Source organism: Lygodium microphyllum, chromosome 24 (assembly GCF_053477565.2).
Source record: "Lygodium microphyllum isolate KBCC chromosome 24, Lygodium_microphyllum_v1.1.10, whole genome shotgun sequence".
In the NCBI taxonomy this organism is placed as follows: Eukaryota; Viridiplantae; Streptophyta; class Polypodiopsida; order Schizaeales; family Lygodiaceae; genus Lygodium; species Lygodium microphyllum.
The window spans coordinates 53207230-53279318 of record NC_141158.1 but is presented as its reverse complement, the minus strand read 5'-3'; the positions used below and the strand labels follow the sequence as shown (position 1 = coordinate 53279318).

At 42.9% G+C, this 72089-nt stretch overlaps 1 protein-coding gene and 1 pseudogene across 1 annotated transcript; one reads left to right on the top strand and one right to left on the bottom strand.

Annotated features, from left to right (window-relative positions):
* Nucleotides 1–24333: 24333 nt before the first annotated feature.
* Nucleotides 24334–63387, top strand: LOC148015099 (uncharacterized). The gene is made up of 4 exons (XM_087664919.1): nucleotides 24334–24699; nucleotides 25505–25649; nucleotides 26533–26705; nucleotides 62847–63387. The coding sequence occupies exons 1-3, from the start codon at nucleotides 24466–24468 to the stop codon at nucleotides 26538–26540; spliced, it is 387 nt and encodes a 128-aa protein (XP_087521045.1). The 5' UTR covers nucleotides 24334–24465; the 3' UTR covers nucleotides 26541–26705; nucleotides 62847–63387.
* A 3209-nt stretch (nucleotides 63388–66596) lies between these two features.
* LOC148015098 (uncharacterized) lies at nucleotides 66597–68474 on the bottom strand (annotated as a pseudogene).
* Between the last annotated feature and the right edge of the window lie 3615 nt (nucleotides 68475–72089).

Sequence of the window (72089 nt, the reverse complement as noted above, 5' to 3'; positions counted from 1 at the left end):
TTGTGAAGCGCTCACACAAGGCATGGGGGAGATTGAACCCAATTTGTCTCTTATCTCTTGTCGTTCAAGCTTTTACATTGTTTTTTGTGCAAAAAGGTAGAGTTCATTGTTCTTGGGGACCTTCAGGGATTCACTACGTGAGCTATCTGCGACCGATCTGTGCACCATGATCGTTGAAGAGTAGCCAGTTGAGCTTGCAAAGTTTGACCTACTCTTCATTCCTCTTGAAGTTGCATCATGATTAGGTCCAATTTTTGCTCCTTTGTTGGTTTTGATAAATCACCTTCGGCCATGAAATCTTCCATGGTTTGATCAGACATCCTGCAAAATCTCAAACAATATCACACACTCGAAACCTCGTTAGAGGGATGAGCATAGCTCAAGTTTGGGTTTACAAGGCTTGCTTTTTTTAAAAAAAATAAGATTTTTTGCTATCTTTTTTATTTCTTTTTGCGGTTACAATAATTGATGAAGGTCTTCTTCCAAGGGTATACGTCTTCCGTATAATCTACGTATGGCAATCTATTTGCTGGAAATTGACTCTGCCAGAGTACACGTACGAACAAGGGCTTGTTGGAGTTACAAAACTGGTTCGGGATTGATTCGGAAAAGAACTCAGTGTGAACAGCTGCTAGAGAGGAGATTAAAGAGTAAAATCCTTAAGCTTTAGTCTAAGATTTAGACCTTAAGCTTAAGATTTTGAATAAAAAACTTTGTGAATTTGAATTGCTACGACAGGGACAGCGGCAGATTTTCAACAATGTCGACGTCTTGCAATGCATCTTGTTGCCACGGTTCATCAAGTTTTGAGATCTTAAGCTTTTTATAAAGCCTATTAATCTTTATAAACTCAATCTTATGAAAGTTGATTGTCTACCTTCTCTGAGAAAAAACATGTTGATAAAGGAGATTGGGAAGTGGTCCTCCATCGCCAGAGAGTGGTCCTTCACGATCCAACAACACAGCAAGGGGTTCTTCACCGTTAGGAACACGCTGGTATTGACGACTGCCTATAGAGCCCATTCATTCCAGGAGCTCCGCCTTTGTGCGAGATGGTAAGCGATTGGAAGCCCTTGATCTCAGCTTCACTGTAATACCATTGGCGCGCAAATTGGATGTTGGATGCGTATATAGCAAGCGCCGGAAGGTCCCCAAGAATAAAAGAACTCTACTAAAGTTCATAAAAAAATAAGATAGATTTGCAAGACATGAAGAAAAGAGACAAATTGCATACAATCTTCCCCCATGCCTTGTGTGAGTGCTTCACAAGGCATGTATTTATAAATTTATTCATATCAAAGCTAAAAAATAGCCCAAATTACAATTAGCATGCTTTTAGCTTTTTTGTTTGCTTTTGTCCAAATAAAGAATAAAATGGTTGGGCATCCCAAAAGTCGGGATGTGCCCAAATACAATGTCCAATGATAAAATATTTAAATCGAGTGCCTATGCACATACAAAATAATAAATATTTATCAAGTGCTTCAATAAATAAGCGCACCTAAATAAATATTAACACAGTGCCTTTAATGATAAGACGCACACCCATCAAAAATGATAATTTCTTCTAGGTAATTTGAATATGGCTATTGCCCAATGCTTTCCAACACCACCGCTACCTGAAATAATAAATTAAACTGACAAAAGTGAATACCTAGAAGTCTTTAGCTACAAAATAAATAAATAGGTTGGAACTCTATCCTAACCTTAATTTAATACGAGTGCACTCTAAACTCATAAACATTCATTAATTTAAATATGTATTTTGTAAAATCACCCAGTTGCACATTAAATTAACATGATGCCCGAAAAAGACAGGCGTCCCCATCAACTTCTCGCACAAGGAATCCACCTTGTGTACAAGCCCCGGTAATAAATATAGTTTTATGGAATCCATCATGGAATAAATAACTCACGGAATCCACTATAGAATATGCCTCCTGGCATCAGTGCTAGGACCCATGTAAGCACAGTTCATTAGGGCTCCTATAAAGCAATGGTTTTTAATCTCCCCCTCCCCTCTTTTTAGGATTTCTAAGCTATTAAAAGAATATACAAATCATCCCTAAGGTATTAAATGAAGATACATATGCCTATTATTTGGATCAATAAATAGGTGTTCTCTTAATCTCATGCTCAATATTTGGGATATATTCCTATGTATGATCAACAAATGTAGACTTGTTTGGAAGGGCTTAGGATATCTAGGTTATGAGTTGCGTCAAAATTATTATTGATGCTTATTGCTATACTAAAAATTTTGTACTTGGTACACACATATATTTTACAATGACACAAAGTGTATGTTACTATACACAATGCCAAAGTTAGTTTCAGAAAGTTTATAAATGATGCAAATCCAATTGTCATAGATTCCAATAGGAAGCACCGTTGAAATAAGCTTTTATATTTCTAAGAGAAATGATCCACCAAGTACACTTGAAACTTTATTGTTACAAAGTGTATTGGGGGGAGAGAGAGAGAGAGAGAGAGAGAGAGAGAGAGAGAGAGAGAGAGAGAGAGAGAGAGAGAGAGAGAGAGAGAGAGAGAGAGAGAGAGAGAGAGAGAGAGAGGGTGGAGGGAGGGAGGCCCATGGGGATATATCTTATAGACGACTCAATATCAAAAAAGATGTGTGAGAAAGCATATGGAAAAATAAAAACTCTTGTGCAAGCATACACAATAATGGATTGGCAACCAAGGCAAGCATTTCCTTCAACTTTGTTTATGAAGAAACTTTTTCACATTTTCAAAGGTTAGATTGTTTATGCGAGAAATCACCTTCATTTGACAGCTCTTTGCATTGAGTATTGTGGACAACTCATTACTTGGTTAGTATCCCTTGTCTTTGGCTTGATCTGACATTGATTTATTACAATAATTGCAGCAACTAGCTTTTACAATTTGTTCACTTGTTTGCCTTCATTATGGTTGGTGCTCGAGTGATAGTGCTATCTTTAATATTGACAAGTTGGATGGCACCAACTATAGCTTCTAAAAGGCCCAAATTTGGCAAGTTTTAGTGAAGAAAATGCAAATTAGGCCTTTGAAACATAAGGGTGTCAAGCCTGAACTTATTGATGCACAGGATTGGGCTGAATTAGATGAGCTATGTAAGTCCACCATCACATTATCCCTCTCTAAGCAGGTGTCCTATAATGTTGTCTCTAGTGGACAGTCTGCATAGGAATTATGAGAAAATATTCACAATGGGTATGACAAGCAAAGCCCCGCTTCTCACATGAAGGAGTGCATTTCTATATTAGCTCACTAAAATGTGTCTCATTCCATTGTCTGTCATTTGTCTTCACAGGGGATTGAATTCAAGGGCACTCTTCTTTCCTTATTTCTCTTAGTTACACTGCCTAAATCATGGGATACCTTTTGTATTGCTATGTGTGCCAACATGCCTACTGATGGGTTACAATTGCAAGATGTAGATGGTACACTCTTGATTGAAGAGATTAACAAAAAGAATATCAATGCTTCCCACACCTCTCATGCTTTGACAGTTAGAGACAATAATAGCAGGGGTAGTAATGACAGTCGTTGGAGAGACTCTTAACAATCTCGCTCTCAATCACATGGACAATCTCGTAGTAAGTCCAATGGCCATAAGTTCTCATTAACCTGTCATTACGATGAGAAAACATGGCATATTTGGCCACAATTCCATAAGATGCGTAAGGACAAGCACAAAGAAAATGGCAAGGGTAAAGTACATGACATAAATGATGATCACAACATTGTCCCTAGTAAGTCCAGCATTAAGATTAAAGAGATTAATGTTGTGTAGCCTAAATTTGATGATGATTTCATGCTTCTAGCTTCTTCTGTTGATCCTTCACAGCTAATTGATGCTTTGTTAGGATATACTCAGTGTTGGCTCTTATAGATTTAGGGGCTTCTTTTCATGTGACCCCTCATAAAGAGTGGTTTCACTCCTATCGCAATATGATTGGATCTGTTCGTTTGGCTAATGACTTGGCATTGGAGATAGTTGGTATTGGTGATGTTCAGCTACAGTTTGCATGTTTATTCTTCCACTTGTATGTCATGTATCGACTCTGATAAAGAGTCTTATCTCTGATGTCACTTTGAATCATACAGGTTATGTAGTTTCTTTTGGTGATTCCTCATGGAAGATTACATGTGGGAATCTTGTCATTGCACATGGTGCTAAGTCCAATACTCTCTATCCCTTGCTTGTATCTAGGTCAGTTGACCATATTTTGGTAGCAGACGTAGTTCCACATGTATCTCTTTAGCATCGTTGCATTGCACACATGTCCTTGAAAGAAATAAAAATGATTATCCATTTGTAGTATCTTTTGTTCCTTGACTATAAGTGCTTTGAGTCTTGTGATCATTGTTTATACAGCAAGTAAACATATAATATGCATAAAAATTTCGGTATGACATGCATGGGTGAGCTATTGGATATTATTCATTCAGATGTATGTGGTCCCATGTCCTGCCAGTCATTAGGTAGCATTGTCATCGTGTTGGGGGTCAAAGGTCTACCACCGCGGTTTAGAGCAGAAGAGAAGTGAGAGATTCAAAGGGGAGAGAGGAATAAGATTAGGGTTTGATGGATTCTTGGGTTATGGAGAGAGTAGATGAGATAGAGAGTAACCAATATCTTACATAGCCGTGTCATACAAGTTTACCATAATAAACTTGGATCCGATTACATCAATAACCATGAGGTTTATGCATAGATCTATATCAAATTTTGTTCCATTTCCTACAACAAATTCAAGCTCTAATGCCCTCCATTTCATGAAGATACATATATTGAGACTTGACATAGAGTCCAAAGGATGATAAAAATGCATCAATAGAACCACAAATGTACTTCATCCCTGCATTAAAACAGTAATTTCCAACTCTCAAACTTGACTCAAAAATGTATACAAACTCATAGGAAAGTCTCTCATTGTAATCTCAACCAATGCCCTATTGTTTCAGGAGCATTGTCTACACAAGGAAGTGATTAGATTTTTAGAAACCCCTTCAAATGAATGAGTTTTAATGGCTGCCCTATTTATGACAGTTTTGGGAGAGCCTATTTAGCCCATACATTGGCAAAAATCACCTCTTGACTTGCCCCAAAGTCACTCAAGTACTTGGGCACAAGAAGGGCTTCAATGGTACACAAATGGTAAGAGAATGGAAGAAGAAGCTCATAAGAGCACGCTAAATACTTTATCTCTGTTTTTTCCTTTTCATGGACTGTCATACAACTCATTTTCGTGTTACCAAATGGATGGGGCAAAAGGACTCCTACCTTCTTTGTTTGTATCTTCTCTTGATCTTCAGTTTGCTTTGTGTTTGCATACTTTGGAGCATTCACCATAGTCTTCAACTCTCCCTCCATCTTCCACAAGTGTGCAGGTTGAAAAATGTGCCGCAAAACGTGGGTTGGACTCCTCTCCTTCTTCCACACAAAAAAGAGTTCATATAGATCATATACAAGTCATATAAGTCCTTTGCAACTATTACTCCATGTCACTTATGGATCTAGTCAACTTTGGAGTGCTCTTGACAAAAATTGGATCTTCCAAGCTAATGAACTTCATAAACCAATGTGACTTAACCTATAAACTATCAATTACCACCTGTTGATCAAGTTGAAGGTCCTCATATACACTATCATTACCATTTTTCTTGATACAAACTGAAAATTGCTTGTCAAGTTACAAAGGAACTTATGAGATTAAATGATATCTAAGACAAATGTAAGGGAATAATGATTAAATTATGTATGAAAGTTTCTTATGTGGATCCTAATGAAGTTCTTCTGCAAGAAAACCCTTTGACAGCATGAAGCATTTTGTTACTTTCATTGATGACTATACGCATAAGGTCTAAGTATATCCTATTAAGCAGAAATCAAAGTCTTAGCTACATTTCAACATTAGCTTGCTTTGGTTGAGAACCACTCTAGGTATAGGTTGAAATGCCTAAGGTTAGATAATGGGGGTGTGCATGTCTTTAAAGCCTTTGAGCAATTTTGTGATGAGAGGGGTATTAAGCATTAGTTTACCACCCTGAACACCCCCACCCCAAAATGGTATGGGTGAGCGCATGAATAAGACAATCAGGAGTGAGTTTGCAATATACTTAGCCAAGCATGCTTACCATGACATTTTTGGGCAGAGGTAGTTACCACTTGCATACACTTGATAAATTGGTCCCCATGTACTACTCTTGAGTAGCAAGTTGCAAATGAGGTATGGTTTGGAAAATCTCCCTCATATGCTCATTTGTGTTTCTTTGGTTGTGAGACTTTATGTCATGTACCCAAGAACAAGTGCAATAAGAATCTTTCTTGGTTATAGGGATGTAGGTGAGATGGGCTATTGCCTATAGGATCCACAGGCTCAAAGGGTTATCTGCAACAATGATGTTGTTTTCTATTAGTAGAAAATGCATAAGCAGCCTAAGCATATTGTTGAGGAACACAGGGTTATGTTTCAAGAGGAGCCTCCTACTACTACACAACCAACTAGACAGCCTACAGGAGTGGTAGCTAATGCTCTAGTGGCTCAGGCCCTTGATGCTCCATAGGATGTATAGGCCCCACATCCAGCTTTGAAGCAGTCTACTAGATATAGACAACATCTTATGTGATTTGAGCTCTTTATGGATTATGTTATGGTAACAAATGCTGGTAAGCCTCTTATGTATGTGATGAGGCCATGTCTAGATGTGATAGTCACTCTAGGGAGAGAGCTATATAGTTAGAGTATGACTCATTGCAGAAAAATCATATGTGGGATTCGGTTCCTTTGCCTAGTGGCAAGCATGCTTTGCTATGTAAGTGGATGTATAAGTTCAAAAGTACCCTTGGACGCGCCAAGCCAGGATACAAGGCCACATTAGTTGCTAAGGGCTTCAAGTAGGAATATGGTGTGGACTTTGATAAAGTCTTTTCTCATGTTGTTGTGAATATGACTACCCTACACTTGGTACTAGCTTTGGTTGCTTAGCTTAACTTGGATATTTATTAGATGGATGTTAAGACGGCTTTTCTTCATGGGAACTTGCATGATGAGAGTTACATAGAGTAGCCTAAGAGCTTTGTAGAGCATGGTAGGGAACACCTAGTGTGCAGATTGTGAAAGAGTCTTTATATCCTTAAGCATGCATCTAGGGAATGGTATCACAAGTCTTTATGCATTCACAAGGATATTCTTGTAGTAATGATATGGAGAGGTTTATGCACGAAGAAGGCTTGTGATGGCAACCTTATAATTTTGATCCTTTATGTGGATGATATGTCGATTGCTGGGAGTGCTCATGATGAGTTGAATGCCTTGAAAGGTTAACTCAAGAATAGCTTTGATATGAAGGATATGTAGCATGCCTTACATATTCTTAGGATGTGCATTATGTGTGATCGCTTTAAGGGGGTCCTCTATTTATCACAAAATGAGTATATCCAAAATATTCTTGAGTGGTTTCATCTGCAGGATATTAAGCGTATTGATTGTCCTTTAGCTTCTCATGTGAAGGTTAGTTAAGCCGATTGTCCGCAAGTCTGATGAGCAGAAGGCCAAGATAGCCAAGATCCCTTACGTTATGATAGCTAATTGTCATGACATAGCATTTGCAATGGGAGTTATGGCATGATATATGGCTACACTTGGCCGATGGCATTGGGATGCCGTCAAGGATATCATGAGGTACTTGAAGGGCATAATAGCTATGTGTAACTATTATGGTGGCCATGGTATACTAGTCATGGGATGCACTAACTCTGATTATGCAGAACATGCAGATAGTAAGAAGTCCACCTTGTCTTCACCTTTGCTGAAGGTCTTGTTTCTTGGATGTCTAGGGTGCAAAAATTCATGGTCCTATCTACTACTGAGGGAGAGTATATTGTAGCCACTGAGACTTGCAAGGAAGCTCTTTGGTTAGGCCATCTGGTGGTAGACCTTGGTATCATTGATATGGTTTGTATACTGCATTCAGATTCTATGAGTGCTATTCACTTGGCTAAGAATCTGGTCTTCCATGCGAAGACAAAGCATATTGAGGTGCGTTACCACTTTATTTGAGAGGTCATTGCGAACAAGTCCATTAAGCTTGTCAAGATCTCAACTAACCAAAATCTTGCAGATTTGCTCACTAAAAATCTCTCAACAGAGCATTTTGCATTATTGAGAAAGTTGATGGGTGTTGAACGACTAGATGACATCTCTCCTCATCCTATTGTACTTATGTACATTTGTACTTTGTTACTTTTTCTCTCCTCACTAGGGGCACATTCGCCTTTAAGTTGAAGATTATTGGAAATAAAGGAGCATGTGCCTAGCTGCCAAATATTAGTTACACTAATAGTTCCTGCATACCCGCATATTTGTACATTGCAAGTGGTGGATGCCCATCACTATTACTTCACTTTTTATTCTTTCAATGATGTTTGAATAAAGGGAAGGCGGATCACACATGTGACTATTGGAATTCCCACATCTTGCACGTGTCTCTCTCTTGTTCTTACTCTTTCCACCATAGCTCTTACTTCCTCTTCGTGTTTCCACCTTAGGGCTCACCTCCCTTTAAGATGTATGGAGGAAGTGAATTGATTGAGAGAGAGAGAGAGAGAGAGAGAGAGAGAGAGAGAGAGAGAGAGAGAGAGAGAGAGAGAGAGAGAGAGAGAGAGAGAGAGAGGTCTATGTAGCAATAACTAATAAAAGACTTGGCATGTGTGAGAGGGTATCTCTTATAAAGGATAATTAAATGCTTTGTGTCTAGATTCTCTCAACACTTCATAGCATTGGCACATTTCGTATGGCAAGACAGTTCAAAGGGGAGATTGATATAAGAAACAAAATTTAAACTTCAAAAGCTTTGGCTACTTAAACTAATACAATGTTAAATGCATAAAAATGCAATATATGGAGATATGGCATTCATTAATGTATATAGAGCAAAAGACCAATATTAACAGGATCAAGCCTCGAGGGAGAGAAAGAGTACTTGTGGCCTCTACACAAAATGGATCAATCTCCTCACATTAAGGGATACAAAAGGGGACCATCTAGCCAATTTAGAAGTGGAAAGGGGCACTTTTTACACACGAGTAGAGAGATGATGATGTAAAAGAGAAAGGGAGGAGAAAGTGCAATATAATATGAAGCAAATAAATGAAGACACTAATATTTAAAGTTGCATCCCAATCCAAAATGGTGAGAAGGATAGGCATACATAAATGGATGAATAATTGTGGCGATGATGCAGTAAGAGAAAGAGAAAGAAGGGTGGAGAGGATGATGGTACGGAGGGGTTTGAGATAGTGGAATGGGAAGAAAGGGAATAATGGAGAGGTGGAGAATGAGAGAGGATGAGAGCAACAATAGGAGACAGTAAGGGTATGATGAAGTGGGGGATAAGGAGGGTGATGAAGTTGGAAGATGGATCTGGGATAAGGGAGATGGAGATGGTGTGGGTGATGAAATGGAGAAAAAGGGTGGTGGAGTGGAGAGAGATGGGGGAGTAGTGAATGAGAGAAAGAGAATATAGGTAGTGAGAATGGTGGTAGAGTGGAGTATATGTGTTCCTTCTTAAAAGCTCAAAGGAGTTTCCTTTTATAGGCACTTGGTTGGATTATATTATTTATTAATATTAATTAATCAAGCATAATCTTGATTTATTAGAGTCCCAAATTGGATGATGCATTAGGTGATGTAAGACAATGCATCAAGTTTTCCTTCATAATATATTTTGTTGTCTTGTGTGCATAAGTCTTCATAGTCAAGCTTTACAAAATAATAAGAAAATGAAAGGTAAATTATGAAGGTTGGAAAATTTAAGGGAGAGTTGTGCATGTGTATTACTAACATAATGTGATGCTTTATAATATGGGATGAATAATTTTACAAGGTTTTGAGTAGAGAGAATCTGAAAATGTATATATACTTCTTATAATATGTTTCATCCTCCAAAAGGAGATAAAGCTTTCTTTGAAGAGAGGTTCATGGAAGAAAAGGCTTTGAATTATAATTGAGTATAGTCTCAAATCTCCACCATTATAAATGTGGCATTTGTTATGAATCCTTTCGTATACTAATATATTATTACATTTTATTCTTTTGGTGATAAAAGCTTTTTTCGTATATGTATCATTTACGAAGCCCCAAATTTAAAAAAGGAGTGTTATAGTTAATTTAATAAAGGCTAAGAAAAGTGAGATGCATGAAGTGAGAAAATATAAGAGAAGAAAAAAAAAGTATATATGCACCACAAGGGAGAGTTATTGGAGTATTTCTTTAAAATACTCAAAGACATGTATGGATCCAAGTGAATGACAACTTTGAATTTTTTGTAGAAGATGTCTTTATATCCCCTTGTTCTCATGTTAACATTTTTGTATGCTTGGCACCATTTGGTTTTTTAATGTCATGTGGCTCCCATCCAAACCCATCCACGCCCAATGCTAGGATTATTATAGATAGATATTTCCAAAAAGGATTACTTCTAGAAGGGAATTTCCTAAGGGAAAATAAAATCACTCTTATTTGATAGAAATATGTTGGGGTAAAGGCGCCTCCTCCGTGCCGCCTCGTGTATTACTACACTGACAATACACTGCAGGTGGCGGGTGCCCGTCACGTCACTTTATTCTTTACATTCATTTTTTAGTGACTAGTAAATAAAGGAAGGCCCGGTCACACATTGTGACTATTGGAGTTCCCATTTCTTGTCTCTCTCTTTCTTGCTCTTGCTCTCCCGCCATAGCTCGTGTGCAAGCTTCGATCCTTCTCACCTTTCAACTGGTATCAAAGCTTGGCTTCCTCTTACTCGAGCTCGACTCGGTGCTTCTCTACCTTCGCATCAACTCCCTTCACGCATTGGATCTCCATCCCGGCAGCCATATCCGATCTCCCCAAGCTCCCGTCACTCCCCGGCTTCCCGAGCACCTTTCCGGCCTATTGAGGTACCTTCAAGGCATTGATACTGAGGTATTTGATCATTCTTTCAGGGTTTTATTTCAGTCTACAGGTTGCAAACAGCAAGGGCAGCCATGGCTTCAAACCCTTGAAGCTTATTCCCCTCATATTGTGCCTTACACCTATCAAGGCTCAAAGAGGCTTGTCATAGGCCTTTGATAGGCCCTTCTTGAGCCCCCCATTACCCCCTTTTCAGTCCATGTGGAGCAGCAGCAAGTTCAGCACCAACAGGGCAGATTGCACCATTTTTTTCCAAGCTGTTAGCACTCATCTACTTCAGCTCCACACTTGGCCATTGCTTCTTGCTCTCTACCTTGATCAAGAGGGCTATAGACTTCATGTTTGATGTCATTCAAGCTTTGGGCATTGGTCTTGATCATTCGGGGCTAATTTCTTCAGATTTGGGACTGTCATAAACTGTCATAACAGGCTGAAAACAGGGTAGCACCATTGGCATTAGCATTTGTTGCTTATACTCCATTCCGGTTGTGCTATTTGATGCTTGTATGCGGTCTACATGATGCCTAGTGCCTTGGGAATGTATGCACATGATTATGCCATGATTTTGGCCTGAAATATTGGCTGATTTGGGACTGTTATTTACTGTTATACAGTGCTGGAAACAGGGCAACCACACTTGGCATTGGCATTTGATGCTTATACTCTACTCCGGTTACCTTGTTTGATGCCCGTATGCGGTCTACATGATGCCTAATGTCTTGGGAATGTATGCATTCGATTTGCCCATGATTTGGCATTGTTTTTGGGCTGGAAACTGACAGTTTTGGACTATTTAGAGCTGCTGTACATGAGCGGGCTGAAGCTCATTTGTCACATGTATTGCTTCTCTATCGATACCGGATGTATGCTATGGGTTATGTCATGATGTATTACACTTTGGGGATCGACTTCGAACTCATGATCGTGATTCCGGAATGCTTTTGAGCATCGCATTTGCTCCGTTGTTATTGGTTTGTCATTGGCAGTTTGGTCGACTTGACTGGCATTTGGGCCGCTTATGCCTATTGTCTGTACTTGACGGATAAGCTCTATGCATTACATGCTTTGGTCCATGGTTGATGCCTCTTAGTTCGTCCATGCTTGACAGATATTTTGGAGCTCCGATTTGGATGTTTTGAGCACTTCCGACTCACAGGGATATTGACTTTGGCTTGCTACTGGATGTAGACTTGATAGAGATCTTGCCATTGGGATTATGTCTTGCTTAGTGGTTGCTACATCAGTTGCTTCATGTATGTCATGCTCTTGGGAAGCGTATGACGCATTGACTTGGTCACTTGTCACTGGTACTTTGTCTTGGGTTGCTTGAGCCCTTAACTTGATTGTATGCCTTTTGTGCCAGTGGGAGCATCTTGCATGCTTACTTGACCTTGAGCAGGGGTTGCACGCTATTGAAGCAGTCTATATCATTGAGCAGTTATGGATGTATTGAGACTTTGGGATTATACTCCGACAATTGGATGTTGCATTGAGTATATGTCTTGGTTCACAGGATGCTTATGAGCTGAGTCTCAATTTTGGATCCGCTTTCTTTTGAGCAGACTCCTATTTGTGTCAGGTTTTGGCAGTTGGTTCTATATTTTGCCTAGATTGTCTGGGGTGTGCCTCTTACTGGCAGATGCTATTTGACATCTCTCGGTGTTATGCTCATGTATTTTCACTGTCATTTGGCTTTGCCTTGTCCTCTTTATGCCGGCTTTGGACCTAGCATTGTTTAGTTGACATTAGATCCAGTTTTGGGACAGTTTGCTCTCATTATTGCAATTCTGAAGTTTATTACAACAAGCATTTATTGGTGGACTGAGCAGTATTTTTTACGCTGAGATATCCTGATTTGGTGTACCGCACCTAGTACTAAGTGGGCAGCATCTTTTGGCACACTTTTCTCGCCATTTGGAGCTCATTTCAGTGGATTTTGGGCATTTTCTGCAGTAAAACAGCCAGCAGTTTTACATTGTCTGTGCATTTCCAGCCTGCATTATGGCATCCTCTTCGACTGATAATGCCATATTTAACATCACAAAGTTGGATGGTACCAACTACTCTTATTGGAAGAGTCAAATTTGGCAGGTCTTGGTGCAGAAATCTCAGATTAAGCCACTTCGGTTGAGTGGGGAGCAGCCTAAAACTATGGACAATGACGACTGGCTTGAACTTGATGAGCTATGCAAGTCCACGATTGTATTGTCTCTCACTGAACAGGTACATTATAATGTATTTGAGGAAGCACAGAGTGCATGGGATCTATGGAATAAGATCAAGAATCTTTATGATAAGAAAAGTCCGGCGAGTCAGATGTACTGGTTGAAGCAGCTTATGGATCTGCGCATGAAGGATAATGTGACTATGTCTGCTCACTTAAGCTAGTTCCATGCTATACTGAAGAACCTGACTTTGCAGGATATCACCTTTGGAGAGGAAGTAACTCCTCTTTTCTTACTTGGGACTCTGAATGAGTCATGGGATGTATTCCGCACTGCCCTATGTGCCTTTAGTGCTACTCTGAAACTAAATGATGTTGAGAGTGCTCTTCTGCAGAAGAGGTTAATCACAAAAACTTGGATGCCTCTCGTGTTTCACATGCTTTAATAGTTAGAGACAGGAATGACAGGAATGATCATGGTAATAACCATGGCCGTGACTCGCAGAAGGGTCGGTCTAAATCTCATGGAAAGTCGCGTAGTAAGTCGTGTGGGTGCAACACTAATGTCACTTATCATCATTGTGGGAAAAAGGGCCATATCAGACCACAGTGTCATGAGTTGCGCAATGAGAAGCACAAGGATAAGGGCAAAGAGAAAGTGTAGGAGAAGTCCTCTGATCGCAGCATAGTACCTGCGAAGTCTAGCGTCAAGATTGAAGAAATTAATGTCATGCAGACCGAGGATTCCGATGGTAGTGATGAGTTCATACTTGCAGCTAGTTCTTCTGATGCTTCACACTTGACTGAGACACCTAGTATGTATGCGCAGTGTTGGTTATTGGATTCAGGTGCATCCTTCTATGTGACGCCTTACCGTGAGTGGTTTCACTCTTACCGTACTGTATCTGGATCAGTCAGACTTGGAGATGACAGGTCTCTTGATATTGTGGGCTTTGGAGATATTCAGTTGCAGTTTTCCACTGGCAGTTCCTTTTTGCTCAGGGATGTACGTAATGTACCTACGCTTACGCGTAGTCTTATGTTTGCAGGACAGTTGGATGATGCAGGGTTTCATGTCTGTTTTGGGGATTCTGCCTGGAAGATTACCAAAGGCAGACTTGTGCTTGCTAGAGGCGCCAAGGCTGGCAGCCTCTATCCTCTTGTTGTATCTGGGTCTTCTGTAGACCATGTTTTGGCTGTGGGCTCTATCCCATATGTATCACTTTGGCATGCCCGTTTGGGGCATATGTCTTTGAAGGGAATGAAAATGTTATCTGGTTTGCAGTATAAAGCCTTTGGACTATGTACGTTTTGACTCGTGTGATCATTGTCTTTATGGTAAGTAGAATAGGTCTACGCATAAGAAATCGGGTAGGCCATGCATGAGTGAGCCCTTGGCTTTGGTGCATTCAGATGTTTGTGGACCCATGCCGTGTATGTCTATGGGTGGCGCGAAGTACTTTGTTACCTTCATTGATGATTTTTCTAGGAAAGTGTGGGCTTATTCCATAAAGCAAAAGTCCGATGTCTTGGCAGTCTTTCAGCGTTGGCTTGCTCTTGTTGAGAACTAGACTGGGTATAGGCCAAAATGCCTTAGGATTGACAATGGGGGAGAATATGTCTTACGTGCTTTTGAGTAGTTTTGTGATGACAGGGGTATTAAGCATCAGTTGACCACCCCTTACACCCCTGCTCAGAATGGTTTGGCTGAGCGCATGAACATGACTATTCAGGAGCGTGTCCACTCTATGCTTAGCCATGCAGGCCTACCACAGAGCTTTTGGGCTGAGGTAGTTAGTACGGCAGTGCATGTCATAAACCGATCGCCTTCTAGTGGATTGGATTTCCAGGTTGCAGAGGAAGTTTGGGCTGGTAAGCCACCCTCTTATGCGCATCTCCGTGTCTTTGGATGTGAGGCATTCTGCTATGTGCCCAAGGACAAGAGGAGTAAGTTGGATCCAAAGAGCATTAAATGCATATTTCTTGGTTATGGTGATTCAGGAGAGATGGGCTATCGCCTATGGGATCCGCAGGCGCAGAAAATAGTACGCAGCCATGATGTAGTCTTCCATGAAGACAAGATGCACAGGCAGCCTGAGAAAGTGGTTGAGATCCACAGAGTGATCTTTCAGGAGGAGCCTAGAGCTCCTGCACAGCCAGTTGGACAGCCTACAGCTGCAGCAGATGCTCATGGTCAGGGTGTTGGACAGGTAGCTGGGCAGGCAGCAAAGCCTGCAGTGAGACGGTCTGCTAGAGACAGACGTCCACCTGATAGATTTCAGCCCTCTATGCATTATATTTTGGTTACAAATGTAGGAGAGCCTTTCACTTATGATGAGGCTATGCGCAGGGGTGATAGTCACTTCTAGGAGAGGGCTATGCAGTCTGAGATCGACTCCTTGCATAAGAATGAGACTTGGGATTTGGTTGCCTTGCCTAAGGGCAAGAAGGCTTTGCCATGCAAGTGGGTGTACAAGCTGAAAAGTACCCCTGGACACCCCAAGCCGGCATACAAGGCTAGATTGGTAGCAAAGGGTTTTAAGCAGGAGCATGGTGTAGACTTTGATGAGGTCTTTTCTCCTGTGGTTAAGATGACCACCTTGCGCTTGGTCTTGGCTTTGGTTGCTCAGCTTGACTTAGATCTATATCAGATGGATGTCAAGACGGCTTTCTTACATGGAGACTTGCATGATGAGATCTATATGGAGCAGCCTAAGGGCTTTGCAGAACCTGGCAGGGAGCACCTAGTGTGCAAGTTGAAGAAAAGTCTTTATGGCTTGAAGCAGGCACCTGGGGAATGGTATCATAAGTTTGATGCCTTTATGCAGTCACAGGGCTACAGCAAGAGTGCTATGGATCCGTGTCTTTACACGAAGAAAGCCCGTGATGGTTCATTGCTTATTTTGGTACTCTATGTGGATGATATGCTGATAGTAGGGAAAGCTCATGATGAGCTAGATGCTCTTAAATCTTAGCTGAAGAAGAGCTTTGAGATGAAGGATTTGGGACAGGCCTCACATACTTGGTATGCGCATTAGACACGACAGGCATCAGGGACTCCTCTACTTGTCACAGAGGGAGTATATTCATAAAGTCCTTGAGCGCTTCCGCATGCAGGACGTAAAGCCTATTGGCTGTCCATTGTCTTCTTATGTGAAGGTATTACACGATTGTCCGCAAACAGATGAGCAGAGGGCCGAGATGGCTCAGATCCCTTATGCTTCAGCTGTGGGCAGTTTGATGTATGCCATGATAGCCACTCGTCCAGATATTGCCTTTGCAGTTGGTGTTGTGGCACGCTATATGGCTACACCTGGTAGGAAACATTGGGATGCCGTGAAGGGTATCATGAGGTACCTGAAGGGCACAAGAGATATGTGTATTTGCTATGGCAGCCAGGATACAAGGGTCGTGGGGTACACTGACTCCGATTATGCAGGACATGCAGATAGTAGGAAGTCCACTTCTAGCTATGTATTCACCTATGCTGGAGGTGCTGTCTCTTGGATGTCCAGGGTTCAGAAGTGTACGGCTTTGTCTACCACTGAGGCCGAGTATGTTGCAGCCACTGAGACTTGCAAGGAGGCCATATGGCTAGGCTGTCTAGTTGCTGACCTTGGGATTGATGCTATACCTACACTGCATTCGGATTCTATGAGTGCCATTCAGTTGGCTAAGAATCCGGTCTTCCATGCGAAGACAAAACACATTGAGGTGAGGTATTACTTCATACGTGGTGTCGTGGAGGACAAGTCTGTTGACCTTGTCAAGATCTCCACTGACGAGAATCCTACAAATCTGCTCACGAAAAGCCTCACTACTGAGCGCTTTGCCTTCCTCAGGAGATTGATGGGCGTTGGATGAGATGTTGCCTTTCCTCATCCCTTGTACCTATGTACTGTTGTACTGTCTTTTTCTTTTCTTTCTCTCTCACTGGGGCAGATTCGCCTTTAAGTGGGAGGTTGTGTTGGGGGCAAAGGCGCCTCCGCCGTGCCGCCCCGTGTATTACTACACTGACAGTACCCGCCACTGCACACTGCAGGTGGCGAGCGCCCGTCACGTCACTTTATTCTTTATTCTTTTAGTGACAGTTTGAATAAAGGAAGGCCCGGTCACACATTGTGACTGTTGGAGTTCCCATTTCTTGTCTCTCTCTTTCTTGCTCTTGCTCTCCCGCCATAGCTCGCGTGCAAGCTTCGATCCTTCTCACCTTTCAACTGGTATCAGAGCTTGGCATTCTCTTGCTCGAGCTCGACTCGGTGCTTCCCGACCTTCGCATCGACTCGCTTCACGCATTGGGTCTCCATCCCGACAGCCATAGCCGACCTCTTGAGCTCCCGACTCTCCCCGGCTTCCCGAGCTCCATCCTGGCCTTCTTGAGCTTCATCAGGGCCTTGCCCTTGAGGTATTGCTTCAGCATTTGCAGGCATTTGAGTGTATTCTCAGATTGAAACAGGGCAGGAACAAAGGGCAGCCACTCTTCTTGAGCTCCATAGCTCATATCTTCCCTCCCCTTTGCATTGGGCCTTCATGGCTTGGTATGTGCCTACCTTGGGCCATCATTGAGCCCCCCATTACCCCCTTTTCAGCCCATGTGGAGCAACAGCAAGTTCAGCACCAACAGGGCAGATTGCATCATTTTTTCCAGGCTGTGAGCACTCATCTACTTCAGCTCCACACTTGGCCATTGCTTCTTGCTCTCTACCTTGATCAAGAGGGCTATAGACTTCATGTTTGATGTCATTCAAGCTTTGGGTATTGGTCTTGATCTTTCGGGGCTGATTTCTTCAGATTTGGGACTGTCATAAACTGTCATAACAGGCTGAAAACAGGGCAGCACCATTGGCATTAGCATTTGTTGCTTATACTCCATTCCGGTTGTGCTATTTGATGCCCGTATGCGGTCTACATGATGCCTAGTGCCTTGGGAATGTATGCACATGATTATGCCATGATTTTGGCTTGAAATATTGGCTGATTTGGGACTGTTATTTACTGTTATACAGTGCTGGAAACAGGGCAGCCACACTTGGCATTGGCATTTAATGCTTATACTCTACTCCGGTTACCTTGTTTGATGCCCGTATGCGGTCTACTTCCTACCCGGATGTATTGGGGATGTATGCATTTGGTTTGACCATGATTTTGGCTTGAATTTGGGGCTGAAATCTACTGTTTAGAACAGTAAATACATGCTGGAATAACAGTGGGCTGAAGGTACTTTACATGCTTTGGCACTTACCTACCGATACCGGATGTATGCTTTAAGCTTTGGCATGATATCTCTGACATTTGGGGATGACTTGGAGCATATGTATGAGATTATGGGATGCTTTTGAGCTTCGCATTAGCTCCGTCTTCACTGGCATTTGGACCGACTCGGCATGCTCGTGGACCGCCTATGCCTCATGTCTCTGCTTGACAGTTAGGCTTTTGCATTACATGCTTTGGTTCGTGACATATGCTATTTGGTTCATGTATGCCATACCGACATTTGGAGCTTGGATTTGGATGTATTTGAGCATTCCCGGCTTACTTGATCACTGATCTTGGTTGTTATTTGGATGTCATTGAGTTGACCGAGAGCTTATTTGGGCTTATGTATTGCTTCATGGTTAATACGACCGATGCTTCATGTATGTCATGCTCTCTCGGATGCGCTTGATGCATTGACAGGGTCACTTATCACTGGTGCTTTCTCTTGGGTTGTTTGAGCTTCTGAGCTCGCTTTGTATGCCTTTTGTGCCAGTGGGAGCATTTTACATGCTTTCTTGACCTTTGACAGTTGCATGCTATTGGAGCACTTACATGTATTTGAAGTAGTTTATGTCTTGAGCAGCTACATACACATTGAGACTTTGGGATCATACTCCGATCTTTATGGATATGCATTGATGTACTCTTGGTTCACAGGATGCTTATGAGCTGAGTCTCATATTTGGATCTTTCTCTTTGAGCAGATACCTATTTGTGTCAGGTTTTGGCAGTTACAGGAACACTTTGCCTAGAGTGTCTGGGGGTGTGCCTTTCACTGGCAGATGTTATTTTGACATGCTTGGTGTTGAGCTCATGTTCTTTTCACTGTCATTGGCCTTGCTTATGTCCGTTTCATGCCGGCTTTGGACCTAGCATTGTTTGCTTGACATTGGATCCTATTTTGGGACAGTTTGCTCTCTAGACTGCATACCTGCAATTTATTACAGCAAGCAGTTATTGGTGGACTGAGGTGTACTTTTCATGCTGAAATATCCTGATTTGGTGTACCGCACCTAGTACTAAGTGGGCAGCAACTTTTGGCACACTTTGCTCACCCTTTGGACCCCGTTTTGGTCATTTTTGGGCTGAGGCAGTTAGTACGTCAGTGCATGTCATAAACCGATCGCCTTCCAGTGGATTGGATTTCCAGGTTGCAGAGGAAGTTTGGGCTGGTAAGCCACCCTCTTATGCGCATCTCCGTGTCTTTGGATGTGAGGCATTCTGCCATGTGCCCAAGGACAAGAGGAGTAAATTGGATCCAAAGAGCATTAAATGCATATTCCTTGGCTATGGTGAGTCAGGAGAGATGGGCTATCGCCTATGGGATCCGCAGGCGCGGAAAATAGTACGCAGCCATGATGTCGTCTTCCATGAAGACAAGATGCACAGGCAGCCTGAGAAGGTGGTTGAGATCCGCAGAGTGATCTTTCAGGAGGAGCCTAAAGCTCCAGCACAGCCAGCAGTACAGCCTGCAGCAGTTCCTCCACAGGGCCAGGATGTTGGACAGGTAGTTAGACAGGCAGCAGAGCCTGCGGTGAGACGGTCTGCTAGAGATAGACGTCCACCTGACAGATTTCAGCCCTCTATGCATTATGTTTTGGTTACAGATGCAGGAGAGCCTTTCACTTATGATGAGGCTATGCACAGGGGTGACAGTCACTCCTGGGAGAGGGCTATGCAGTCTGAGATAGACTCCCTGCATAAGAATGAGACTTGGGATTTGGTTGCCTTGCCTAAGGGCAAGAAGGCTTTGCCATGCAAGTGGGTGTACAAGCTGAAAAGTACCCCTGGACACCCCAAGCCGGCATACAAGGCTAGATTGGTAGCAAAGGGTTTTAAGCAGGAACATGGTGTGGACTTTGATGAGGTCTTCTCTCCTGTGGTTAAGATGACCACCCTGCGCTTAGTCTTGGCTTTGGTTGCACAGCTTGACTTAGATCTATATCAGATGGATGTCAAGACGGCTTTTCTACATGGGGACTTGCATGATGAGATCTATATGGATCAGCCTAAGGGCTTTGCAGAACCTGGCAGGGAGCACCTAGTGTGCAAGTTGAAGAAGAGCTTGTATGGCTTGAAGCAGGCACCTAGGGAATGGTATCATAAGTTTGATGCCTTTATGCAGTCACAGGGCTACAGCAGGAGTGCTATGGATCCGTGTCTTTACAGGAAGAAAGCCCGTGATGGCAGTTTGCTTATCTTGGTACTCTATGTTGATGATATGCTGATAGTAGGGAAAGCTCATGATGAGCTAGATGCTCTTAAATCTCAGCTAAAGAAGAGCTTTGAGATGAAGGATTTGGGACAGGCCTCACATATACTTGGGATGCGCATTAAGCGCGATAGGCATCAGGGACTTTTGTATCTCTCACAGCGGGAGTACATTCATAAAGTCCTTGAGCGCTTCCGCATGCTGGACGTAAAGCCTATTGGCTGTCCATTACCTTCTTATGTGAAGGTATCACAGGCCGATTGTCCGCAGACAGATGAGCAGAGGGCCGAGATGGCTAAGATCCCTTATGCATCAGCCGTGGGCAGTTTGATGTATGCCATGATAGCCACTCGTCCAGATATTGCACATGCAGTTGGTGTTGTGGCACGCTATATGGCTACACCTGGCAGCAGACATTGGGATGCCGTGAAGGGTATCATGAGGTACCTAAAGGGCACAGCAGATATGTGTATTTGCTATGGCAGCCAGGATACAGGGGTCGTGGGGTACACTGACTCCGATTATGCAGGACATGCAGATAGTAGGAAGTCCACTTCTGGCTATGTATTCACCTATGCTGGAGGGGCTATCTCTTGGATGTCCAGGGTTCAGAAGTGTACGGCTTTGTCTACCACTGAGGCCGAGTATGTTGCAGCCACTGAGGCTTGCAAGGAGGCCATATGGTTAGGCCGTCTAGTTGCTGACCTTGGGATTGATGCTACACCTACACTGCATTCGGATTCTATGAGTGCCATTCAGTTGGCTAAGAATCCGGTCTTCCATGCGAAGACGAAACACATTGAGGTGAGGTATCACTTCATACGTGGTGTTGTGGAGGACAGGTCTGTTGACCTTGTCAAGATCTCCACTGACGAGAATCCTGCAGATTTGCTCACGAAGAGCCTCACTACTGAGCGCTTTGCCTTCCTCAGGAGGTTGATGGGCGTTGGATGAGATGTCACCTTTCCTCACCTATGTACATTTGTACTGTCTTTTCTTTTTCTTTTCTCTCTCACTAGGGCAGATTCGCCTTTAAGTGGGAGGTTGTTGGGGGTAAAGGCGCCTCCGCCGTGCCGCCCCGTGTATTACTACACTGACAGTACCCGCCACTGCACACTGCAGGTGGCGAGCGCCCGTCACGTCACTTTATTCTTTATTCTTTTAGTGACAGTTTGAATAAAGGAAGGCCCGGTCACACATTGTGACTGTTGGAGTTCCCATTTCTTGTCTCTCTCTTTCTTGCTCTTGCTCTCCCGCCATAGCTCGCGTGCAAGCTTCGATCCTTCTCACCTTTCAGGTTGTTGGGGTAAAGGTGCCTCCGCCGTGCCGCCCCGTATATTACTACACTGACAGTACCCGCCACTGCACACTGCAGGTGGCGGGCGCCCGTCACGTCACTTTATTCTTTACATTCATTTTTTAGTGACTAGTAAATAAAGCAAGGCCCGGTCACACATTGTGACTGTTGGAGTTCCCATTTCTTGTCTCTCTCTTTCTTGCTCTTGCTCTCCCGCCATAGCTCGTGTGCAAGCTTCGATCCTTCTCACCTTTCAAAATATGCAAGTCTTTACAAACATTGGTTCCTATATAAGGCTTAAACTACACACCCAAAAGCTATGTACATCTTGCATGATTCTAAGAGGAGGTTCACGTGAAAAAATAAAAGATTGTGAAATGTACCATTAGCCTAAACTATATCTCCAATGAAATATGATGACAATTTCTCAAAGTTTCTAAACAACAAACATATTTAATGGTGATTTCTATTCACATTGAGCCTATCATAACATGCATATTATTCTCACACACTAAGCTAATAATGTCATGTAAATTTGATAAACCGTAAAGTAAATTGAGTTTTTTTAATTTTAATTTTATTTTTCTTCTTTTTCCTCTCTCTCTCTCTCTCTCTCTCTCTCTCTTTCTCTCACTCTCATAATTAATAACTATTAACATATATATAAAATTACATATATAGTAAGTTAGTTGAAATTTAATTAAGTGTATTTACAAAATAATTAATATATTAATAATTAGAATATATATATTATAATTATCATTAATATATGAAAGATCATTATACATAATAATAATTAGTTAAAATAATAATATATTAACATATATACATAACACATAATACATAATACATTAGCTTATTTATTAATTATTATATATGTATACATTGTATATATTATTAATAATTAATTGATATATTAATATTAATATTTTAATCAATTTAGATAATAAAATATTAATATATAATGTAAATTTAATTATATATATGTATTGATTATAGATTAAGTATAATTTATATAATAATAATAGTTAATGATTAATACATTATCAACGTGTGTATGTGCGAATATATGAATGAGACACACACATAAATTTTTTCCTTTAATGTATTTTTGTTTTTTCTATGCTTCGTATATGTGTATGCATGTATATATATATATATATATATATATATATATATATATATATATATATATATATATATATATATATATATATTTATGTGTGTATATACATGTATATTTAATATGTGCATGTCTATTTGTGTAATCTTGTAAATATGTGTCATCACTCTCCCTCTCATCATTTTTATTTTCTCTCCTTTCTTTTTCTTCCTACTATATCTCATCTTACTTCACCTCATATGTGTATGCACATGTATATATACATTATATGTATGTATTTGTTTGTAGATATCTATATTAGTATATGTGCATGTGTGCATATTTGTAAGTGTGTGTTTTATAAGTGCATGTCCATTCTCTCTCCTTTGCTCTCTATATCTCTCGTTTTTCCTTACTCATATTTATTTATGGGTATATGAGCGTATCTACATATATGTATATATGTGCACATGTGTTTCTCTTTCTATTTTTTTACTCATATATATTTACGTATAGATGAGCATATCTATATATATGTATACATGTCTTTACACATATATATGCACTTACATGTGTGTTCGTGCATATATTGTTAATGCCTTTTTATAGTCTGTGTATTTGTGTGTGATTTTAGAGAACATGTTCAACCATTACAATCATTATCCCATCCAATAATATTAAAAAATACTCAATAAAAAATAAATTCAATTCTTTTTTTTCTAGTGTATGCATGCAGATGGTTTTAGAGTATCTACACATTACATACACATGTTCAACCTTTAAAATATAATTTCATTTCATATGTTTAATCTCTCTCTCTCTCTCTCTAGCCACATACAAATTTTCAAAGAAGTGCCTTACCCTTTTCCTTGATCATATCTTATGTTCAATTGTGTGTGTGAGAGAGAAAGAGTATGTGTGTGCACATGTATTCCATTAAGTAGGGGAAATGATACAAAATAAGCATAATCCCCACTCACCCTTCAAGAAAAAACCATATTTACTTGTTGAATACCGAACTCCTTCTCCTTATACCACATAGGTTCGGGAGTTTTCTCATTAGTTCAAGATCCCCAAGGCAGAGCTCTCAGTAATATACATAATAGAATAGATGTATTTTTAAGTCTTGAATTTCTTTAAAAAATATTATGACTTTTTCTTAAGGTTAAGATTTTGTTAGGGTTGGTGATTTGCTTGGTAAATTATAAAATAATGTTACTTTCGTTTGATATTAATTATTTTTATAGGAGATTTACAATGTAAAAAAAGAAATGTACTTTCTGTTTCGAGCAACAAAAAGTAAAGGTCACGACTCGCCTCCAAGCAATTCATAAACAACCGAGTGTCTGCACATGTCAACGTAGTCTTGGAAACGCGCTTTACATCAAAACCTTTAAACCTTGGTTTTTCATAAACACCTTTCGCTATAAGTTGGGTGGGGAAGCACGAAGAACAGAAAGAGAGAGAGAGAGAATGTTCGCTACGGGGGCTAGGCTGTTAGCAAGGTCTGCGGCATCCAAATTTGTAGTTTCAAGCAGCAGCACTAGCGGCAAGGGCGTGGCAAGGAGCAGGAGCAGCATAGGTCCCAAGGGTCCCACTGATCCCAAGGTCCCGCAAGAGATTGCCTTCCGCTTGGCCGAAATCATCCACGGTATGCTCGCCAAACACGGCGCTCTCACTGTCGCGGAATGCTGGTCTCATGCCCAGGTTAGGCCCTTACCTTCCTCGCCTTCCATTCTTCGGAGGCTTCACTTGACTAAAAACTCTATAGCATTGCTTTCAACTTTTGTAAATAATCAGAAGTAATGTTTCCAATGAGCTCCTTAATCACATGTTCTATAAGATTGGGTATCGAGAACCCAAGCTAATTGGCCATATCGGAGAGTCAACTACAACAGGACCATGTTTCATGATATTGAGTGCTGTTAATGCAAGGTGATGACTACCTCTTTGGCCATATCTAAGAGTTAACTGCTCTATGAACATGTAATGCTGTACTTACAAACTTTAGATGCATGGAAGAATCACATGATCACAACACGAGATTTGGCAAACTGATAACTGCTCAATTGTATGTTTCGAAGGTGATTGTGCAAGCATCTAGCCTAGGATCTGGTGTTTTGACAACAAAGAACCTTCTCAAGTCACTAACATGAGCAACTTTTTAGTGTCACTCTGCAATGTATCCTGGCATGCTCACTGTAGAGTCTAGCATAAGTCTCAGGGTCAGCAAGCAATTCAACATAAATCTGTCACTCTCTCTCTACAGTCATCTTTATGAGGAATGCTAGAATGCAAAGTATTAAATAAGCCATAATTGGGATTGAACAATGCAAAAGTATTAAAGAAGCCATGATTGCTGTCGAAGGATGTCAGGCCAAAACGTTTATACTCTAAAGAGACTGTGTGAGAGTATGCCAACAAACTTGTCCAGGTTATGGCTTGTATGCATGTGATGTATTGTTTCTAGTGGCTTTTTATTAATTTCTTTTTCCTATTTTTGCCTTGTCAGACAATTGGTATCAAAAGCAAAAGGCACATGAAGATTATGCTAAGGTGGATGAGAGAAAGGAAGCAAGTAAAACTTGTTGGAACACCTGCTAACAAAGAGGAGTCATTTCGCTATGCAACAATGTATTATGAGCCTGACAAGAAAAGTAATAAAATCGAATCTGGCTCGTCATCTATGTCTTGTCAAAAGAGCTAGATGTGTTCAAGATCCTCTAATTTATAATCACTACTTTGTTGTGTACTGCCACTTTGCCACTGTCAAGATATCGTTAATGTTATTTGGAGTTCAATGTGTTTCTGTCCTTTTTGAATATAGTGATTCCAATTACCAAGGCTCACTTGTGCATCCAGCAAGGTGAGGGAAATGAAACGTTTTGAAACTGATGACAGGTGGCTCACTATCAGGTCTAATGCCATGTCAATTGATGGTCTCATTTCCCCTTTTTATCCTTTGAATTGTCCATATGTTGTCTTTCCTCTTCAGTGGTGTAACTAAAGCTAAATGAAATATAAAGGAGAACCATACTTTTACTTTGCCCGAGTATAGTGACTCACTAGTATTGTAGGCTTGTAATTTCATTTTCCTTCAAGCTGTCTTGAAATCATAAATATGATTTTGCATACATACTATTCTTGTATGATAGTCACAAATTCAATATACATGGAGACACACACACACACACACAAAATACCTAATAGATCTGACATATGCAAGGTTAATCTTCAAGCTTCTAACCCATGCTAGGTTTGGTAAGTTGATATGCTGATGGCAGATGCAATCACAGCCACATTACAAGATAACTAGTAGAGTAAGTAGTGTATCATGCACACAAGCAACATAAAAGTGTCAAAGTGTCAAACTCCGAGATATGGTAGTATCCATGTCGGGATCTTGGTATTGTGCTGGAAATTTAAAAAGAATGTTTATCCTGTGTGTCAACTGGTTCAAAGGCTTCTAAGTGAGCTATGCATACTGTTAACACATTACTTCTAACAGAGGAAAACTGTTTGTTTTTCACTGGCTGTCAGTACGATGAGGGAGCTTGAGGATGGTGGGTGATTACATTTCAGGAAACCACACAGAGGCTGAAAACACCATTGAAGCAAGAGCTTGATTCTTGTGAAGCGCAGTGGAAAGTAAGGAGTGTCAATCAAGTGTCATACTTATGGAACAACACAAAGGATGGCTAAATAGAGCATAGGTATGGGACCAAGGGCTATAAATACTTGCTAAACGTCACCGTTTGTATAGTATCTCTTTGTGTGTGCGCACGCATATGCGCATACATGCATGTTGCTATTGCAAAAATGGGCATAAGATACCTTCATTTTTGTTATCACGTCTCTCTAGATAAGATAAAAGAGAGCTACCTTGCTGTGCTGTCTCATTGGTTTGAGCTTGAATGATAGTGAGGAGTGGGAAAAAAGAAAGATGTGTTAATGCTCTCAAAGATGCCTCAAAGGTGCATAGGATAAAGCAATAGATCCTAAGATTTTAGCTACAATCCACTTTGGGTCGTTGTAAGCACACATTAAAGAAAGCACAATTGCGAAACTTGTATGAGGTAATGACTAATCACAATCCTATAACAAGTCAGTAATTAGGCATTTTGATCTTCATTTTGATGGCTTTACAATTCGAATAATCTATTTGTTCTCTTTTCTAGTTGACTTTATCTTGGTGATTTCACTGGGTCATGTTTTGAGTAGCTTCTTCCCTTGCTTCTGATTTGTAGGAAATTGAGTGTTTGGGCGTCCAAATGGCAATGTGTAACCACTCTTAGAGCTTTCTAAAATCTGTGGGCATCAATAAAATGGTCCACACATGGGGCGTTTTTCCTGAAATTCTTTAGCCCCAAACTTTGAACATTTGTTTGGGTCCTAAGCGAGCAAGATGACCACAGTCCCTTCAAATTAAAAGCGTGAAGTAGTTTCCTAGAAGTTCTTTGTGTGCTAAAACTCAAAGCTCTGAAAAATGGTTGAGCGAGCTCATTGAAAACATTACTTCTGATTATTTAAAAAAGTTGAAAGCAATGCTATAGAGTTTTAAGTCAGGTGAAGCCTCCGAAGAATGGAAGGTGAGGAAAGTGAGGGCCTGACCTGCGCATGAGACCAGCATTCTGCGACAGTGAGAGCGCCGTATTTGGCGAGCATGCCGTGGATAATTCGGCCAGGCGGAAGGCAATCTCTTGTGGGACCTTGGGATCAGTGGGACCCTTGGGACCTATGCTGCTCCTGCTCCTTGATGACTTCTATCCTTACTCTTCCAATAGGGACACTTCATCATCTTCATCCACATGGTTCTCGGCACCACATGAAGACCAACATCCTCAGGCTCCTCTTCCTTCTTCAACATTGACACCTTAGTTGAGAGGGGGATCCTACACTTCTTGGTATTTTATAGGTTTCGGCACTTATCTTCGACATCGGCCTTCCCGCCTTGTCGTACCTTCCCCTATGCATTGCATGATTTCATCATCTTTGTACTAGAGCACTTGGGCAAGTGAACCATTTTCCCACGAGGGACACTGTCCAAGTGGTACTTGTTGCATGAGCATTCTTTAACATGTATGCATCCCATTGTGCAAAGCACCACTGGACGGATCCTAAGCTATTTCCACCGGCAAATTACACCACCATCCTTCTTCCTATGATACTTCATCATATTTCTCTCATCATCGATATCCTCAAGTGGTTGGGTACGCTTTTAGTGTTTTGCGAGTGTTGAATGTATCATTCCTACTCCGATATTTTGGGTTACTATTACTTAATTGGCCACCATTCCTAAAATTAACTTTTCACAAAAAAAAAAGTTCAATATGGTTGCATCCACCTTAGTAGGGCTTGATAGGCCACTCGGCAGACGACGAGCATCCTTTGTCTGATGTCTTGTCCTCTCTAGGGTGACTATTTGGACTCCCTTGGTAAGATAAACATCGCCTCTATAATCTTGGTAGGCCACTGGGTAGCCAACGTGCATCCTATGTCCGATGGCCTAGCTGCTTCAGGTTGGGACACCTTGGGATAAACATTGTTAGCCTTCCCTTTTAAGCTTAATTTTGGGCCTAAGAGGGGGTGTTGGGGTGAAATACGCTTTATAACTAATTGAAAATTTTAAACAGCCCCAAGACATGTTTAATTAATGAAAAACGCAAATTCGGTGCGTGGTTCAAGAGAGTTTCAGTGGTCTCCTAAAACCCTAATTTTTTGGGAAATCCTTCAACATCTATAAATAGATAGGCTATCCACCATTTAGCTTTATCCTTTTATATAACTTTCTTACTCTACCATGGAAACTTGAGTCATCAGCCGTCTACTATCTCCTATCCAACCATCACCTACTGCATTCCATCACTATCCAACCATAGGTAATCTGTTTTCAACAATCGCCCTATTGTTTGAAGGTCTCCATCTCCTGCTGCGGTGAAGGTCACATCTGGTTCCTCACCAAAGTACAAAGCAAGATTGGTTGCGAAGGGGTACAAGCAAGAACATGGAATTGACTTTGATGAGATCTTCTCTCCTGTAGTCAAGATGATTACCTTGAGAACCATTTTGGGCTTGGTTACAGCTGAAGATATGGAGCTCATATAAATGGATGTAAAGACTGCATTCTTACATGGTGATCTGCATGAAGACATATTTATGCAGCAGCCTGAAGGGTTTGTGGAAAAAGAAAAAGAGAAGATGGTATGTAAACTCAAAAGAAGTTTGTATGGGCTGAAACAAGCACCTAGAGAATGGTATCATAAGTTTGATACATTTAAGCAGTCTCAAGGTTTCCATAGAAGTCAAGTAGATTACTGCTTATATACTAAGAAGGCAGAAGATGGCAGCCTGATTATCTTGGTTTTGTATGTTGATGACATGTTGGTTGTTGGCAGGGATACTCATGCCTTGGATTCACTGAAGCAAAGTCTTCATGGTAGCTTTGACATGAAGGATCTTGGTGATGCAAATCACATTCTTGGCATGCGAATACTCAGAGATAGGTCAAAAGGATTGCTCTATCTATCTTAGAAGGAGTATATCTCCAAGGTTTTGCAGTGTTTTAATATGGAGGGGGGGAAAACAATTGGGGTTCCATTGCCTCCACATGTGAAACTCAGTGTAGAGGACAGCCCTACATCTGATGATGAGAAGGCTGAAATGGCCAAGATACCATATGCTTTCAGCTGTTGGCAGTTTGATGTATGCTATGGTTGCTGCACGTCTTGACATTGCCTTTGTAGTGGGAGTGGTTAGCGGATACATGGCAAACCTTGGCAAAAAGCATTGGGATATAGTGAAAGGTATTATGAGATACCTCAAAGGCGCAAAGGAGTTGTGCATTTGCTTTGGAAAGCAGAAGGCATCTGTTGTTGGCTTTATGGATGCAGACTATGCTGTCATGCGGATTGCAGAAAGTTCACTTCTGGGTATGTGTTTACTTTCACAGAAGGAGCAGTCTCTTGGATCTCCAGGCTACAAAATTGTGTTGCATTGTCTACTACAGAGGCAGAATATGTGGCTGCCATTGAGGCATGCAAGGAGGCTTTATGGCTTTCACGTCTGGTGGGAGAGCTTGGCATCGCAGAGTTACCTGTTCTCCATTGTGATAGTCAGAGTGCTATCATGCTAGCACGGAATCGTGTCTTTCATGCAAAGACAGCACATACAGGTGAAGTACCACTTCATTAGAGATGTACTTGACAGCAAGAGCATTGAGCTTGTCAAAGTGCATATAGATGATAATGTGAGAGTGCGCAACGGAAGAGGAAATACGAACACGGAGGGAGAGAGAGAGAGAAAGCAGAAGATAAGGAAGAGAAATCTGCACTGACTGAAATGAATGCTGAATACACTGAAATGGACTGATCAGTCCCTGCACGCAGCCTACAGCGTCAGTGAGGGCACCAGATCAGGCTGATGATGATGGCAGCACCACCACGGGGGAGAAGGAGTGTCGGAATCTGCAAGAAGACAACTGACCAAGTGGGGAGGGGGGCTGCCAATATATAGGCAACGGACAAACCCTAACCCTAACCCTAAAATGGGCGCAAACCCTAAAATGGGCGCAAACCCTAAAAGTGCCCTAAAATGGGCACCCCACAACAGTGACCAAAAAGGTGGCCGGGCAGCCAGTGGCTGCCCACTAAAAGAGGCCAAAAAGAAATACACAACCTAAGACAGCCAGTCAAGAGTGACTAGCCTCCCCCATCATAACACATGATAGACATGTCAGAGCTCCTAATGTCCTCGTCTGACTCAGACTGAGGCTCACAGGCAGGAGATGACAAGGCATGACAAACATGACTGCTAACACCCCCTCTCAAATCCTGGATGTGGCTGAAGGCCGAAGAAGAAATGGATCCGGGGATGGCAAGAGGAATGCCAATGTCGATGAAGTCCGTCGAAGTGGACTGCCGCTGAAGGAGCTCCTCACGATCCTGGAAAGCCCCCTCTAAAACACTAGGGGCCAGGGAATCCACAGCCGCATCACCGAGATCGTCCCCCTCTGAAAGGGATGGGGGGTACGAGGGAACCACTGGAGGAGGTGGGGGATGGGAAGGAACCTGTGGAATAGAAGGTGCACAAGCGGGAACGGGTGTAGCAATAGACTGCCTCGGAGGACCCTGCATCAAAGAAGGGGAATGGAGCCTGTAAAGCCCGCTCTCCTGCCAACCTGTAGATAAGACAGCTCCTGTAAGAGAATCCTCAATAACAACGGCATGCTCGGTGAAGATCACTCGTGTGCCAAGCCTCGTAAGGCCATAAATTGAGAGGAGGGGAAGGCCCAAGTCCGGAACATGTAGGGCCTGTGAAAGGAAGCTCGTAGGTCGGTCTGTAAACAAAGGCAATGTGCCAACACCACTAATAGGCACCGATAAAATGTCACCAACAGTGACTGAACCCTCTGATGGACGGAGATCCTGTAACAAATCACCTCGGGGAGTCATATGACTCGAAGCACCACTGTCCACTAACCAAGGCTGCGCAGAAGACACTACAGCCACAGAAGAAGGATCCTCCTCCAAAGCATGGATATGAAGGAACACTGACTCATGGGTAACAGCTGGTGTAGAGGTAGAAGAAGGCTCCGATATAGATCCATCCTTCGCTCCCGGACGAAGGTGAGGGTACTTCTTCCAGCATTTCTCCTCGGGATGTGTCCCTTTCCCACAATGTGGGCACTTCGGTCTCTCTGAATCTGAGTCAGAGCCTGAAGAACTGTCCTTCTTCTTAGCCTTTGACTTCTTCTTCTTCTTCTGTCCTCCTGAACCTGCAACAAAGGCTCTAGTGGAGTCGGATCCACTAGCACTGACCTCTCTGAGTCGCTCGTCATGCTCCAAGACAAGCGGGGATAGCTCCTCCCATAGAAGCTTCTCACGGGTCCTCGATGTAAGTAGGCTGGTGTAGAAGACATCAAACCGAGGCGATGGCAGCTGAGTCAAAAGAATCATAGCCATGTCTTCAGAAGATATCGTCCGACCGAGGGATGCAAGCTCATCCCTCATATCCTATAATCTGTTGATGTGGTCCTTCATGGAAGGACTATCATCAATAGCGAGCATCCGCAACTTCTTTTCAAGAGATATCCGGTGGGCAAACGTCTTCTGCTGATAGAGAGACGCTAGCTTCTGCCACACGTCCGCTGCAGTCTTCAACCTGTGAACATGAACAAGGACAGAATCCTGCAAACTCAGAAAGAGGAAAGATCTGGCTCTAGAATTAAGCCGATCCCATAAGGCTGCACGATCCATAGATGCCCCATCTGCGGGATCCACCATAGGCCGGGGAAGAGGAACAGAAACAAGCTCCCAAAGATCGAAGGAGTCCAAGATACACTCCACCTTGCAGGACCATAGAGAAAAGTTGGAGCCATCCAACCAGTCCTCTTTGGGCAGCTGAGGAAGTACGGGTACCTGTACAGGGGGTACCAAAGGCTGCATCTTCGGCCCTCTGGAAGGGGATCGCCGAGATACATGAATAGAAGGGGGACGAGAACGAGGAATAGACTCCGTATGACGATCCTCGCGATAGAAATCACGCCTCCGTTCAGATGAATGTCGAGACAAAAGCTCATCATTTGAGTCATCAAAACCTGTAAACTGATGAGAAGACATCTTCCAATCTGCAAACACCAAAACACAACAAGGGAAGGTTGCCGGTGCCGAAACACAAACACCAGAAGCTCCTGAGCTGGCTGCCTTGCACAGAACGCAAGGATGATGTCAAACGCAAATGCTGATGATGCAATCACCATAGAAAAACAGCCGCCTGCCTGAAAACGCAGCCTGGGAAGAAGTCGCCAGCAGGAAAAGAGCCGCCGGACGATGGAACAACAGCCAGAACAGCAAGGCGCAGGCTGGAAGGATGTCGCCCAGCTGGAGGAGGGCCGCCCAGGCTGAAAACGCAGGCAGGAAGAGGGTGGTGATGACGTGGCAGCCACTGGAGAAGGCGCCAGCAGCAAACGCAAATTTGTTGACACCAAGACATGCCGCCTTGATCAAGGAGATGGTGTAGAGGATGACGCCTCAGCTGTTGGAGGCGTCTTGACCAGCAAACGCAGAGTTGTGGGTGTTCTCCCGCGTAAAACTCAGCTCCGTGTACTCTCAGTTTGGCGATGATACCATGTGAGAGTGCGCAACGGAAGAGGAAATACGAACACGGAGGGAGAGAGAGAGAGAAAGCAGAAAATAAGGAAGAGAAATCTGCACTGATTGAAATGAATGCTGAATACACTGAAATGGACTGATCAGTCCCTGCACGCAGCCTACAACGTCAGTGAGGGCACCAGATCAGGCTGATGATGATGGCAGCACCACCACGGGGGAGAAGGAGTGTCGGAATCTGCAAGAAGACAACTGACCAAGTGGGGAGGGGGGCTGCCAATATATAGGCAACGGACAAACCCTAACCCTAACCCTAAAATGGGCGCAAACCCTAAAATGGGCGCAAACCCTAAAAGTGCCCTAAAATGGGCGCCCCACAACAGTGACCAAAAAGGTGGCCGGGCAGCCAGTGGCTGCCCACTAAAAGAGGCCAAAAAGAAATACACAACCTAAGACAGCCAGTCAAGAGTGACTAGCCTCCCCCATCATAACACATGACAGACATGTCAGAGCTCCTAATGTCCTCGTCTGACTTAGACTGAGGCTCACAGGCAGGAGATGACAAGGCATGACAAACATGACTGCTAACAGATAATCTTGTAGACCTTCTCGCGAAGGGTCTTCTAGCAGAGCATTTTGCTCATTGCCGACAGATGATGGGAGTTGGATAGATATATGTATTTCAGCTTTGTACATACCTAGACTTAGCTGATTCTTTTCTCCTCTTAATCTGTGGGAGGTTGTTGGGAATAAAGGCCCTTGTGCCTTTAAATATGCTCGGGTGTGAACACATCCTTAGCACTTGTACTTACACATGTATATCTATCTAAAAACCTAAAGTGGTACACTCGTCATTGTACCTAAAATCGTGCACACTCTCTGCTTTGCTCTCTCCCACTCTCTCTATCTCTTTGCGCCTAAGGAACTCCTATTGTCTTGATCTTCGTGCTGACCTGTCACTACATGTCTATTGTGTTTGTTGTTATGCAGTCACTTCTAGCTTGCATTTTTAGCTTTCAGTTAGTTGCCAGCTTGCCATGTCATCCTATAGATTGGTTTATTGTTTACCTGCTGCCACCAGCTTGCAAGTGTTAGCCTGCCACTTTTAGTGTTGTTAGTTTGTCAGCTCCTAGTTCTTAGTTCTTGTCAGAGTGTGACGGAGACATGGGATTTTTGGCATTGCATTTCTTGAGTTTTGTGAGCATTTTTTGCAGTTCCCAGCTTGTGCCACCTTGTTAGACATTGTCCTCTCCCTTGGAATTTTTGGCCATGTTAGCTGATTTTTCTGGTGTTTTTATATTTTGCAAACTGTGGACTGCTGGCAGCTGGTCGGCCAGCATCAGGTTGGCCAGTTTGGTGTACTTTTTGCTACTATGGTAGACGCTTTGGCTGGGGCAGATCATCTTTTGCATGTTGCTTCTCCAACTTCGGGCATACTCATCCATCTCCGGTGCTGCTGCTGCCGTCATCATTTCCAGCCAGATTTGGTGCCCTTAGTGACACCACGGGCTGTGTGCAGGGACTGATCAGTCCTTACATTTGTATTCAACATTTATTTTAGTCAATGCAGATTCCTTTCTTCCTTCATCTTCTTGCTGTCTTCTTCTCTCTATGTTCAAGTTCCTTCTTTTGTTGCGCACTCTCACATGGTATCATGGTCTAAGAGTGGACATAGTGTAGTCTATTTGACAAGGAGACTACCCAGTCCCAAAATGCATACAATTGACCTTGCATTCAGTGCCTAGTCATTCTTCTTTATAGTAGGCAACATGTTTTTCCACATCGGTGACGATCTTTTGCTATAGGCGACAGGTTTTTAGCCCAAACGACAATCTTTTAATTGTAGGGAGAGGTTGTCTCTATCAGTCCCATCAGATTGGCTGAAAACAAAAGTTTTCTCCTCCGATTGACAATCTTCTTCAGCAGCAGGTGACGACATGTATGTTAGATATGCTCAATGCCCCACCCTCATAAGGTGCCACCAAGGATCCATGGTGCTCAAAGTTGTAAGGTCCCCATTATGAGGAGAAGCCATATGTGAGCCTGGATATAGATTAAGTCCTAACTTATATGTCAAATGAGGTCTATGTGACCGGATGGCAAAAAGGTGATTGTTGTGGGTCCAATTTTTGGGTTAGATGGAGTAGTTAAGCTGGTAGCGACTCGAGGCACATTACATCGGGTTGCGGGGTAAGGGAGTTATCAGGGACCCTAGCCAACGGTAAAGGGAATATTTCTTGGAATATTCCGTAGCCAAGTAGTGGAGGTGCACATGGAAGGTCAACAGACACATGTGCATATGGAAGGTCAACAGATACGTGCACATGGAAGGTTAACAGACACAGGTGCATATGGAAGGTCATCCATCATGACCCCCTTCATAGGCTATAAAAGCTAAACCCCTTCACAGCCATCAATCATCTATCTTTTACCCAATCAGAGTTGTTCTAGCTAGCCTTAAGCTCTTCGCCTATCTTCTATCTAGATCACCATCTAAGCTTCATAGTGGAAGTGCGCGGGTGGACAGAGCCATCTTTGTATTAGTTGTTTGGAGCTAAAGAAAATTTTTTAATTCTCCTCTTATCTATTGTGTACTCTCTATCCATTTCTCAGACTCTGTTCGCTACGTCGTGTAATTTTTACAATCTACTGCACAGGTGGTGCCTCTACGTCAACTATAGCCATTTTCCTCCTATGCCCATGTTGCTTGACAATCAAAGGTAGCTTTTTTGGGTGTTCGCAAGATTCAAAGACGTCTCAACACTAATTCTTTGGCTTTATTGACTTAGAGGATGGGGTCTTTCATTATTCCTTTGAGAGACGACGAGATTGTCGACGATTAGAGTCCTCTGTTCAGACTCCTTGTTTGGAATCCTCTCTCTCTTCATGTTTCCACTAAGGCTTAGTTCACCGGCTTGAAGATGCCTTATATGGCACTTGATGTACAGGTGCTCGTGCTTCCTTCTTTGCCCAAAGAAGACAAGTTGGATGGTTTCAACTATTCTCTATGGTCATATAAGGTAGAGCACATTCTCGACACCTTCAGTGTTTGGGAGTGTATGTCTCCTTGCTTCTTGGCCCATGCAAATCCTGCACATAGGACATGGATGGATCGTGCAACCCTTTGGGATCGTTGGCTCAACTCTTGAGCCTGATCCTTTCTCTTTATGAGTTTACAAGATTCATTTTTGGTTCATGTTCCTAGATTGAAGACTACTGTGGAGGTGTGGAAGAAGCTCATGTCTCTTTACCATTAGAATAGTTTTTGCTGCAGGATCTCCTTGGAGAAGCAGCTTGGGATGCTCAATGTTGATGACTCTTCTTCTATGAAGGACATATCAACAAATTGGAGGATGTGGGGTGAGTTTGTGTAACCTGGGAGGATGATATCTTTGGAGGATATGGCTATGATTCTACGAACTAAGCTACCATCTCCTAAGTATGATGTTTTCTACACTAGTTTTTTGACCCGAGATACGCTTCTTTGGGAGGAGCTTTCATTGCTTAACTTGGACCATGATGAGCGTCTCAAGGAGGGGTCTAAGGGTTCTAAGATTGCACATGCTACTACGAAGTTTATCTTTGTACACTTGTTTGAGGTGGAGGATATGGCTCTTGTTCCTTCTTTTGAGGAGAAGCTTTGACTAGTGGATAGTGGGGCCTCTTCCCACACCACCACTAGGATTGGGTTTAGGACATGAGATCTAGAGGGGGGTGTCCATCACCATTGGTAACAACTCTTCAGTCCCTGTGCGTGGAGTGGGGATAATTCCCTTGTTGCCCAATAGGCATTCTTTTTTGACCAAAGTCATGTATGTACCAAATCAGGGCTTTAATCTTCTATCTATTTATGATCTTACACAGCTAGGTACTTAAGTCATCTTTACCTAGGATGTAGTTGCAGTGGAGGAGACATCTTCAAAAGTTGCTCTTTGGATAAGTACATAGGAGGTTGGACTCTACACACTCACAGCCCTTGTTGCATGGTCTTCACATGAGCTTGGACTACTTTGGCGTGCTCATTATGGGCATTAAAATCTTGAAGCTATTTGGTGGGCTTTGAGGCACACACTATATCCTAGCTACTTGAGGGGTAAACAATATAGGCAGCCTTGTCCATAGGTTGCTACTCGAAGGGCATCTCCCTTGCTTGAGTTGGTTCACATCAACCTTTGGGGACCTATGGGCATGGCCTCCCTTGGGAAGGCCAAGTACCTTATGCTGATTGTTGAGGACTTGTCGTTACATGTGGCCCTATTTCTTGGAGTACAAGAGCGAGACATACTCTCGCAAGGTATTTGTGGAGAAGCAAATCTTCTTCAAAGTTCGCGGTGTTTGAGTAGATCATGGCAGGGAGTTTTGTTTTAACCTATTTTCAGAGTTTTCCAAGGATCATGGTATTTGGGTGGAACATTTCCATTTGAATATACCATTTGAAAACAATGTGGTAGAATGTGCCAATTGGACCATCCTTGAGATGGTCCGATCGATTTTGGAGCATAGGGGTTTTCTCCATTCCTTATGGGGTGAGGCAGTGGCTATTGTGGTTCATATCCGCAATAGGTCACCTACTTCGGCATTGTAAGATGACTCCCTACCAGGCGTTCTTTGGAAAAAAGCCTTCAGTTTGCCACTTTTGCATCTTTGGATGTGAGGCATACGTCCATGTGGATAAGAAGAAAAGATGGAGTAAACTTAATTCCAAGTTAAAGAAGCTTATCTTCGTTGGTTACAATATGACCGTGAAGGGCTATTAGCTCTATGACCTGACAATTGGAAAGATCGAGGCGTGTAGGGATGTGATATTCGATGAGATTATGGCTTGCAAAGATCCGATTGATGGTTCCTTTATTATGGGTGGTTGTTTGTCTTTGACTAATACACACTACCCCCCCTCCTACCCAAAAGAAAACCCCCACCCCATCCCACCATCAGCCCCTCCCTTTCCTTCCAGGTTACACCTCGGCACCCCTTTTTTGTTTACGACTCCTCCCTCTCCTTCCCCTTCTTTCTCACCTTCTTCCCTTCCACCCATGAAAGTTTCTTCATCGCTTTGTTTGTCATCGACTATTACTCCCCCTTTCCAATCTCCTTATGTTTCATCTGGGAAAATTGAGCCATTAGAGGGGGAGTCTTCTTCATCGGGTGAGGATGATCCACCTTCGCTTATTAAGGGGAAGTCCCTTCCACAAACAGGAGCTTTATAGGTACCAGAGGCTTCTCGGCCTCCTTCATAGCGTAATGAGCTGATCACTGTTCCTCGGTAGTATCAATGGCTCATTTAGGATTTAGGGATTACTCAGTTTCCCGAGAGGCCTCTTAGTGCATGCAAATCAAATAGGCTTTAGGCATGGCAGGATAGTTCACTTTGCGTGAATTGTGACCATATTTAATAGATTCTTCATGACCATGAGCTGACTATAGTTGATGAAGCTCGTGCATATGATGTTTGGTACAGTCTCATGCATAGGATGTTTGGCACAGTGCTATGCAAGATGAGCTTGATTCTATTGAGGGGAACCGGACTTGGGAGTTGGTTTCTCGTTTGAAAAAGTGGAAGGTGATTGGTGTGAAGTAGGTCTATAAGACTAAGTATCTTGCAGATGGGAACTTGGACAAGCATAAGGCACGACTTGTTGCCAATGGCTTCTCTTAATGGGTAGGTTTGGATTTTTTTGAGACTTTTGCACTAAAAGCTCGGATGTACACTATTTGAGCTATCTTGGCTTTACCTGGGAAGGAGGACCATGTTTATAGGTTGTGGAAGACCCTCTATGGCGACCCTCTATGGCCTGAAGCAAGCTCCTAGGGCTTGGCATCATTGAAGCTTCCATCATTAAAATCATGATCCCAATCTTTATTACAAGGTTATAGAGGATAGGTGCGTCTTTGTCATCTTGTATGTTGATCAACTCATTATCATAGGAAGCGAGGCACAAGAGGTTGATTGAACTCAATAGATCTTGGGCCAAGAGTTTGACATGACGGATCTTGGGATCCTACACTTTTTCCTTGGATTGGAGATTTATCAGATAACACAGGGCATTTTCATTTTCCAGCACATGTACATCTCCGACTTCTTTTGGAGTTTGGTATGGTAGAATGTCGGTGTATTTCTTGCCCCATGGACCTAGAGTCGAGGCTTATGGCAGCAAGAGATTCCCTTAGTGATGCGACTTGTTGCAAGGGCCTTGTTGGCTCTTTGATTTAGTTGATCCACACTCGGTTTGACATCTCTTTTCTGGTGGCTTGCCTAAATAGGTAGAGGCACCGAAGGCATTGGAGTTGATACTCAACTGTCACCTGGACCTTTGAGAATGGGATCCTCAATACCCCCTTCTACAAAGCTGGAAACTCCATGAACTGAACATCTTGATTTGTGTATACCTCTCAAGAAGCGAGATCATAAAGCTTGTATCCTTGGGACTACGAGCTATATCCGACGAACACGTATTTCTTGGAAGCGAGTTGAAACTTGTTCCTCTTCTTCTTTGGTATGTGAACATAGTTATCACATTTGAACACCTTAAAATGAAAAACATTAGGCTCTTGGCCAAATCAAGTCTCAAAAGGGGGTCATACCAATGATGACCGATGCAAGGAATCGGTTAAGGATGTGGACAATTGTGGCCACGACTTTGGCACATAGACATGGAGGTGTTTGTCGATGTGCCATCATAGTCCACACCATCTCGATCACATTGTGATTCTTCTGCTGCAATATGCCATTCTCGTAGGGGTATTTGTATTGGCAAACTCTTGGTGAATGCTACGATTTGCCCAAAAATGAGTTAGCTCTTGGGAGATAACTCCCTTTCCTTGTTGGAACTTGTTGTGCTAAGAAATGCACTTAGCCACTTAAACAGCCCCAAAACATGCTTATTTTAGGCTTATTTTAGCCAAAACCCTAAAATGGGGAGCGGATCGAGAAAGTTAAGTGGGAGAGGATCTAGAACCCTAATTTTCTATAAATTGGCAGCTAGCCCTCCACTCTTTCACAATCTCGTTTTTACAGGTTTTAGGTGTTACCAGCTTGTTGCCCACACCCCGTCACGGAGGACATCTCAGCCCTTGTTGTCCATCACTATTCCCTATAGTCTGGTGCCTGTTTCCAGCCCTCCACACACTGATTGCTGCTGTTTCTGCTTGGCGATTGACTGCTGTTCATCTGCACTGCTGTCGTACAGCATGCTATGCCAACAAACTGCTGCGTTTGCAGGCTCCAGTTGCCGCCCTGACTGTTTCCTCTCTCCTATTTGCAGTCGCTGCAATCTTTCTCTCTCCTGCAGGCTGTTCTGCTTGCGTTTTCAATATTTCTCTCCTGCAGGCTCTGTTTTTAGTCTTTTTCTCTCTTGCTTGGGTTTTTAGTCTTTCTCTCTTCTGTAGGCTCCGTTTTTAGTCTTTCTCTCTCCTCACTGCTGTCTGCATCAGATCCAGCTTCTCACTGCTGCGTTTGTTGGTGTTCGACATCAGGAGGCTGCCTTGCTGCGATTTGGGATCTGTTCGGAGTACGACACACTCTCTAGCTCATTACCCCTGCCCTGATCCTAGAGATACAAGAGTTCGAGGTTCAATATTCATTCACTGCATAGTGTGTTTGTTGCATGAGCATCGTATTATTAGTAGTCATATCATTTTATTTATTCATTGTGTTCATTGTCTCTGAGTTACTCTAACCCTAACCCTAACTGTGTTCTTTTTATCAGTCTGTGCTTTGTCGTACGGTTTTTTGTTTATGTTTCTGTGTTAGGGTATTTTTCTTTACATGGTATCAGAGCCTAGTACTCTCTGAGAAACCTAGGCCTTTGATCTGAAAGCTCTTTGCAAGAAGCAAGAACAACAGTAGGTTCAAATGACTTCGAACACATCAACACCGATGCAGTCTCCAGATCAGCCTATGCCGAGAACCGAGCGAGAGTGGGCCGGTCAGCTTGCTCCACAAAGTTTGGAGGCATCGGAGGCATGATAGGTTGTAGGGCGGTGAAACTTCGTGTCAAGTTCGGTTGACATTGTAAATGGAATGACTTGCACAAAAACAAGGGCAGCCCCCTTTGACTCCACGTATAGTGCCAGTGCTTGCTAGGGCCTCCTCTGCTCGTCCTCAAAGAGTTTCACTTGCCGGGGGCGATGAAAACTCAAAATTTGCTCCAAAAGGCTGAAAATGCAGCCTTCTCTTTTTCACCAACAGCAAGTATCTCCAAAAAAACAGCAATTTCGCTCCTTTGCACTTCACTTGTTCACTTGAGCCTCCGTATACTATAAACACAAACTTTTGTCAAAAAGAACCCTCTCGATCAGGTTTGCCGCCAATCAATCAGCCCTTCTACATTGTCTAATTTGGACAAGGTCGAAAGACAGTGAACACGAGAAGAGGGACTTTGGAGAGAGAAGAATGTGGAGATTTATAGTCAACAGATGCTGAAATGAAGAAGGCAGATGTACAAGGGGCTGTTGAAGTATCTTCTCAAACTAGATCTCTCTCACCAATACTTGAAATGATCAAGTGAGGATATAGTCAATGAATGCTGAAATGAAGAGGGTGGACGTACAAGGAGTTGTTGAAGTATCTCCTTGAGCCGGATCTCTCTTGCTGTCACGAGGACGTGAAAATTTGATGCTTTGCTTATGTTTAATTGACATTTGATTGAGGGATTAATCAAATGTGCAATTAAAAGATGCACATGTGTTGCACATGTGAGGTGCAAGCTACTTTCTCACAGTTGAAGACCGAAGGACCCTGTGAAAAAGATGGGTGTCAAAGGCAAAAGTTGTAACAAGTTACACTTGTTAGATTCTAGGTGAATTTTGGTGTCAGTTTGTCCCTAGGATCATTAATTGGCCATTAAGTGTCAGTGGTGACACTAGGGACTATGCATTAATTAATGGATTAATGCTTGTCCAAGGGTCAATTAATGCATGGGACCACTTTGGGTTGCAAATGGCCTAGCCAATTAATTTTTGGATGGGCAAGGTCAAATTTCTAGGCATGGATTAAGGGCTGAATTAATTTTCAGAATTAATTAATTCTGAAAATTAATTAAATGACTGGAAATTGCTAAAAATGGATTAAGAAAGCTGCCACTTGGCAAAACTTTCCCATGCAAGTGGGGGAAAGGCTAAATAGGGCTGAAGGGAGAGGGAAATCTCGTTTTTTCATTTTGGAGCTATTGGAAAGAGGTATTGGACTGTTGCTACCAGCTTTTGGGGCCAATTCCCAGCCATTGGAGACCATTTTGGTGATGGAGATTGCATATTCTTGACCTTGGGAAGCTGACAATTGCTCTTGATGGACTTTCTCCTGAAGATCACAGTCTTTGATGCTCCTATTGTTGTTAGTGCATCCGTTTGGGGCTGCTACAGCAGGGCAGTAGCTGATTTTAAGAAGTTCTCCGCGACAAATCTCAAAATTTTCTCTCTCTACAGCATTCTCTCATCTCCTTCAGCATATGCTCAGCCATTCTCAGCAATTCTCAGCCATTTTTGGTGGGCTGATCTGTAATTTCTGCAGTAAACCCTAATTCACAGCAGAAATTAGGGTTTAGCAGCCATCTTGGGATCCGTGCCAGAGATTGAAGGCTCAAGGGACTGAAATCAGCAGCTGATAATTGAAGATTATCAAGGGATTTCAGGAGCCAGCCCATCCCGAATTGATTTGGGGCAGCATTTGGCCAGCCAAGGGTCAAATTGGAGAAGAAGTCCTGGGTGAAACAAGGGGCAAATGGCCTAAAAGGCTTGCTGGACATTTATGACAGCAAGAGCAATTGGTTAGCAGGAGGAGATTGAAGAATCTCAAGTTGTACTTCTTCCAATTGAATGAAAGCTAAAGAAATACCGCAAGGGGCGTCAATTTTGGGGCTAACAGGGTGTCTACTGTCCAAGAATGTTATGGTAAAGTGTGCATTTCATTTTATGTGCATTTATTTATTGCTGTAATTAACTCTTAAATCAGATTATCACCACCCATTCCAAGAAGGAAGGCTGGTTTCACTCACCAACACTTGAAATGAACAAGTGAGGAATGCAGGCTGAAATGGCTAACAAATAGCCAAGAAAGAATGAGAAAAATATGGTAGGTCAGCCAACCACATTTGACCGACTACTATCAGATTTGGGTGACACACCAAATTTGGTTGATTGTTGTTGGGATATAAAGGCATGGTAATCTCCGTATATAGTACATGCACATTGTACATGTGAACACACTCTTTACGTGCCCTAAGTATAAATACATTTTATTCTTTGTGTACCAACACATTGTTGGTACATTCTAATCGTCTCGTACCTTTCACTCTGCTTACACTCTCTCCAGCCGTCACACTCTCACACTCACTCCGGCTCGACCTCTCTCTCTATGTTGTGCTCCCTCTTGGTCCAACAATTGGTATCAGAGCAAAGGGCGAACACGACCTCCAGACAGTTCGAGCTCCTAGTGACGAGTGTGTTGGGCAGCAGATTGGACAGGTCCAGTGGTGGGCAGGCATAGTGGTCGTGTGACGGGCAATAATGCAGTGAGTCGTAGGCTGTAGCGTGTTGGGCATGATAGCAAGGACAGCACGAGCTGAAGTGTGTTGGGCGACGACCAGCGACTGGGCGATGATGGGTGGCGAGTGACGGGGCGATAGCGGGCAGGCGGTGTCGAGTCGGGGCGCCACACGACAGGTCAGCGTACCTGCAGTCGGACGTCACGCAACAGACAGGCGGCGCCATGCGATCCGCCTGACGGGTCAACAGACCCCCTTTCTGCCGTTTTTTTAAAAACGAGAAATTTGTTTTTCCTTAAATTCTTTTATCCTCTTCCTTGACGGAGTTCACGTGTGGAAGCACAGTTTCAAAATCTGTGGAAATCTGGCCAGCGAATTTGGGGCTTTTCCTAGATTTGATCTCATCTAGGCCCGACAGTTAATTCGGAGTTAGAAATTGTAGACATTGTGAGAGATGACCCAAATTAAATTGGGAATTTTGCCAATTTTGTTGAAATTTCACATTTTTGAGTAAAATTTCCTGACATTAGATCCCAGACATTTGGGGCTTTTCATGTGTTGGCAAAGCTTTACTCAGCTGGGTTAGATTAACTGATATTAATGCAAATTTGGACTTGAAATTTTGGGGATTTACGCAGAATTTGATAAATTTCTACATTTTTGCCCGTTCGGTGGTTGGTTCATGTACAAACATCAGAAATTTACTTCTGGTTGAGAAAGAACAACAGTGCATTTTGCTGGTTCAGCTTGTGCTTTTGCAGATTAGTGCATTTACTCTTGTGTTTCTGATAATATGACTGTAACTTCTTCCAGTTCAGACATCAAGAGTTTGATGGAGATCAAACAGTTTGATAGTCATGGCTTTGACCTTTGGAAAGACCGTATGCAGGGCATTTTGTTCTTGAAGGATTGTGAGGATGCCTTGCAGGAAGATAAACCCGCACTAATGTCTGATGCAGATTGGGCCAGAGTGAATAAAAAGGCTGTGGCTTACATTAAGTTGGGTGTCACTGATGACATTCTGACAGACGTTAAGGGTTTAGATACAAGTTATGCAATATGGGAAAAGGTGAAAACTACTTATGAGATCACCACACCTCTTAGTCAGGTGTATTTAATGCGCAAGTTGGTGAATATGCGACTAGATGAGTCAAAGCGTGCAGCTGAGCCCTTGAGTGCATTTATAGGGATTCTAAATCAGCTCAAAGATGCAAATTTGGACTTTGATGATAAGTTGAGGGCGATCTTTTTGATCATGACATTGCCGGACTCGTGGAAAACCTTGGTGGTTTCACTCAGCAATAATCCCAATCTCTCATATGATGGGGTGAGGATTTCTATCTTGAATGAAGAAATTAGACGTATGTCTAGTGGAGAAGGCAACAACTCAACTTACAATGTAAGAGGCAGGGCTGAAAAGAAAAATGCAAATGCAAGACATAGAAACAGGAGCAAGAGCAAAGGAAAGGAAAAGAGTGACATTACTTGCTATCACTGTGGTCAGAAGGGCCATAAGAACCTGATTGCAGGTACTACAAGAATGAACAAGAGAGAAAGAAGAATGAAGGAGATAAAAAGAAGAAGGAAGAAAAGACAGATGCATCGGAGACAACCAAAGGCAAAGAGAAGGCCAATGTGGCCTCTACCATGGTCATAGAAGAGCTTTCAGATACAGAGGTTGATGTATTATGTGCAGTTGATTATGATGCCCTTGTATGTCACATGCAGGATATGCAGAATACCAAGGCTGATGTGATTGATGCACTCTTGTCACTTGATGATGATGTCACTCAGACTTGGATTGTAGACAATTGAGGAGAGGTGAAGGTCAAGAAGGAGAAGAGTATAACTACTTTGGTTCACAATCGAGAGGAGGGGTGGAAGAAACCAATGATAGTGAAGGTGCGAAAGAGAGGAGCAGGTGGCATAGATGTTAGAATTTGCTAATTCTATGGGCAATATCCAATGTTTTAGTTAGTTGGTTTGTAGTGTGAACACAACTACATTAATAAGTTGTATCACCACTTCTAAAGGTAGTTCTAGAGTTAAATTTTTGTGTGATTGTTTGGTTGAACTATTTGGCTGCAGATTTTTGTTCACTACTAACAGTATGGCACGTCAGGGGAATAATGAGCAGAGAAGCATACTTGGTACTCTCTCTTAAGAGGACAAACTTGATGGCACAAACTACCCACTGTGGAGTTTTATGGTCTGTAGCCTTCTTGTTGGGAAGGACTTGTGAGACTATGTTACAGGTGATTTGTAGCGACCGGGAGGTATTGCATCTTAGTTATCTCAGCTGAACACTCCAAAACAAGTGGTTCTGTTGGTGCTGCCACCCCTCCTCCCTCTCCTATGAAGGATTAGAGAAAATGGAATTCCAAGGATGCACAAGTACTTTCTTTGATTGCCTTGTTAGGGAAAAGGGCAATTATTCTGTAGATTCGGTCTTGTAAGACCTCAAAATCAGCATGGGACATTCTTGAGCGTATGTTTGCATCCCGCAATGAGGCTAAGCTATCTTATTTCCAGAGAGAGTAGGCCAATATGAACATGGATGAGAGTGATAGCATGAGATATCACCTTACTCACATACAAGATTTGTATGAGCAACTGCTCAATATTGATGAGGTTATTTAGGATGTTGAATTGGTGATCATTACACTGAACTCTCTTCCAGAGTCATATCTTGGTTTCCACACATTTTTTATGTTGTCTTTGAGGGGGTAGTAGCCCCTTACATTTGTGGAGTTGGACGGCCTCTTGTTGCAAGAGGAACAAACTCAGAAGAATGTTGCATTGTGTTCAGGTGATGTGGCTATGCTTTCCAAGTTCAAAGGCAAAGGTAAAGTTGGCAAAATGTAAAAATTCAGCAAAAGGGTGATGCTGGGATGCTGGACAGCCATTAAATAAGGCTGTCCAAGACTTTAAAAAAGTCTAAAAAGAAGGGGAAATTCCATTATTGTGAGAAGCCCAGTCATTATATTGATGAATGCAGAAAGAGATTGGCCAAAGAGAAAGGAGTCCGATTTGATTGTCCTAGAGACATCAGCCAGCATATCAATGGATTCAGCATTTAATGTTGCTGAGACACTCACTATTACTGTTGCAGATGATTCTGATTTCATGCTTCTAGATGTCTTGTTTGAGCCTGGCATTACAAAGAACTTGTTGTTTATCTTTGCTTTCAATAAGCATGGCTTTCAAGTCATCTTTGAGGATGACAAATGCATTGTCAGAGATAGAGAGATGGATTATGTACTCAGGCTGGTTGGCACCCTGTGTAAGGGTCTATTCTTGCTGGATACATATGATTGATAGTCGCATGGTGCTCTAGTAGTCACTAGTCTTTCGCTCACAATGGACAATGCGGAGCTATGGCATGCTTGTTGTTGGGAATAAAGGGCCGTCGTGCCTTTTATATGTGCACGGGTGTGAACACACCCTTGGGACATTGTACTTTCATACATATATCTATCTAAAAACCTAAAGTGGTACACTCGTCATTGTACCAAAAAACGTGTTCACTCTCTACTCTGCTCACTCGCACTCTCTCTGTCTCTCTCACTGCACGTAAGGTCTGTCTGCCTCGATCTCCGTGCCTAACCTTACCCTACAAACTAGTATCAAAGCTGGTAAGAGACATCCAAGGTGCTGCAGGACTTTGACGAGTAGCAGTTGAGAGGCAGTTGACAGGAGCAACGGGCAGGTTGCAGGCAAGCTCGTGTGTTGTAGGAGTCCTACGAGGACATCAGTCGTCGGCTTCAGCGGGCGCTGACGGCTTCAGCGCGTGATGGTTTCTTCAGCGGGTGATGGCTTCAACGCGTGACGGTTTCAACGGGCTGCACGGATGCGCTAATGGGCGACCATGTGACGAGACAGCAGGCATGAAGCACAGACGACTGCACGGCGGGCACGGCGATCAGCGCGTAGCGGCGAACAGGCGGGCCTCGCAGCACACGACTGACGGGTTCGTCAACCCGTCAGATATTTTTTCAAAAATTCAATCTTTTTTTGAAATTTCTTTCACCCTATGACGGGGTTTTGCGTGGCTAAGCACAAGATCTCAAATCTATGCAAAATCGGCTCAGAAATTTGGGGCTTTTCTTGAATCTGGGGATCTCAACATAGAATTGGACAATCTGACTCAGAAATTGCAAAGTCAGTGCACATTTGCCTGGGAATTTTGGGGCTTTTCACATTTTAGTGAAATTCTTTCAATTTCACTGAAATTAGTGTACGCAGGACTTGGAAAATTTGGGGATTTGTCCAGATTTGGTGCGAGCAAGATGCAACAGTGATATTTGTCTCAGAAATTGCAGGAATTTGTGACATTTTGTCCCGGACATTTGGGGCTTTTCATGTACATGCACAAATTGGGCTGAAATTGACCCAATTTCTCGACATTGAGGCACACTGGACCCTGTGCAATTTGGGACTTTTGCGATTTGGGCAAAATTTGTGCAGCACTTGGTCATTTTATATACATGAAGGTTGAATTCCACGCAATTTGGACATCAACACTTGGTAAAATTTGGGAGTTTTGCTGAAATTGCTTTATTTTGGCAAAACTGGACAGTCCTATGCATGACAAAGGAAATGCAGATGCATGTTTGAAGCTTTGAGCACAAAATTTTGGGGCTTTTGACCGTTCGTGTCAAATTTTATGCCTGTGGGTACATGTACAACAGAAATCGCAGCTGAAATTTTGGGATTTCTCATGTAATGTGATGCACATGCCCTTTGGAACAGCTGTAATCAGTTGGATAATGCTGTAGCACTTGGTTTGGTGCTTCCGAAAACTTAATTACAGATCTGAAATCTGTACTTCTGTGTGGTCATTTATTGCTGATTGGTACTTGTTTGTACTTTGGTCACTTGGGTGACAGTTTGGGCCTGCATTTACTGGTTTTTTGGTCATATTTGGGCTGAAAACCATGGCTGGCAGCAATGAAAGCAGTAATTTGATGCATATAAAGAAGCTTGAAGGTGCACATAATTTTGCAGTGTAGCAAAAACAGTACTACAATATCCTATTACAAAAGATGCATGCAAAGCCGATCAAAACTAAAGGGGCAAAGCCTGCGGACATGGATCAGGACGTTTGGGATGAGTTAAATGAGCTTGCACGCTCAACCATAGAGCTATCAATTTTTGATGCCTTGCTCTTCAACATTGAAGGTTTGGATTCTGCATATGCTATATGGACTAGACTGGAAGAACAGTATGCACAGAAGAGTGCTGCAAGTAAAGTGTATTGGCTGAAAAAGCTTATGGATTTGCGTATGAAAGAAGGTACAGCAATGCCTACTCACTTGAGTAAGTTTAACTCCATTTTCAGCCAGCTGGTTGCCTTGAAGTTCATGATTGATGAGGAATTTAAGGCTACTTTCTTGCTTTGCACTCTACCAGAGAGTTGGGATACATTCAAGACTGCTATGAGCAATTCTAATGTGATCCTTTTGTATGCTGATGTAGAGAGTGCTCTACTTATGGAAGAGATGAATCGGCAGAACAATGCATCCAGTAAGTCTTCCAGTGCTTTGCATACTAGGGGCAGATCACAGCAAAAGGGCAAATATAATGGCAAGGGACGCAGTAAATCATGTGGCAAAGATATTGAATGCCATCATTGTGGCAAGAAGGGTCACTTTAAACGTGACTTCTACAAATGAAAGAAAGAGAAAGAAAAATGCAAGAAGACAGATGACTGCAAGGAAGAGAAGGATAATCAGCCTAAGAAGAGCTGTGTAAAAATTGAAGAGGTGAATGTAGTCACTCATGACAATGACAGTGGGAGTGATGTACTCTTTGTCTCTTCACATTTTGTTGCACATGCTCTACTTGCAGATACAGATGATGACATGCAGACCTGGATTCTTGAATCAGGGGCTTCCTTTCATGTCACCCCTCATTGTGAGTGGTTTTCCGCCTATATAGGGGGTCGACATAGTGTTGTCCATCTTGGGGACAACTATGTATGTGAGATTGCAGGTATTGGCAGTGCGCAATTACAGTTTCAGCATGGCTCTATCTTTTCACTTCAGTATGTACGGCATGTATCTCAGCTCAAGAAGAGCTTGATTAGCACAAGGCAGCTAGATGATGATGGTTTTCATACTACCTTTGGTGATGGAAAATGGAAGATCTGTAAGGGATCTAGGGTTATTGCCAGAGGTTGCAAGAGTGATGCGTTGTATCCACTTCATGTATCTAGTGTGCGTGACCATGTTGTTGCCGTGATCGAGCAGCCAAGTGTTGCTTTGTGGCATGGCCGGTTGGGACACATGAGTCAAACATGAATGAAAGTGCTTTCTCGTTTGGGTTACTTGCCTTGTCTTCGTTATGCTGATTTTGAGCATTGTGATCATTGTATTTATGGCAAACATGCACAAACTTCTCACAAAAAGTCTATTTCTTTGAAATCTTCTCTCTAGAGTTAGTACATTCGGATGTATGTCAAATGCCAGGATTATCTTTAGGGGGAAAGAAATATTTTGTCACCTTTGTCGATGATGCTACATGGAAAGTATGGGTTTACCCTATTCGTAGCAAGAATGAGGTGCTTGACAAGTTTAAAAAATTATTGGCATTGACTGAAAATCAGATAGATAAGACACTTAAGTGTCTTCGCTCTGACAATGGTGGGAAATATGTGTCCAAAGCCTTTCAGGCATTTTGTGACATCAAAGGGATAAAGAGGGAGCTTACTGCCCCTCATAATCCACCCCAAAATGGAGTTGCAGAGCGTATGAATTGGACCATACAGGATAAGGTCCGTATGATGCTGTCTCATGCTGCATTACTCCATGGTTTTTGGGCAGAGGTTGTTATGACAGCTGTTCACTTGATTAATCGGTCACCAAACAGGTCTTTGAGGGGGGGAGTTCCCGAAGAAGCGTGGTCGGGTAAGCCACCTTCATATGCTCATCTGAAAGTGTTTGGCTGTGAGGCTTTTGTGCACATTCGTAAAGAAAAACGCAGCAAACTTGAGCCAAAGTCATGTAAATGCATTTTCCTAGGATATGGTGACGAGGGTGAAATGGGGTATAAATTGTGGGATCCCGAGAAAAGGAAAATAGTGTGCAGCAATGATGTTATCTTCCGGTAAGATCGCATGCTCAAACAGCCCGAAAAGATTGAGGAGGTCCGTAGGGTTGTATTCCGGGAAGAAATACCTTTTGGATAGCAAAATGTGCCCGCTGTACAGCAGCAAATACCTGCTGTAAATGAACTTGTAAATGCAAGAAATGATGCTGGAAATGATCAGTCAGCTATTGCCCATGAAAATGAGCCATTACATGTGCAGGAACAGCCAGGACAACAAGCTATTAATGCTGATTTATAGACTGAAATGCCAGGACAGCATGCTGAAAATGGAAATTTGCAGAAACAGCTAGCAAACAATGACCACTGGGTTAGAAGATCGTCTAGGGCTACTAGACAACCTGACAGATTTGTTCCTGGTGCAATTAATGTGGCTGAGTATATCATGTTGACAGACTGTGGTGAACCGTCTTGCTTCAAGGAAGCAATTGACAGACATGACAACAAGAAATGGTATAAAGCCATGCTGTCAGAGATGGAATCTCTTGAAGAAAATGGCACTTGGGACTTGGTGCAGTTGCCTAAAGGGCAGAAAACCCTTCCATGCAAATGTGTTTACAAAATGAAATATACCATGTTAGTATAATTGGGTATTCCCATGCTAACCCTTGTCCTACCCATCTATCCCTACTCTTTTACATATATCCAATACAAAGTTGTTGGATGCATTCAATAAAAATGCAACTTCTTTGGAACCGTACTTCAATATGTGTGTATTTTCCAGATGCATTGGCTCACCAATTAGTTCTAAAACTTTCTCATTTAGTTGTTTTCGAGCCTTCTTAACGTGAAATGGTTTTGGCAGAGGCATTACTCACTTAGTTTTGAAGACTTGCTTAAATCCTGTATCCAATTGTTGATATAGCATACTATATGACTCAGAACTCATTTCCACCTTGTCACATAATCCCTGAGTATATGTAGCAGTAAACAAGTTGCTCACATCCCTAAGATGTTCACTTAGCCGGTTGGTGCAGAACTGTCCGATTGCACTTGTTCGACTATAGATTGCCATGTGGCATTTGTCCTAGCAGCGATAACATGGCTGTTGATGTGGCACTTGCGTGGCTGCTGCTCTGCTCTGCGCACTGTAATACTCTTAGCGGAAAAAGACATATGTACATAGCCTAACTGCCTGTCCAGGGTATGACAATTTATAACAGCCCCTCAGATGTTGGACATGACATAAGGCTGAGGGATGTGGCATGCCTCCAAAGAAGAGCTTGGGGAAGCGCCTTCGTAAACAAATCTGCAAGATTGTCCTTCGTCTTGCAGTACACCACATCTATAATTGTATTCAGAAGCTTCTCTTTTTGATGAAGTGGTACTGGATCTCTATGTGCTTTGTTTGGGCATGAAAAACAAGATTTCGTGCCATGACAATGCCACTCTCATTGTCGCACCACAAGATAGTAGGACGAGTTTGGGGGCATCCAAGCTTCTCCAACAACCGTCAAAGCCACAGAGTCTCACATGTGGTAGAAGATGTAGCCCGATACTCTGCCTTAGTCGAAGATAGGGCTATTGTGGGCTGCTTCTTGCTACTCCAAGATATAGCACCAACACCCAAGGTAAAATAATAACTTGTAGTAGATTGTCTTTGATCCACATCGCCAGCCCAATTTGAATCACTCCAACCTGCAAGAACAAGATCAAAAGCACTTGTACCTGCTGGATAATGAATCCCGAAGTCGGAGGTCCCCCTCAGATATCGTAGTATCCTCTGAGCAGCCTGCCAATGCACCTGTTGAGATTCACTCATGAACCCAGCCAAGAGACCTATAGCAAAACATAGATCAACCCATAGGTTGAGGAGCCAAATCAATGAGGCAATCAGTTGACGGTAACGAGTAGCAGCTGCCAAAGGAGAATCTGCGTGTAAAGTGGCCTTCTAGTTTGGATCCATAGGAGTAGAAATGGACCAACAATCCTCCATCTCAAAAGTCACCAAGAGCTCCTGTATATATCTTTGCTGAGAGATGAAAATCCCCCTCTGAGACTGATAAATCTCGTGGTCCAAAAAGAAATGGAGAAATCCTAAATATGTCATCTCGAACTTCTAGTGTAGGGTTGCCTTCGTCTCTTCGACCTTCTAAGTATGAGCACCTGCAATAATCAAGTTATCAATATACAAAACAAACAACACATGACTACCCTCAGAAGTGTGCACATAAAGCTGCGGATCAGCCCTAGAACGTCGATATCCCAACTGGGCATGGAGAAACGAGTCAATCTTCTCGTTCCAAGCACATGGAGGCTGCTTCAGGCCATACAAGGTCTTCTTTAACCTGTAAACCTGCCCATCTGAGGAACCAAAGCTAGGAGGCTGCTCTACATAGATCTCCTCCTTGAAATCACCATTCAAAAAGACGACTTCACATCCAATTGAAAAACAGGCCATCTCCTATGACCAGCCAAGGTAAGAACAACACGAATAGTTGCCATGTGAGTCGTAGGGGCAAAAGTATCATGAAAGTCAACACTAGGGCTTTGTGCAAAAGCTTTAGCAACAAGGTGAACCTTGTGCATGTCCAAAGAGCCATCACTATGGTACTTGGTCTTGAAGACCCATTTGACACCAATCACATTCTTATGAGAGGGATGAGGCACAAGGAACCAAGTGCCATTCTGCTCAATAGCCTCCAACTTGGCTTTCATCGCCTTCCGCCAATGATCAGACTGTAAGGCCTCCTTCATTGATGTAGGCTTTCTATCTTGCATAACACATGACATCAAATAGTAGTTAGAGCAAACAAGCTTCATAGTATGTGCTTGTTGCCGCCGTGACCTCTGCGGTCCATCCTGTGGTTCCCACTCCTCAGGGATCCCCTCAGTCCTTGAATCACGGAGTATGTCACAGGTCCAACAAGGAGGAGGCCGGATCTCTCCTCGGTGCTGCCCGTCTTCTGAAGTCTCAGGAACATCCATTGGCGGGATCTCCATTGGAGTAGCTAGTGGAAAAGAAGACTCGGAATTTGAAGAAGAATCTCCATCAAGAGGCTTTGGCTCCAAAGGAGCTGTCTCGGGAGCCCAATTGTCCCCTAGATCTCCAAGGACGGGGTGCTCCTCACCCCCCTTTGTGCCCGGAACTTCCATGAACCGCACATCTCGACTCGTGTAGACATCTCGCTTTACGAGATCATACAAGCGATAACCTTAGGACTGGGAGTTGTAGCCAACAAAGACTTGTTAGGAAGCTGCCTCAAATTTGTCACGTTGCGTCTTCGGGATGTGGACATAGGCATTACACCCAAAGATCTTGAAATAAGAGACATCAGGCTTAGTCCCAAAATAAGCCTCAAAAGGTGTCATCCTGTCAATGACTGAAGTGGTGGATCGGTTTAGGATGTGGACTGCTGTAGAGGTGTCTGTCGGTGCTCCATCTGTGAGAGTGCGCAATGGAAGAAGAGAACACGAACATAGAGGAGAGACAGAGAGAAAGCAGAGAATGAAGGAAGAATATCTGCACTGATTGAAATGGATGCCGAATACTCTGAAATGGACTGATCAGTCCCTGCACGCAGCCCGAATCGTCAGTGAGGGTACCAGATCAGGCTGGAAACAAGGGCAGAACCGATGCCGGTGTGGGAGAGGAGAGAGACTGTGCTGAACTTGAAAAACGATGTGTATGGCTGATGGTGGGGGGGCTGCTATATATAGTCCCCCATCCATAAATCTGGCCGACTGGCCAAAAAGCTGGCCGACTTGGCCAGAAAATTGGCCGACTGCACCAACAAGCAGCCTCTAAAGACTGACTGCCACAAAAAACAGCTATACCTAAACTGACAGAGCTCCTCTGTCTCCTGCCAGACTCTGACAAGAGCTCACAACCAGGAGATGACAGACTGACACTGAACTAGAGCAGGCTAATACCCCCTCGCAGATCCTGGGAGGGTCTGAAGAGCTAACAACCGCATGTGATGAAGCAAAGAAGCCTGAGGCAAAGGCTTCGTGAAGAGATTAGCCGCATTGTCCGCGGTGGGACAATAGGCCACCGCCAGCTCCGAATCCACGATCCGCTCTCGAATATAGTGGTACTGAACCTCAATGTGCTTCGTGCGAGCATGAAACAACCGGTTCTTTGCAAGAGCAAGGGTACTCTGGTTGTCCACGTGCAGCTCCGTAGGACCTGTCTAGGAAAAGCCAATCTCCGCCATCAAGCGACGGAGCCAAACGGCCTTCATAGCGGTCGAACACAAGGCCCGATACTCGGCCTCTGTAGAAGAAAGTGCCACAGTAGGCTGCTTCTTACTGCTCCAAGAGATAGCACCAGAGCCAAGGGTGAAAGCATAACCTGTAGTGGATCGTTGCGAATCCACATCACCTGCCCAGTCAGAATCACTCCATCCAGAAAGAGTGATCCCATCTCCATACATGGTCCCGTAGGATCGAGTTCCCTGTAAATACCGAAGAACACGCAAAGCAACCCTCTAGTGGTCCTGAGTAGGAGTCTTCATAAAAGAAGACAACAAAGCCACCACAAGAAGCGAGCTCTGCCTGCATAGCCTGTCGCCAAATATCCTGTGCAAGAGCCTCCTCCACTATGGAAGGCTCAGAATCCTTAAGAATCTGTGACATAAGAGTGTGAACTCTCCCGCTGGGCCTGTAAGCAGGCTGATCTGCAGGGACATGTAGAAGAAGCAGGAAAGTGAGTAACACCTGAATCTTGCATAAGCCGGCGATACCACAAAGGAATCCTAAGAGACTCCTGCTGCTGCGAGGGAGACTGAGTAACCTCCGGAACCTGTAAAGCACCTGTCTCAGAAAGGGATTCCCCCATACCAGGGTAAGGTAGATCCTTGTCATTTGAAGAAGGCTCCCCATTGAATGACTGTGGATCCCTAGAAGACTCCGAAAGGGAGGCTGAAGGGGTGGAAGTACTCGAAGAAGGAGTCACTTCCGCCAAAGGGAGGAGAAACCGAAGTAGAAGGAGGAATTGGGGGGGGGGGGGAAGGAGCCGAAGAAGGAGGGGTGCAAAGAGGTATCCTGGAAGGAAGTGAAGGGAGAGGGTCTGTCGATGTCGAAGAAGCACCTGGAAGAGAACCATCAATTGGATCCTGGGAGGCCGAAGCCTCATCGAAGATCACATCCCTACTCACCTCAATCTTCCGTGTAGTCGGGTCGTAGAGCCGATATCCCTTCGTGGTCATGCTATAGCCCACGAAGATAAGCTGTCGCGACTTAGAGGCAAGCTTCAACAATCTCTTCTTCTTGTCCATATGGACAAAAGCAGCACAGCCAAAGATGCGAAAGTGGGACATGGAAGGCTTCCTCCCAAAGAAAGCGTCATAAGGAGTCATGTCCTACAACGCCGAAGTCGGAGAGCGGTTGCGAATATGCACTGTTGTAGCCACTGCCTCACCCCAAAGGAAACGAGAAAGACTCCGATGCTCCAGCATGGATCGGGCCATCTCCACCATGGTCAGATTCGCACGTTCTACAATACCATTCTCTGATGGTGTATTCGGATGGGAATACTCCACCTGAATGCCGTGATCCTTGCAAAATTGAGAGAAAAGGTGAGAAGTGAACTCGCCACCGTGATCAGCGCGTACACCACGAACTTTGGAAGTTGTTTGGGTCTCCACAAAAACCTTCCACTTTTGCAGAAACGAGAGTACGCCTCACTCTTGTACTCCAAGAAATAAGGCCACACATAACGACTGAAATCATCCACAATCAGCATCAAATACGTGGCCTTCCCAAGGGAGGCCGTGCCCATAGGTCCGCAAAGGTCAGTGCGAACCAACTCAAGCAGAGAAGAAGCCCTCTTGGAAGCAACCTGTGGGTGAGGCTGCCTATGCTGCTTGCCCCTCAAGCAGCTGGGGCATAAGGTGTGGAGAGGAGGGAAATCGAGAAGTCCCTCCACCATCTTCCTCTGAGAAGCCCGTCGAATAGAATCAAGGTTTAGATGCCCATAACGAGCATGCCAAAGCAACCCAAGATCGTGGGAGGCCCTCGCAGCCAAGGTTGTGAGCTGGTAGAGCCCACCCTTCTGTGTACCTGTCCAAAGAGCATCACCTGTAGAATCATCCTCCACTTTGACTGCATCCTGCGTAAAAATGACTCGGGTACCGAGCTGAGTAAGACCATGCACAGACAATAGGTTAAAACGCAAATCAGATACGTAAAGAACTTTGGCAGAAGAAGACTGCCTGTCGGAAAACATAGGTAAAGTCCCCACGCCTCGAACAAGAATTGTAGAGTTGTCACCAATGGTGATAGTGGCACCTCTCGAACGAAGATCCTGAAGCCAATCCTGTCTAAAGGTCATATGAGAAGATGCTCCGCTATCCACGAGCCAAGGCTTCTCCTGAGTGGTAGAAGCTAGGACTGTATCCTCCTGAACAAAGACATGCACACAAGCAGACTTTGTCGTGGCTGGGTTCCCCTTGGAGTCCTTCTCCTTGGGCTTTAGATGGGGGTACTTTTGCCAACACTTCTCCTCGGGATGAGTGTCCTTCCCACAGTGTGGGCACTTGGGCTTATTCTCCTTCGCATCCTTCTTGTCCTCTTCTTTCTTGTCCTTGGCCTTCGCCTTTTGTTGCTTCTTCTTGCCGCCACTGGTACCGGCATTAAAAGCCTTGGTGGAGCCACTGGCACCCACCTCTCTGAGATGCTCGTCATGCTCCAAGACAAGCGGGGAAAGTTCCTCCCATAGAAGTTTCTCGCGGGTCCTCAAGGTGATGAGGCTGGTGTAGAAGACATCATATCGGGGAGACGGCAGCTGAGTCAAGAGAATCATCGCCATATCCTCGGATGAAATCACCTGACCAAGAGAGGCTAGCTCGCCTCACATGTCCTCCATCTTCGTGATGTGCTTCTTCATGGAAGAAGAATCATCAAGACTGAGCATCTTCTTCTCCAAAGAAATCTTGTGGGCGAACATCTTATGCTGGTACAAAGATGCAAGCTTCTTCCACATTGCCGCCGCCGTTTGTAACATGTGAACATGAACAAGAACCGAGTCGTGAAGACTCATAAAGAGAAAGGAATGGGCTCTAGAGTTGAGCCGATCCCACAAGGTTGCACGGTCCATAGAACTTCCATCGGATGAATCCACGGGGGGCCGGTCGATGGGTGAAGAAGCAAGCTCCCATAGGTCGAATGTATCAAGGATGCACTCCACCTTGCACGACCAGAGGGAATAGTTGGAACCGTCCAACTTGTCTTCCGTCGGAAAGGAAGGAAGTATGGGCACCTGTGTCGAGGGAATCAAGGAAGGCATTCGGACATCTGAAGAAGTCTTCACCGATGGAACCTTCACTGTAGATGGAACCCTCTGAGATGCATGGACTGAAGAAGGACGGGTGCGAGGAGACTCCTCCCATCTTCGATCACGAAACTCTTGATAATCCCGTCTCCGCTTAGAGGAATGATGTGAAAGAAGTTCATCCTAAAAACTGATAAGACATTTTCCAAATCTGCAAACACCAAATACACCAAAGAAATCTTTGCCGATGCCGAAGGATGACCAATAGAAGGGTCACCAACCACCAAAACGCAAACTGTGGAGGCCGACAAACACGTGGAGCTGCAAAACGCAATGATGTCTGATGAAGATCACCTAGACAGAAACCGCCGAACACAAGTCGCAGCCTGGGAGATTGCCGCCTGCAAGAAAAGGGGCCCACAAAAGGTGGAACAACCTCCAAAACAGCAAAACGCAGCCTAGAATAGTGTCGCCTAGCTGTAGAGATGGCCACTTGGTAGAAAACGCACCCAGGAGAGGAGTGGTGATGATGTGGCAGCCTCAGAAACAGCCGCCTGCAGCAAACACAAGAGTTGGAGCCGCCAGTATGAGCCGCCTTGGCTGTGGGGAAAAAATCGACAGCAACAGAAGAAGGGGATGGTGTCTCTCTGTCGGGGAAGATCCTCCGTGCTCTCAGTTAAGCGATGATACCATGTGAGAGTGCGCAATGGAAGAAGAAAACACGAACACAGAGGAGAGACAGAGAGAAAGTAGAGAATGAAGGAAGAATATCTGCACTGACTGAAATGGATGCTGAATACTCTGAAATGGACTGATCAGTCCCTGCACGCATCCCGAAGCATCAGTGAGGGCACCAGATCAGGCTGGAAACGATGTGTATGGCTGATGGGGGGGGGACTGCCATATATAGCCCCCTAGCCATAAATCTGGCCAATTGGCCAAAAAGCTGGCGACTTGGCCAGAAAACTGGCCGACTGCATCAACAAGCAGCCTCTAAAGGCTGACTGCCACAAAAACAGCTATACCTAAACTGACAGAGCTCTTCTGTCTCCTGCCAGACTCTGACAGGAGCTCACAACCAGGAGATGACAGACTGACACTGAACTAGAGCAAGCTAACACCATCACGGCGTGCCATCTTGATCACACTTCGGTTTTTCTGCTCCAAAATACTATTCTCTTGAGGAGTGTTGGTATTAGCAAACTCCTGATGAATGCCTTAATCGACACAAAACTGAGCAAACTCATTAGAAACAAATTCACCACCCTTTTTTGATTGCAAGGTCTTCAATCTCCAGCCGGATCGGTTCTCCTTGAAGAGAAGCCAATCCTTGAAGTGGGAGAAAGCCTCTGACTTCAACATTAAGAAGTAGGCCCATGTCATCCTGCTTTAGTTATCGATGATTAACATGAAGTACAAGCTCTCCTTCAAGGACTCATTCCTCATCGGGCCACAAAGATTCGTAGATACAAGCTCCATAGGTAAAGTAGACTGCCTTGAAGCTTTGTTGGGAATCACATCCCAATGCTGCTTCCTACGAATGCAGGAGACACATGGCTGCTGGCTCACCATTATGTGCAACAAACTTTGAACAAGTGATCCTCTGGACGCCTTTTGAAGATACTCATAGTTCAGGTGGCTAAACCGAGCATGCCATAGCTCGGACTGTGTATGAGAGGTAAGAAGAGAAGTAAGAGCGGAAAAAGACTTCAATTTGTAGATGCCATTCTCCTCAAACCTTGAAGAGAGAACCTTCCTCGATCCATGATCAAGAACTCGAACAACATCACTGTCAAAACTCCACGAAGAGACTAAGAGAACAAATCTTATGGACCGAAAGCAAATGATACCCTAAACTTGGCACATGCAATACCTTGGAAGTGTGGGTACCACCACATCCATTTGGAATCAGTTGCATCTTATCCTGTGCAGCAATAGACACAGAAGAGTTGCCTTCTATGAGAATCTGCCCACGCGATGGTCTCAAATGGGCAACACCTACTGTCGAAGGAGTCATGTGCCGTGAGGCATCATCGTCCACGATCCACTCTCGAGTCTAGGGAGCTATCATTGTAGCATCAGAAGTCTTCGGTGTAGAGTTTTCCTTGACTGTTAAGTGTAGAAAAGCAACTGATGAGGATGCAGCCGCCGCTCTAAAATCCTTTGTGTCCTTCTTCTTGGTGTCTTTCTTGTCCTTGACTGGGGCAATCCTTCTTCCAATGGCCGATCTTACCACAAATATGGCATGTCGATTCTTTCTCTTTGTCCTTCTTGGATTTGTTTTCCTCCCTCTTCTTTTAGTCCTTCCCCTTCTTCTAAGAGGCTTGACCAATCAATGCCTTCGATTTGGAAGCATTCCGTTCCTTCAATTGTTCCTCTTGGTCCAAGACTATAGGAACTAACTCTTCCCAACGAAGAGTTGACTCCCACCCTAAAGTAATAAGAGGGTAATAAAAAGTACCGAATCGTGGTGGCACTCGGACAATAAAGTGATTGCCATGTCTTTGGAGGAAATGGGCTTCCCCGCATTTTGAACCTACATCTTAAGTTGCCGAAGCTTGTTGATGTGTTCCCGAAGCGAAGAAGACTTATTTATAGACAGGGTCCGCATATACATCTCCAAAGAAACCCTCTTCATAAGGGTCATCTGGTTGTACATTTGGTCAAGTTCTAACCATATCTCCCGAGGCACCGATGACCATAAAGTGCATTATATGGGCTATCACGGCTGTTGTACAAGATAGAAAAAGAAAAGAACGAATCTTGGCATTCAGTTTGTCCCAATGAGATTGGGCTTTGGTGAACTCCGCACGAGCAGTGGAAGAGAGTTTGGACTCATCTCTCACCGAGGGCTGGTTGATCTCCTCTATCATAAGCTCTGCCAAATCATAAGACTCCAATATGGCCAACATCATCACACGCCATATGTGGTAATTGTCACCATTGAGCTTTTGATCTGACGGAAGAGCCAGTAAGACAGGCACCTTCCGGTCCACAATCGCTTGGAACTTCACATCAGTCTTTGTAGACATCTTCACTTGCAATGCCTGCACAAATGCAAAAGCCCTCTGACTGTGAAAACGCAGCTTGCTAGGCTCTTGTCTCCGTGTCCTGAACTTTCTTTAGTCGCCGGAGGCGATGAAAAGGTAAAAGCTACACTTGAAGGCCAAAAAACACAGCCTTCTTTCTTCTCTAACAGCAGGAAAACAGCAACAGCTTCAACAAATCTTCTCTTTTTTCGCACGCCCACCCTCGCCTCAACCTTGTTCTAATGCGCAGCCCACCTGCTCGCACTTGAATGCTGAAAGTTCAGCCTTGTGTCACGCTGAAAACTCCTCTTTAGTTAGATCCACCCTAGGTCAGTCCTTCAATGCTCTAATACCATGTTAGAGTAAAGCAATGCGGAAGCGAATGACCGTGACAAAGAGGGAACAAAGAGAGAGAGAGAGAGAGAGAGAGAGAGAGAGATAGTGAAACACATAAAATTTGCAGTGAAGAATGCTGTATAAGGATGCAGAATTATACATGGGTGTAGGGAGAATATCTGCGTGTATGTCCGCCTTGAGGACCTCGATCTTTGTCACCCCCGGGTGCTGTCTCTATCACCAGGAAGCTGAAATCTGTCAAATACGAGTTAGAAACAATGTACTGGAGAGCTGCCATATATAGCAGAAAAGAAATGCCAAATAATGACCAGGTTGGCTGCATTAATGCAGCTGACTGGTGCAGACCTGTTCGACTGTACTGGGCGACTGCACCTGTCCGACTGCAGACTGCCACGTGGCATCTGCCCTGGCAGCGATGACGTGGCTGCTGATGTGGCACTTGTGTGGCTGCTGCTCTGCTACCAGTTTAAAGGGGTGAGTGTGCAACGGCGTGCAAGGTCAAGGCATTAGCTAAAGAGCAAAGCTGATCTGAGAGTTAGAGAGAGTGAACTAAGAGATAGGTGTACCGACAGTACACAAAGAATAAAAAGAATGTATTTATATGCTAGGGTACATTAAGGGTGTGTTCACACCCTTAAGTCTATTTACACGGAGACGAAGGGACTTTACACCCAACAGTAGGTGGCGAAGTCTGAGTAGGCGGGGGGCAGGGTGGAGATGGGGAGGGAGGCAGTTGATTGTGGCAACATCAACCGGAAGTAGGTGAAAGGCTTGAGTGGGGTGATGAGGGTTGAGAGTGCAAGGAAATGTGCAGGTTGAGAGAGACGAGGGATAGGAGGGGCGGTGATCAGCTGTTGGCTTCGGTGGTAGTGCACCAAGGAGGGGCAATGGTCATGCTGGATGAAGCAGGGTTCTCACATGGTATTAGACTTTGCTACTAAAAATCCTTAATCACATGTTCTATAAGATTGGGTATTGAGAACCCAAGCTAATTGGCCATATCGGAGAGTCAACTACAACAGGACCATGTTTCATGATATTGAGTGTTGTTAATGCAAGGTGATGACTACCTCTTTGGCCATATCTAAGAGTTTAACTGCTCTATGAACACGTAATGCTGTAGTTACAAACTTTAGATGCATGGAAGAATCACATGATCACAAGGTGTTTTGACAACAAAGAACCTTCTCGAGTCACTAACATGAGCAACTTTTTAGTGTCACTCTGCAATGTATCCTGGCATGCTCACTGTAGAGTCTAGCGTAAGTCTCAGGGTCAGCAAGCAATTCAACACAAATCTGTCACTCTCTCTCTACAGTCATCTTTATGAGGAATGCTAGAATGCAAAGTATTAAATAAGCCATAATTGCGGTTGAACAATGCAAAAGTATCAAAGAAGCCATGATTGCTGTCGAAGGATGTCAGACCAAAACGTCTATACTCTAAAGAGACTGTGTGAGAGTATGCCAACAAACTTGTCCAGGTTATGGCTTGTATGCATGTGATGTATTGTTTCTAGTGGCTTTTTATTACTTTCTTTTTCCTATTTTTGCCTTGTCAGACAATTGGTATCAAAAGCAAAAGGCACATGAAGATTATGCTAAGGTGGGTGAGAGAAAGGAAGCAAGTAAAACTTATTGGAACACCTGCTAACCAAGAAGAGTCATTTCGCTATGCAACAATGTATTATGAGCCTGACAAGAAAAGTAATAAAATCGAATCTGGCTCGTCATCTATGTCTTGTCAAAAGAGCTAGATGTGTTCAAGATCCTCTAATTTATAATCACTACTTTGTTGTGTACTGCCACTTTGCCACTGGCAAGATATCGTTAATGTTATTTGGAGTTCAATGTGTTTCTGTCCTTTTTGAATATAGTGATTCCAATTACCAAGGCTCACTTGCGTATCCAGCAAGGTGAGGGAAATGAAACGTTTTGAAACTGATAACAGGTGGCTCACTATCAGGTCTAATGCCATGTCAATCGATGGTCTCATCCCCCCTTTTATCCTTTGAATTGTGCATATGTTGTCTTTCCTCTTCAGTGGTGTAGCTAAAGCTAAATGAAATATAAGGGAGAACCATACTTTTACTTTGCCCGAGTAGGCTTGTAATTTGATTTTCCTTCAAGCTGTCTTGAAATCATAAATATGATTTTGCATACATACTATTCTTGTATGATAGTCACAAATTCAATATACATGGAGACACACACACACACAAAATACCTAATAGATCTGACATATGCAAGGTTAATCTTCAAGCTTCTAACCCAGGCTAGGTTTGGTAAGTTGATATGCTGATGGCAGATGCAATCACAGCCACATTACAAGATAACTAGTAGAGTAAGTAGTGTATCACACACACAAGCAACATAAAAGTGTCAAACTCCCAGATATATGGTAGTATCCATGCCGGGAAATTTAAAAAGAATGTTTATCCTGTGTGTCAACTGGTTCAAAGGCTTCTAAGTGCGCTATGCATACTGTTAACACATAACTTCTAACAGAGGAAAACTGTTTGTTTTTCACTGGCTGCCAGAACGATGAGGGAGCCTGAGGATTGTGGGTGATTGCATTTCAGGAAACCACGCAGAGGCTGAAAACACCATTGAAGCAAGAGCTTGATTCTTGTGAAGCGCAGTGGCATGCATGTTGCCATTGCAAAAATGGGCATAAGATTCCTTCATTTTTGTTATCACGTCTCTCTAGCTAAGACAAAAGAGAGCTACCTTGCCGTGCTGTCTCATTGGTTTGAGCTTGAATGATAGTGAGGAGTGGAAAAAAGAAAGATGTGTTAATGCTCTCAAAGGTGCATAGGATAAAGCAATAGATCCTAAGATTTTAGTTACAATCCACTTTGGGTCGTTGTAAGCACACATTAAAGAAAGCACAAATTGCGAAAGTTGTATGAGTTATTGCGAAAGTCGGTAATTAGGCATTTTGATCTCCATTTTGATGGCTTTACAATTCGAATAATCTATTTGTCCTCTTTTCTAGTTGACTTCATCTTGGTGATTTCACTTGGTCATGTTTTGAGTTGAGCCAGTATAAATTTATATGTGATCCATATTTAGTTTCTTTAAAACAATTTGATTGCTTTAGTGATTGAAATTTATACTGTATGTCTTCAACCTCCAAAGTGGCTTAATTATTTTTACAATATTGACCTTAGTTTGGTCTCCCGCTTATATGACTTTGAAAATCCTTGCTAGTGTTCATCATTAGTGAAAGCAATAGGAAGGGATGTGCACATAAAGATTCTAGCAACCATAAGAAGATAGGTGCTTATAGAGCCCAACTAGGTTATAGATCTAAGATAACATATATATGTATTGGCTTGACAACCTTTCTTTTAATTGGGGAATTGGAGCATGTCTTTGAATCCTTTAATGATGTGGATAACAAAAGTAAGGCATATTTTTTCAACAATTTCTTTGAAAGCAAGTTTAAGATATAAGGGAAAACTCAAAAGTATTGAAGGATTCTTTAAGCCCAAGGTTTTACTCGCCATGGACTTAGATCATGCACAATCAATAAGCTCTATGGTGCAAAATAAGAAGCCAAGAAGATTGTGTGCGACTACATTGCCAATAGTGTGGTTAAATCATAAGCTAGTACAAGGTCAAATTTGTTTTAGGATAACAAGAATTAAGGTTCCTAAACATTTAATCTCCCAAAACTTTAGATCTTTTAGCAAGTGCTCCAAGGCTATACTTTTGAAGATTACATATAGAGGTTTGATGATGAATATCTAAAGTATACAAATGACATTTCAAATCTTTTACATCTTTCGAAAACAATAAATACATTATTAGAGTGATCGATGGTTCAAGGCCAACAAATAACATGCTGACGTTGAATGATCAATCCATTCAAATATCCAAATCAATTTTGACTCTTCTACATCATTTCTTAATGAAAATGAGTTCTTTGGCATATCTACTTGATGAAGAGATAAGAAGAGTAGTAGCAAAGTTAAGGGAGTAGATGAAGCCAAGTTAAAAGGTTGCCATGCCTCAAGTGTGAACAGTTGCTCCAGATTTAAAACTCTCATAACTTCAATGGACAAGCCCAATACAATAACCTATGAAAGCAACAAAAGCAACAACAAACAAAAGCAAGTCATATATTAAGACTAAAGGTTGCACGAAAGGTCTCTTTGAGCTTATTTGTCAAAATGAGAGAGTGAATAAGCACACGGTGAGTGAGAGGTATCTACCCTTATATTATTATTATTATTATTATTATTTGTATAGATGGAGCTTGGAGCATTATGCATGAAGAGCTTGCTCAATGATATTTGATCAAGAAACAATGTGAGGGAGTAGGAACCCATGTAACAAATAGTTGGAGTTGGAAAAGGCTTCATGGTACATGCACTTTAACTAGTGTGTATATAATAGTTGAGATGTTAGCTTTCTAGTAATAGCACACATGATTGGTCGATTCATTTCCCATTCCACACACTAGGGAGGTTGAAATTTATGGGTTGACAAGATCAACAAGGTCTCATGTGCTATTAGATTGGCATAATGTGCTTATGAGCACACAAGGAATTCATTTAATAGATGAAGGTGATACAGGAAGACTCTTCATTTTTTATCCATCACTGATGTATCAAAGGCCTTGAAGAGAGTTGTTGAAGGCCAATTGATTTGGATTTGGAAGAGAACAATAAGCAAGTTGAGGTTTAAGTAGAGCTGTCAGTTGAAACCTTAATGTGATTTAGCATGAGTGTAGTGTTAGGCTTTGCAATTCATATGCATTCTTTCCGCATTTCATATAATATTTGATGTAATTAGTTAGGATTTTTTAAATAAAAATGAAACCTAACATCAGGGAGCATATGGAATCAATAAGGCCATTTAGCTTAAGAGTCAATGACTCTTCTGAATGAGAGAGAGAGAGAGAGAGAGAGAGAGAGAGAGAGAGAGAGAGAGAGAGAGAGAGAGAGAGAGAGAGAGAGAGAGAGAGAGAGAGAGAGAGAGAGAGAGAGAGAGAGAGAGAGAGAGAGAGAGAGAGAGAGAGAGAGAGAGAGAGAGAGAGAGAGAGAGAGAGAGAGAGAGAGAGAGAGAGAGAGAGAGAGAGAGAGAGAGAGAGAGAGAGAGAGAGAGTATATTAACGTCTCTAAAAGGAGAATGTGGCCTATGAGACCAAAGCAGTACATACAATGATGGTGTGTTTCTCATCTGGAACGAGAAAAAAGATGAAAAACATGCCTATAAGACTGAAAAGGAAATGAAATAGTGTCCTATAAAAGAGAAACATGTCACTGATCTGAAAGTGAGAGTAGAGAAAGGAAAACTCTCCATCAATGATATGTCTGTTCTCTAGGGAGGTGTATCTCTGCATGGCTGAGGCGTCTTGGCATCTGTCTCCTGTGGCGCTCAATGATGGCTTTAATTTGTATGTGGTGTGGATGTCTAGGCCTTCGTCCGGGTGGACGTGGGCACCTAGACCGGCTAAGTGCCACTGCTCTATCCAAAGGGACACCTACAGAAGATGAGGTCCAATGATGATGTACTCCTGTAGGCTGTGTGGCAGTAGTAGTGGTATCTGCCATACTCTGTCGTGTATCAATGAAAAAGTCAGTGACTGCTCTCTGTCTATGTGAGCCAAGCTGTGGGGGCCTCCTACTCTGTAGAATTGTTGCTCTGCACCTCTGGAGCTCCAAGAGGAAAAATCCCAAGCATCTTTGATCCTCATACTGCATGATCCGTCTCAAGGGTCCAAAACCCTCTCGAAACAGACAGTGGTATCTACCTCGTATGTCGTAATATACGGTGCATCGGCAAGTGTAGTGTTCCTCTGTCTCTGGCTCTTTGTCGCATAGTAGGCATATGCGTTCTTCTGTCTGTATACCCTCCCATCTGCCTGTCTCAATCCTCAGGTGGTGGGATGAGGTGCGGATCTGACCAATAACTGTGCGTAGTCCATAAGGCAGCAGTGTGTCCATGTAATTGGGTTGGGTGATGAAACCATCCTCAGATACCTGGAGGAATTGGGTCTGGTAGTGTGCCATCCTCGTGCCATGGGGCGAGGGGGGTCGGATCCAGGTCTTCTCCGTATCTAACTTCAGTATGTCTGCTCTGATCACATGGTTTAGCTCTGATCGGCTTAGGTCAAGTGTAGGGCAATCCAGGCTAAAGTCAAAGGGGGGTAGTCTGTCAATCTGTAGACCATGTAGACTCATCCATGTACTCATCTGAGCATACCAACAGTGTCTGTCACCATCTGCTGCTAGTTGTCTAGAAGAGGCCAGGGCTAGCCGTGGGTATCTATCTTGGGGGAGCTCCCATAGTCTATGTATGAAAGTCACTGCCTGAACCAAGGCCTCAGCCACCATGGGTGATGCCCCCAACTCAGCTCTAATAATCTCATATGGGGTCGAGCTCTTCGCTCGTATCATGCGTGAGATCATCATGACCAGTGGTCTTTCCATATGCTCCCATCCATCATAGTATTCCTTCTCTGGTCCATCCTGGTCTCCCAAAGGCTGTCTCCTCGTGTGAAAGAGACTCGGACCCCAAATAGCTGCCCCATATAGGAGTGTGGGTGTAACCAAGGTGTCAAAAAGCCATAGTTTGGTGCGCGGCTCATGAAATTGTATGTGAGCACATTGCCTCTCCAATGCACCTAAGGCTGCATATGCTTTTGCCAAACGAGCCTCTGATGTCTCTCTCCAAGAGAATTGTGGTCCCTTCAATGTGACCCCCAAATAAACATACTGCCTAACCATCTCCACTGGCTCTCCGTCAAAAGTAAACTGGTGCTCAGCTCTTGTCACCCAAGTAGCTGAAGTGTTAAATACCATAACTTTAGTTTTCCCAAGGTTCACCTTAAGATCTCTATCTCTGCAAAAAGCTGATAATGCATCCAAGTGTCTATTTAGTCCCTGAGGTGAGTCAGATATAAGTACAATATCATCGGCATAAAGCAGTAATGGTATCAGCACTCTGGCTAGGCTGGCTCTGGCCCCACCCGTCCTATCCACATATTCTGAAATTTCATCTATATACAGCCCAAAAAGTGTCGGTGAAAGTGGACAGCCTTGTTTCACCCCAATGGTGCTATTGACTCTATCTGAGATGCCCTTAGGTGTTCGTACTCTGCTTGTCACTGTCTCATACAGGGCATAGATACTTCACTGTATCTCTACGGGCACATCAATGTTTTGCATTCTTTTCATGAGTCTAGCACGTGGCACTGTGTCAAAGGCCTTGCGAAAGTCCACAAAACAGCAATAGATCTTTTTCTTGAATGCCTTGCCTTCTTCAATGATTGCCCTCAACGTAAAGATATGGTCTAGAGTTGTATATCCCCTCCTGAAGCCGGCCTGGCCTTTTGACCTAAGGCCATGCATCTCGGCCCATTCACTCAACGCTTGTTCACGATAGTGCCATATATCTTGGCCAGCATGTGTCCAATCATGATAGTTCAGTAGTTACTAGGTAGCACGGGGTCTCCACTCTTAAAGAGCGGCACAATAATATGGTCTGACCAACAGGTTGGAAATCCCTCACAAACTGCCCTATTAAAGATGCGAGCCAATGTTGGTGCCAGAATATCACAGGCATGCGTGAAGTGTTCAGCCACTAAACCCTCATGGTCTTGGGCTCTTCCATTTTCAGCTTCCATATGGCATTCCTCACTATTTTTTCAGTGAAAAATCTGCAATTTGCTGGCCTTGAGGTTGAGGGGAGTGGCATAGGCTCTTGGCCAGGGAAGCATATCCATGCCAATCATTCGGTCTAGTAATTTGTAGGGGTGGCTGGCTCCATGCATCTTTTTCCATGCTCTCTTGCTGTCTTGTCCCAAGCACATGGAATACATTTCTGTTTCTAGTCTGCTCAGGTATTCCTGCTTCTTTTTGCGTACCAACCGTCTGAAGAGTGTTCGAGCATGCTTATGTGTGCATATGCCAAGTGCCAGCTCTCGCTGAAAATGTGCTCGTGTCTCTCTGCTCTCACTGAAAACGTGCTCGTGTCTCTCGTCTGAAAAGAGAGAGAGAGAGAGAGAGAGAGAGAGAGAGAGAGAGAGAGAGAGAGAGAGAGAGAGCTTAGGCCCTCCACATGAGAGAGAGGGGGGGGAGGGGGGAGGAATTTAATTAAAAAGGGAGGTGAGAAAAGGAGGCTTTAATAAAAAAAGGGAAGAGGAAGAGAAAATAAGATATTACACGTGAGAAATGTTGGGGGTAAAGGCGCCTCCGCCGTGCCGCCCCGTGTATTACTACACTGACAGTACCCGCCACTGCACACTGCAGGTGGCGGGCGCCCGTCACGTCACTTTATTCTTTATTCTTTTAGTGATAGTTTGAATAAAGGAAGGCCCGGTCACACATTGTGACTGTTGGAGTTCCCATTTCTTGTCTCTCTCTTTCTTGCTCTTGCTCTCCCGCCATAGCTCGCGTGCAAGCTTCGATCCTTCTCACCTTTCAAGAAAGAAAGGAAGGGAGGGGGTTTTGATTAAAGAAAAGAGGTTTGGAAAAGGGGATAGGTTCGGGAAGCCCTCTGGAGGTTCGAGGCTTTCCGAACTTGTAGCTAAAATAATATAATAGTAAGATGGAAGGTAAATTACGAAGGTTGGAAAATTTAAGGGAGAGTTGTGCATGTGTATTACTAATATAATGTGATGCTTTATAATATGGGATGAATAATTTGATAAGATTTTGAGTAGAGAGAATGTGAAAAGGTTTATATACTTCTTATAATACGTTTCATCCTCCAAAAGGAGATAAAGCTTTCTTTGAAGAGAGGTTCATGGTAGAAAAGGCTTTGAATTATAATTGAGAATAGTCTCAAATCTCACAATTATAAATGTGGCCTTTGTTATGAATCCTTTCGTATACTAATATATTATTACCTTTTATTCTTTTGGTGGCAAAAGCTTTTTTCGTATATGTATCATTTACGAAGCTCCAAAATTTGAAAAGGAGTGTTATAGTTAATTTAATAAAAGGCTAAGAAAAGTGAGATGTATGAAGTGAGAAAATATAAGAGAGAAGAAAAAAAAGAATAGTATGTATGCACCACAAGGGAGAGTTATTGGAGTATTTCTTTAAAATACTCAAAGACATGTATGGATCCAAGTGAATGACAACTTTGAATTTTTTGTAGAAGGTGTCTTTATATCCCCTTGTCCTCGTGTTAACATTTTTGTATGCTTGGCACCATTTCGTTAAATGTAAGGAGACTCTTACGTACCACTCTAAGGTTTTTTAATGTCATGTGGCTCCCCTCCAAACCCATCCAAGCCCAATGCTAGGATTATTGTAGATAGATATTCCCAGAAAGGATTACTTCTAAAAGAGAATTTCCTAAGGGAAAATAAAATCACTCTTATTCGGTAGAAATGTGGAAGTTTTTACAAACATTGGTTCCTAGATAAGGCTTAAACTACACGCTCAAAAGCTATGTACATCTTGCATGATTCTAAGAGGAGGTTCACATGAAAAAATAAAAGGTTGTGAAATGCACCATTAGCCTAAACTATTTCTCCAATGACATATGATGACCATTTCTCAAAGTTTCCAAACAACAAACATATTTAATGGTGATTTCTATTCACATTGAGCCTATCATAGCATGCATATTATTCACACACACTAAGCTAATAACGTCACGTAAATTTGATAAACCGTAAAGTAAATTGAGAAATTTTTCATTTTATTTTTCTTATTCTTATTCTTCTTATTCTTCTTATTCTTCGCTCTCTCCCTCTCTCTCTCTCTCTCTCTCTCTCTCTCTCTCTCTCTCTCTCTCTCTCTCATAATTAATAACTATTAACATACATACAAAATTACATATATAGCAAGTTAGTTGAAATTTAATTAAGTGTATTTAAAAAATAATTAATATATTAATAATTAGAATACATATATTATAATTATTATTAATATAAATAATATATGAAATATCATTATACATAATAATAATGAGTTAAAATAATAATATATTAATATATATACATAACACATAATACATTGGCTCATTGATTAATTAGTATATACATATACATTATATACATTATTAATAATTAATTGATATATTAATATTAACATTTTAATCAATTTAGATAATAAAAAATATATAATGTAAATTCAATTATATATATATGTATTGATTATAGATTAAGTATAATTTATATAATAATAATAGTTAATGATTAATACATTATCAACATGTGTATGTGCGAATATATGCGTATATATGAATGAGACACACACACAATTTTTTTCCTTTAATGCATTCTTGTTTTTTCTATGCTTCGTATATGTGGATGCGTACATGTGTATATATATGTGTGTGTGTGTGTGTACATGTATATTTAATATGTGCATGCCTATTTGTGTAATCTTGTAAATATGTGTCATCACTCTTCCTCTCATCATTTTTATTTTTTCTCATTTCTTTTTCTTCCTACTATATCTCATCTTACTTCACCTCATATGTGTACATGTGTATATATGTGTATGCACATGTATATATACATTATATGTATGTATTTGTGTGTAGATATGTGTATCAGTATATGTGCATGTGTGCATATTTATAAGTGTGTGTTTTATAAGTGCATGTCCATTCTCTCTCCTTTGCTCTCTATATCTCTCGTTTTTCCTTATATTTATTTATGTGTATATGAGAGTATCTACATATATGTATACATGTGCACGTGTGTTTCTCTTCCTATTTTTTTACTCATATATATTTACGTATAGATGAGCATATCTATATATATGTATACATGTGTTTACATATATATATATATATATATGCACTTACATGTGTGTGCGTACATATATTCT

Coding starts and splice junctions, on each gene's coding strand:
- LOC148015099 (XM_087664919.1), top strand. CDS start 24,466: ATGTTCGCTACGGGGGCTAGGCTGTTAGCAAGGTCTGCGGCATCCAAA. Junction 24,700..25,504: donor AATGCTGGTCTCATGCCCAG/GTTAGGCCCTTA, acceptor TTGCCTTGTCAG/ACAATTGGTATCAAAAGCAA.